The 72,089-nt window shown below is 30.0% G+C and overlaps 1 protein-coding gene and 1 long non-coding RNA gene across 2 annotated transcripts; both read left to right on the top strand.

Moving 5' to 3' along the window:
* The first annotated feature begins 36,666 nt into the window (after positions 1 to 36,666).
* LOC109794989 (uncharacterized) lies at positions 36,667 to 40,509 on the top strand. The gene is made up of 3 exons (XR_002239521.3): positions 36,667 to 37,134; positions 39,350 to 39,415; positions 39,995 to 40,509. It is a non-coding gene; the product is annotated as an uncharacterized LOC109794989 (long non-coding RNA).
* On the top strand, positions 37,132 to 39,096 carry LOC109794988 (beta-1,2-N-acetylglucosaminyltransferase II). The gene has a single exon (XM_020354384.3). It carries the CDS (start codon positions 37,295 to 37,297, stop codon positions 38,603 to 38,605), a length of 1,311 nt encoding a protein of 436 aa, XP_020209973.1. The 5' UTR covers positions 37,132 to 37,294; the 3' UTR covers positions 38,606 to 39,096.
* Positions 40,510 to 72,089: the final 31,580 nt, after the last annotated feature.

Raw genomic sequence — 72,089 nt, 5'->3', positions numbered from 1 at the left:
CCTTGTACCAAGTAAACTTGGAGTGCAATTTAGTGTTGTCTTGTAGATCCTTAATGATTGTCTTTAGTAGAGGATCTTGATGTCAAGAGGCCTTAATGTTGTCCAACAAACCTTCCTAGGCATTGTCAAGCATTATTGGTAGTAGTTCAGTTCCACATTTCCAAGAAAGAGCATCAACAACCTTATTTTTCATCCCTTTTTCATACTGGATTTCAAAATCAAGTCCCATGAGCTTGGATATCCACACCTACTAAAAAGGGGTGTTGAGTCTACTAAAAAAAAAAATTTATGCTCTTTTGATCAATTTTGATGACAAAAGGGTTGTGAGACAAATAAGTACCTCATTTTTGGATTGCATACACAATAGCAAGGAGTCCCCTCTTATTCATAAACATTGCTTGTTATTTGGGGTCCAAGGATTTATTGATATAGGTAATTAGATGTTTGTCCTGCATAAACACTGTACTAATCTCAATATTGGAAGCATCTATCTCGACCATAAATGGCTTAGAGAAAAATTAGGGAGTGTTAGGACAAGAGTTGTAACAAAGGCTTGTTTCAAGGCTTGGAATGCAGCAACTGAATCATCATTCCAAAGGTTGAAGTGCTCCATATCCGAATCTTCAAAGCTTGAATATTCAATAATTTTTTTCCTTTCCTAGATGATGAAGCCTCCAATGAGACTATTTTCCTTTCTTCTCCATCTCATTTTCTTCAAATATATGTATTTTTTGTTCATGCTCTCTCAACTTACCAAAAAAAGGTAGCTAGAGTCATTGATGTCGAGTCCTTCAACTCTTTAATGACTATCACCTTGACTTGCAAATATTTGTCCAAATATTGCAACATTTTGAGATTCAGTTCCTTTTTCTCAAATTTCTTTCCAATATTAATTAAGTGATTTATTAGGTGTGTAAAATGTTTTTGACAATTAGAAACACTTTCACCTTATTTTATATGCAAAAATTCATATTCTCTAACTAATGTGTGTTTCCTAGATCTCTTAACATCAATAGTTCCCTCATGTATGAATTGTAAAGCGTCCCACATTCCTTAGAAGATTTACATTATGATACTCTAAATAATTCATCATGTGATAATGTAGATGTGATGATGTTTCTAGTTCTATAGTCATATTGTGTTCTCCTCTTATCATCATCACCCAACTCACTCTAATGTTTTTCTTTCTTCTCAACTTTTTCTTCACTCATAAGAATATATGGTCCATTGTCAATAACATCCCATATGGCTATATCAATTGTTTCATAAGAATATAGGTATCTATGTCGCACAATAAGTCATCATTCTGGAGTTTCTAAAGTTAACAAAGATTATCCTATACTCACCATGGGCCACAATGTTTTTCAATCTCTTATTCCTCCACCAACCAAGCCTTCTACTTGCATTGCTCTCTACCAACCACATGACCATTATGTCTATCCATCTCCTTTCTATTTTTATTTTTGTGTTAATTTACCTATAAATGTTTTTTTATGTACATATATACTTCCCCTATCCTTTCTCTTATTACCCCTCATTTGACTAACCAAAAAGGGATAATGTTGCCATTTTTGTTTGAAACAGTCCCTAAGGTTCCAAAGATAATCTCAAAATTGAAGACTAGTCAACACACTAGTTTCTACACTTCAAAAATCAATTCGTCAGCAACATCACTCTAATCACAAACACAAAGTTTCTCAACAAAATTCGTCTGAAAATTTGCTCTGATGTTGAAACATCATTTGACTAGTGCTGTTTTGCTTAGTTTTTCTTCGATCCTAATTAACTTTTGCTGGTGCCAAAATCATGAGTAATATTAGTTTTAGTTTTTAAAATTTCTTTTAGACTTTAAATTAGTTTTTGCTCCATAAAACTTCATATTTCTATTATGATATTTTACTCTATATATACTATGATAGTCTTTCTTCTTTAAAAGAAAAGTACATGTTCTAATATTTATACTCTGATAAATTTACTCTATATATGCTTTGATAATCTTTCTGCTTTAAAAGAAAAATACATGTTTTAATATATATGCTCTAATAAACTAACATGATCTAATAAGTATATTTTTACTCTAAATGATTATACTAAAATGATATATAGTTTGTCTAAACATGTCATGAATTCTCACTCTAAATGTTTATATATTCTTTTAATAGAAGAATAGAAATATTTGACATGTTACTATAGTTGAAATCACATGCACATGTTCTGCTTAAAATATCTTAAATGTTGATTATTCATCTGTCATTTGAAATCGACTAGATATAATGCACCTAAAAACTTTCTTTTTTAAAAACATGTTTGTCATAATCAAACAAAGGGATATTGTTAAATCAAAAAATGATCTTGGATCCCTTAGGATATTGGTTTTAATGCCTATAAACTTAGACATTTTTATCAAATAAATGTTTTTTAGATCATACTATAAGACATTAAAATAAACGATAAGTTATAATGACGTGTAGTCTTTTAGATAAACCACTTTGCTTTTGTAAGACAAGTGCATTTAATATATATTGTTTATGATGTTTGATAACTTAATCATCTTTGTCTATGATATTCCTTAACAGATCGAAAAGAATAAAATTTCTTTGGTACTTGCACTTCAAAAAGGAATGGAGACATGCTTTTTGTTAGAGAAAAGACAAGAAAATCCTTCTATATATATATGTGAAGTCTTAGAAAAAGTCATTTATGACTAATACATGTAATAATTTCTTTTGTTTAATACCTTAAAGGTGATAAGTATCTTCCTTGATCAAATAAGAAGTGACAATTTGGTAAAATACATTTTATGCACTAGCAGACATTTCTTTCTACAAGAAAGGAAGACGAAGATAAATGAATCAACCCTATGAGAGATGCTCAAGGATTCATAATAGACATCTTCATGAAACCCCTATACAAAGGAGCTTGAAAGTGTGGAAAAAAGAGAGAACAACAATTATAAAACCTCATTCATTCTTTCTATAAAAACTCTATATGTAATTTAGTTGTATCACGTCTTGAAAATAAGACGAAACAAGTGATTTCTCAGCTTTAACTTTGTGTTATTGCTTGAAGCCTAAAGAGACTTTGTTGCAAAAAAATACTTAGGTTGATGCAGAAGTGGCTTGTGAAAGAATATTTCTATCTTTATAAAAGATAGTAGAACTTGATCAAGAATTAGACACAATCTTAGTGGTTGAGACAAATCAATATGAAAATATTGTGTGTTCCTTGGCCTTAACTCCTTGTCTGCACTCTTAAGATTTTGATACTACTTTACTATTTCAAAAAAAACTTTGAGTTTTTCATTTACATTATTAAACCCCTCTTATAATGTTTTTTTTTTCTCCTTATTATCAACATCTTGATCCTCCTTATTCAAGTCCATTACCAAGAGTTGTGATCTTTTGTATTTTAGTTGGTGTCCTGGTGTTAATAACTTATCATAAAACATACAAAGCCCTTTATCCCTTCTTTCAGCCATTTTTGTAGCACTAAAGGTTCTAGGAATCTTGGTAAACACTAGACTTTGGTTCTAGTTTAGTGTGGCATAAGTATTGGCGAAAGAAGATTAATTAGGATTCAAATTTATAGGTCTAAAAAAAAGTAACCAATTCGATTGTTGACCTTGCTCATAGAAACACTAGAAACCTTGTACAATTTGGCAAGATTAGCATTATGGGAATTGAATTGGGATTGAACATGCGCATATGCATTTGTGGGCTATGTTCTAAACTAGTTAAGAAAATACTTAGAGAGTTTCAGATAATAAAGATACCAAAGTTAGAGCCCACTCAAATTCATCAACATAATCTTGAACCATACCCATTTGTTTCACTTGAATTAATGAAGAAAGTGGGTCATCATAGGTCTCTCAAAATCGTAGGGTTACATATGCTACATATTGCTGGCATGGTGGGTATATATCAAACTTGTTCCTCATGTAATTCAAATGCCATTGAAGGGCAATCCCATCTAAATGGATGAAGGCTAAGCAAACTCTAGATTCTACAAGGGTACTTTCCAACAAGAAAAATTGATCATATTTATACAACCACTCTTTCATCATTTTTTCGTCAAACATAAAAAATTCAGCCTTTGATAATCTTATGGAGTATGAGTGGTGACTTGACTTAACAATTTAATAAGAGTTGTTATTTTTTATTGTCAAACGTAATTAGGTTTAACCAATTTATACGAATGTCAATGCAAAGTGTAATTCAAATATGTGTTTGAGACTAGTATAGAGTTTTCAAAATAATTTTCTCAAAGTGGATAAAAGAAATTACATCTCAATTAAAACTAATATGAAATTCTAAGAATAAATACAAAAAAGGGGAAAAACATTTAATGAGATTTTACCACTCTAAAGGCTGAATAAATGTTAAAAATCCAAAATATAATAAAACATAATAACATGAATATTTAAGAAAACAAAACATAAAGATTTAAAAATAAGATAACCAAAAAGTCAACTTTAAACTTAAATTTTTCCTATCTCATCAATAGGGATGAGAATATGCTAGGTCAAGTTATGCTTCAAATATATAGGATTGACCTATTATATAAAATTAAAACCTATGTTTGATCTTATTACATATTTTTTATAGGCCTAATCTGGTTTTTTTTAAAGTTTAATATGATCTATTAACTTATTTAAAAGTCTATTTTATATTAATAATGTTAAAAAAATCAACAAATATTAACAGAGATAATATATATATATATATATATATATATATATATATATATATATATATATATATATAAGTGTTAAAATAATGCTTGGAAATTACAAAAATGAAAGTAATGTTTGGCTAGCAAAAGCTAAGCTCCATGAGTATAGATTAGTCCTTGTTGTCAATTTTGGGATAAACCTTGTTCAAGAGTATATATATGTGTGTGTAATTATTAAGGCTTTATTAATTTTTAGTCTTCTAAATTTAGGGTAATTATTTTTTGGTCCCCAAGTTCAAAATTTATGTTTTTAGTCTTGTAATTTCAAAAAATATTTTTTTTAGCCCATGTATAAATTCTTTTGGTCCCTCAAACCTAAAAACATATGTTTTTAGTCCTCAAAATATATATAAAAAATATTAATTTAGTCTCTCAAATTTAAAATTTTGTCATTTTAGTTCTTGTAATTTACTAGAAATAATATTAATTGCAGCGAGTTTTTTACAGCGATAAATGAGTTGTTGGTAAAAAATAAATATTTGCCAACAATATTTAAATGTTGTTACAATAAGACTTTATTTTTGTCAATTAGAACAATATCGTTGCAAAAACTATGTATCGCTGGGAAATTTGTTCTTTTATGCCATCAACGTCTGCAATCATTGCGAAAAGATGGTTTTAAATGTAACACATTTGATGTCGCTGGGAAATTTGTTGTTTTATGCCATCAACGTCTACAATCATTGCAAAAAGATGTTTTTAAATATAACGCATTTGATGTCGCTGGGAAATTTGCTTTTTTATACAACAATTCATACAATCATTGCGAAAAGTTGTTTTTAAATGAAACACATTCGATGTTGCTGGGAAATGCATTTTTTATGCCAACAATGCCTACAATTATTGCGAAAAGATATTTTTAAATATCAGCGCATTAAATATCGTTGGAAAAAATACTCTCTAATGCCAACAACATTAACACACTATAAAAAGGTGTTTTGTCATATCAACCAATTTGTTGTCACTGGAAAAAGTATCTTATGTCAATAACATTGATAGTTGCTAGGATTTTTTTTTTTTACAATTGTGCTATTGTAAAATATAAAAAATTGATATGTAACTCTAAGTATAATACTTAACCACTAACCCAACAACTTTTTTTAACGTATGTGATATATATATTTATATACCTTAAATAGGTACTAAAATTTTACATATATTTATTACTTATTAATAAATAAAACATTATATAGATCTAACAATATATGAAGAAAATATCTTCATTTAGTGTCTATTTTAGAGTAATTAATAATTTTTATATCATCATTATTCCATTATAATACTTCAAAACTGAATTCAACATCCACGATATATATATATATATATATATATATATATATATATATTGTTTAACTCACTAGTTTTTGAATGTTAAACTCAATTACCTATTCAGGGACATGTTAATTAAATAAAACATTTTGAATATCTAAAGATAGTCTTAGAGGATAATGTTTGATGGGATGATCATAGTGACGAAAATATGATACAATTTTATTTCAAAGAATGAAAACCACAACTTAATATGCCATATGGATGTGTTTGGTGTGAGAATATGGTTGGTGTTACTTGATGAGTTTTGGATGTTTGCATAAATGTTTTTGTCATGACTATATTATAGTAGAATCACGTAAATTATGATGATACCTTTATCCTTTATTGTGCCTTTGGTGAATAAGGAATAATCAAATTTTGATTGTTTGTAACCATGAGATAATAAAGTAGTGCTGAATTTGGTAAACTAGCTCCTTGAAGCCTGTTTAAGGCCATATATAGACTTATTGAGTTTACAAACAAGAGGAGTCGGTGTGGTACTTACAATATTATGGGTATAGCCTTGAGGAATTTGCATAAATATTTCTTCCTTAAGGTTACCATTTAAAAAAGCATTATTGACATCTAATTGGGCTAAATGCCAATGGTGAGAAGCAGCTAAGGACAAGAGTAACCTGAGTGTGGTGATTTTCGCCACAGGAGAAAAAGTTTCTTGAAAGTCAAGGCCATACTGTTGAGTGAATCCCCTAGCAACAAGTCTGGCTTTGTGCTTGGCCACCGTTCCATCAGAGTTCAACTTAAGTTTGAAGAGCCACTTGCAGCTAATTGGCTTTTTTTCTGGAGGAAGAGGCACCACATCCCAAGTATTATTGACTTCCATTGCAACTAATTCATCAGAAATAGCTTGCTGCCAGGATGCGTACTTGATGGCTTGAGCATAAGTTTGTGGTTCAAAATGTTCTGAAATTTGACAAATATAATGTCTATGAGAATTGGATAGCTTAGAATAATCTAGGTAATTTTGGATAGGATAGGCAGTGATGGGCGAATCTGTGACATTATAACAATGATAGTCACTAAGGTATCTTGGAGGATTAGTAGCCCTGTTGGATCTTCTAGGAGGGGGGTGGTCCTCAGTGGGAGTTTGTGTGTCAGTCATGGTAATGTTGTTTGGAACAGCGGAAGGAGGGATGTGGTCATCACTAACATCTGAAACAGAAGAGTTAGTAATATTGGGAGTAACAAAAAAATTCGTATTATCATTATCATGACTGATTTTAGGTGGAGTTTTGAACGGGAAAATATGTTCAAAAAATTTAACATCTCTAGAAATGAAGATTTGTTTAGTGGAAAGATCAAGGAGTCTATAACCTTTGTATCCCTTGGGGTAACCAAGGAAAATAGAAGCAGTGGCCCTGTGACTGAATTTGTGCCTGCTAGATAATAAAGTAGATGCATAGCATAAAGACCCAAAAACCTTGAAATCGGCATAGTTAGGTAGCTTAGCATACAAGATTTCAAAAGGAGACTTAGAATTCAGAACAAGACTAGGAGTTCTATTCATAAGAAACACAGCAGTTTTGACACACTCACCCCAAAATTTTAATGGAACATTGGATTGAAACATCAAGGCACGGGCAATATTAAGGATGTGCAAATGTTTCCTTTCAACCACACTATTTTGTTGTGGTCTTTCTACACAAGAGTATTGATTAATAATACCTTTCTTTGAGAATAAATCATTGAAAGCAAGTTCTTTGGCATTGTCAGATCTAAATGTTTTAATAGTCTTATTGAATTGGGTTTCAATGTAAGATATGAATTGGGGTATAACAACAACATAATCAGATTTATTCTTTAATAAGAAGATCCAAGTAAACCTACTTTTATCCTCAACAAGAGTTAAAAAATATTTAAAACCATCATAAGTATGTTCCCTAAAAGGCCCCCAAATGTCAGCATGCAGTAAATCAAACAGATTAGGACTAAAATGATTGGGGTTAGGGAAAGGAAGTCTATTTTGCTTGGATAATTGACAAGTGCTACAATGAAAATGTGGATCAGCAGAAGACAAAACAGTTTTACTAGCAATCAAATTGTACACATTGATAGGAATATGGCCAAGTCTTTTGTGCCAAATATCATATGAAACAAGGTTACAATAGTCAGTGGTATTGAGAGAAAAATTTGACATAGGAAAATCAAAAAATAGTAATCCTTGGTCCTGCTTAGCAGTGCCAATCCTCCTCATTGTCGTGAGGTCCTGAAGCACAAAACTGTTAGATTGCATAGTAAATTGAAATTGATTTTCATTGATCAATTTAAGAAGGGAAAGTAGATTAAACCGAAATGATGGTATGAATAACACATTGTGCAAATGGATGTCATGATTTAAATGAATACTACCTATTCCTACAATTTTTACTTTTGTGGAGTTAGGCAGCATAACATAAGAATCAGATAAAGAAGTGTATGAATGATACATGTTTCTATGGCAGCAAATATGAGATGTGGCCCCTGAATCAATAACCCACCTATAATGAGAATGATGCATCAGTAAACTAGTGTTCATACAAATACCTGACACATTTGTAGGAACAGCTTCTGCAGGATTGTTAAGCTGTATTTGATTGGTGAGGAAATTGATTAATTGCTGGCATTGGGCAGGTGTTAAAATGTCAGATTTGTTCTGATCGGAAGATTCAGGGTTATCAAGAACCTGATTAGCAACGTGAACTTGCTTGTTCTTAGAGAAGTAATTAGGAGGATATCCTACAAGTTTATAACATTTGTCTTTTGTGTGGCCCATTATACCACAATGTGCACATTTAGGCCTTTCCTTTTTATAGGTTTTATTAGAATCAGCAGCAGCAGATTTGTTAGAGGAATGAACAAGAAAAGCCATACTATCGGAGTTTACAGAGGGAGTATGAGTTATAGCAGTACCAATCTCTCTCTGTGTTTCTTCTTGAAGAATTAAAGAAAAGACATTACCAATGGGAGGTAAGGGATCAGATAAAAGAATCTAGCCACGAATTTGAGAAAAAGAATCGTTCAGCCCCATCAAGAAAGACATTACATATTCAGATGCATTGTATTCTTGAAGATGTTGTAAGCCACCACAGGTGCAGGGAAAAGAGGGTTTGTATCCCGACAACTCCTCCCAAATGGACTTCAATTTCGTGTAGTAGGTGCTCACATCATCAATTCCTTGTTGGAGAGACATAAGTTGTCTCCTAAGCTGAAATATTCGAGGGCCATTTTTCCTGGAGAACCTGGTTTTCAAATCGTCCCAAATTTCTTTTGCTGTGTTTGCAAACAAAATACTGGTTATAATATCTTTTGAAACAGAATTATAGAGCCAAGAGATAACCAGATTGTTCCCACGAATCCACGCAGAATATGTAGGATGATCGGCGGCAGGTTTTGGAAGGGAACCATCAACAAACGGAATCTTGTTCTTGACGGAAAGAGCCACCAACATGGCACGACTCCAGGTTGTGTAATTTTTGTTATCAAGTGGCTGAGAGGTGAGAACAAGGCCAGGGCCATCGGAATGATGAAGAAAAAGAGGATGGGTTGGATCTAAGGTAGGGTCTTTGGAGGGTTCTGCCATGGAAGCAAGGAACCACATGTCCAAGAAAAAAAAGAAAGGTAATGGGAGGATCAAAAAGTGTAATTATATCCTTCTGATACCATATTGATGCTATTATAGTGATGATAGCTCAAGAATGAAGAAGAGTGAAAACGAAATACTGTTGCAATTGCATCTAGAGAATGAGAAAAATCTGCTAATGAAAATACCAGGCTGCCCCTTAAATACATGAGACTAAGAAGGAACAGGCTAACCAACTAAGCAACGACTAACCAAAATAAAACTAACTAAAATATATTTACAGCATAAATATAACTATATAATCTAATATCCTTTAAATTTTTTTTTGATTATTTGCTTAAGAAAAAATATGTTAAATTAAAACTATATTTGTGTTCAAATTGCAGGTGAATAGGTGGTGATTCAACTATTATAAGGGGAGTAATGCAAAAAGAAGAATTTATTGATGTAGAAAATAGTATTATTGATTATATGTTAACTAGTTTCTTTTAATTGAAACTTAAACTTTAGATGTTAAATTATGTAATGAATGATTTATTCACATTTATAATATGTTGTGACTTTATAATATGTTGTGTAATGAGTTGGTTTTTTTTCTCGCTCCTTTGTGGGTGCATGATGATCAACCATGCTCCGAAGATCCATATAAGTATAGAATTTCCCTTTTGAATCCAAACCTAATTACTTTTGACACCCATTTTCATAAAATCTCCCTAGGTAACAGGTTCGACAAAAAAAAAAGAGATGCAACAAGGAGAACAAAAATAAAGAACAAAACAAACATTTACGTAAAAACATATCAAAGTAAAATGGTTTCTAAATATATACTAGATGAAAAACACATCAGCGCCAGAGTTCAAAATCAAGAATTCTCACACCTAGCATGATTGCAAAGTCTACACTTGCACTTGCACAGAAATGCGATGTTTACAAATTTGGGGCTACATATTGCTTCTTATTTCCCCTAATTGCTCAAATACCACTCATATACAAATTGAATCTTGATCTAAAGGTTCTTACTTATCCTTAATTCAATTATTCAATTAATATGATTACCAATTCATTCTATTAGATTTTAGGATCCTTGAGGTTTCTCACATTTACCCCCAATTCCATCAAATAGAAATTGAAACCAAACCTTTTAAGGTTCAATTTCATAGCTCAGGGATTTAATCACGCTACAAATCAATTATTTCAATCACTTCAATCATTACAATATCAAATTACAAATGTATGGGTACTCATAGCCCTTTTAGGAAATCACATGGAAACCAATTATGTCAATAGAATTCAAAGAAAACCCTTCAAGGTTCAATTTGCATAGCTTGGGAATTCAATCACATAACAAATCAATTGTTGCAATTAATTCAATCATGAACAATATCAAATTAAAAATATATGGGTACTCGTAATCTCTTCAAGAAATCAAATGGAAACTAATTTTGTTAATAGAATTTGAAACCAAACCTTTCAAGGTTCAATTGCATAGCTAGGGAATTCAATCACATAACAAATCAATTATTTCAATCAATGAAATCAAGAACAATATCAAATTATAAATGTACGGGTACTCATAACCCTTTCAAGAAAGCACACAAAAACTTATAGAGGCTTAGGAATTATCTCACAACCTACAATTTTTATAAGTTTCCTCCCACATGTGAGACAATCTCACTAACCCTTTTACCTCAAATGTCAATCTTTGATGTGGTGGGTGTGGTTTTACCTTAAGGTTTTTTGATAAACTCTTCTCTATAAGCTCTCTCTTAAGTCTTAGAAGTCAAAAGTGTAAAAAAGAGTAATTGATACATAACACTCTCTAACCCTTAGCTTATTATAGATTAACCATTGGGTTGGGCTTCTTAAATCTCAAACCCAACTTTTTAAATCTCAAACCCAACTTTACCTATCAACGCATATTAACTCTACAAACTATCTTATTTTTCTTATCATAATAACAATATTTATTTATTTTAAAAGCCTAATTGACCAAATTAGTTAAGTAAATAAAATAAAATATATATTAAACAATTATATATATAATTTTATTTATGAAAAGCATAATGTTACAATTTTTCCATCTAAAAAGAAATTTCGTTCCCAAATTTTGTCTATAATGAAAAGCTCTAGGTAAGACTCATTTGTTTTGCTCTACCCTAAGCCCTAAACTCCTAAGTAGCATTTTACATAGTGGCTTATCTCCATACAAACTTAACCAAAGGAATTTTATTCCCTCTAAGTTGTTTCCCTTTTTAATTTAACTCTCAAGGTAATCTCTTGGAAATATGGTTTTATTTTAATTGGCTATTATAGATAAAAGGATATGAAATGTGTCATGAGTATATATAATTGAGTTGTATAATATGGAAGACACTGTAAAGGTCTGAAAGAAAGGAAATAAAGTTATTTAATTAGCGACTTACCAACTCATATTAAAATTTGGTAATAAGCAAAGAAATGCAAAGAAGCTTGCATGATCTTAATGTTAATCAATCCTGATTCAAGTAGTTACTTTCAAGAATACTTTATCTTCCTCATCCATTCTCGAATCATCTTAATCCTTTTAAGTTGTCTATTTCACCACATTAGGTCCTAAGATATGGTTCCCACAAGGTTTTAACCAACTCAAGGGTGTCCTATACCTCATTTTATGCAAACTCTATGATATGTCATCCCAACTACATCTTGTTCTTGAGCAAAATCTCTAAGGTGTTTCTCTAAGGATCGAATAATTCAATCATATTGACTATTTGCTGAAGGTTGATAAGATGAGCATGACCAAAGTTTGGTTTAAAATTTTTGTGAAACTCTACCAAAAATAAAGGTAAACCTAGGGTTTTTATTGAAAACTATGCTAGAGAGCATCTTGTATAATCTCACTCCTACTTAGTATGTCTAAAGGATGCAACTTTATTGAAAACTTTTGGTATTCTACCTTGGACTTTTGACACACTATGTAGATATGTAACTTAACTATATCCCTCTCCATTCCAACCATTTTCCTAAAATATTGGTACATCTTAATAGTTATTGGATGGTTACTTAGATTACTTGTATGTCCCTTATCTAAGATTATCTTGTTAAGATTAAGGGTACTAGGCATAATCTTGGAATCCTAATACTCCATCTATACTTGCCTTAAGACCACTTTCCTTGACTTGTTTCAAATTCTCTACTAAGGTTATCAAAATAGGATTTTTTTTTTGGTTTTCTCTAATCTCACCTATAGAACTATCAGTTATTTTCAATATATCCAATTTAAGATTCTTAAGGATTAATAATAAGCTAAACAATGGTTTCTAAACTAGTTCTAAAAGATTTGACTCATTAATTAACCATCAAAAAGGCACATTTAAGATTTCCTACTCATAGTTCTTAAGAAACTCTAATCATCTCTTTTGCTTCATGTTAACTATATTTTCATCTTTTTTTGATAGAGTAATCCTCTCATGATCCTTAAGCTTTCTAAATACATAGGTGACTACTTTACCTTCTACATAAGTACCTTCTAAACTCGTCTTAAAAACATCACAAATCAACTATAAAGGATTCACTGGAATTGGCTAAAACTAAAACAAGTATGATAGTAAACCTACTCTTATACTCTTAGAAACTACTCTTACATCTAACATCTCACATACATATGTTTGACCCTTCCTAATCATCTATAAAAAACTTAACCTCTATTTTAGGTGATGGATTAGACATATTCTTAAGAAAATTTCTACAAATTTTCTAACTAAAGAAATATCACCAAGCTGAACTTTTCTCTTAACTTCTAAAGATGTATCATCATGTATACTTGAAATTATTTTTTAAACACATTTTAACCTTGTTGGCAATAATAAAATTCCCTGTTGTTCACACCAAAACTATTGCTTCATCATACAATTTAGCTAGACATGCTTGCAAGATAATTAGTACACACACAAAAATTTAATCTAGTTAACTGAAAAAACAAACTGATCAAGTCCACTATATAATTTTTCTTTTAAAAATTTAAGAAAAGACAATTTAAAAAAACATTTGGAACAAGAAATTATCCGTAATGTATATCTTTTTTGGTACATACAGGAAAGTAAATAAAGGTGCAAAATCTATACTATTTTCTATTGGCTCCTCCTTGCCATACATTTCAAGAGCAAAGTTCAGAGGGGAGTTCCAAATAATCTGCAACGTATATTTATTAAAAAATAATCAATTTAGTAAATAAAATTTAAAAGTATATCTAAAAAAGTAATTTAAAAGTATATATATATATATATATATATATATATATTGATAAATACATTTTTATTTTACATAAATTTTAATGTTTTGATAAATTGATTGATTAATTAGTTATATTTGATGAATAATCATTGCGTTAGGACCTAATACAATTATTTAAATATGCAAAAGTAAAATTGTACCAAAGAATCATAACAAACACCTAGAAAGAATATAATTATATTCTTTTACAAATTAAAATGATATAAATATGTAACTAAACATATATATATATATATATATATATATATATATATATTCATATATTTAAATTATATATATATATAATAAGGTATATTTATATAATTAAAATATATACATTTATTATAATTATAATAATATAAAATTTATAAATTATAAATTAAATACCCTCTACGACACAGGTTATTCCGCTGGTTAAAATAGAAATGAATATATAGATTCTCCCTTCTAAAATGCATAAATGAGAATAGCTAACATTTGGTTACATGAATGAAGACAGTGCACTGTTGATGAAATGGAGTAAAAAAATGAGAAAAAAAACTGTGCATAAATATATCATTATTCAATTACAAATTATCATATATTATAAATTTATCAATTTTTATAATAATTATCTTAAAAATTACATTAATATATAAAACTTTTTACATTGATTGTAAATGATCATTAAACTAAAAAAGGACATCACAAATAAATTTATTAAGATATTGAAGGAACAAAATAATACTTTGAACATTTTTTTCTTTACAAACTAGAGATATTTTTTATAAGAGACAATTTTGCTCAAGTTAAATAAGATAAATATAGAGAATAAAATTCTTATGTATTAATTCAAGTCTATTAATTAAGTTGAAATAATATTACGTTGATTGATCTACATGTTTTATAGTAACTTAAAACAAATTCTTTGAATATTTGTGATATTTCTTTATTAATATATATATATATATATATATATATATATATATATATATATGTATGTATGTATGTATGTGTATGTGTATATGTATGTGGATGTATATATCATACTTTGGTCATTTTAATTTTTAAAAAATTATAATTAATGAAAAAATTATTTAGTGAATAACCACAAATTCTTAAACTATTAATACTGATCGACATAAGTAAAATTATTTAAAATTTGTGGTTTTTAATAAAATTATTTAAAATTTGAATATTAACTTTGAATATAAAATACATTATGTTAATATATATATATATATATATATATATATATATATATATATATAGTTAATCACCTATACACTGTCGATGTAAAGTTTTTTACCTTAACAATCAATTATATCTCTTAATTGTGCATGTCATTGTAAACACATTTACTTTTAACAGTGACTTGACACAATTAAGAGATATAATTGATTGTCAATTTAAAAATTTTTTATACCGACAGTGTATAGGTGATTAACTCTCTCTATATATATATATATTAATTTTGTGTATGTTATAGACCTCTAACGAAGATCACTCATCACTTTTAATAGTGGATATATTGTATCAATGTTATAATTATCAAGAAATATTCTTATGCAATGTAAGTACTTTATTTCTTTTTCATAATGTTTTTTTGAAAATAAAGGAAAAAGAAAAGAAAACAAATTGAAAACAAGTTAATAATTATGATTTTGGGATCTAAACATGGATTTTACAGTGAACCCGTTAGTTCAATGAATCTAGATATGATTCCACGTCCTTCTTTCTGCGCAATAAATTGATCAGAAGTTACAATGTCCAACATGCAGTTATTGAGACCAATCCTTGTCTGCTTCTCAGTGCATAAAATAACACCCCATGTATCTCAAGTGGACATTATAAAAGCACTTTTCAAGCCACATCAATTGCAATACATAAAATATGTTGGTAGAACATGTATTCAAATACAACTAACTCCATAACTGTAATAACTGAAAAATAATATATCTATATATCTGGAGTATAATATTTAGTCAAAATGTTCGTTCCCTGATGGGAGAGAGAATCAGATGTGAAACATGGGGACACATGTGATCACATGAATGTTTGGAGAAGGAATACGACAACAGGCTATTGAGACCTTAGCTCAGGAAATGGTCAATGGCCTTTAAATGACCATATAACTTACCATGGAGAATACCATGTGCTTGGCAAAATGCCAAGATACACCATCATAAATAATTAAATATGCTCAACCTAGCTACCTCCAAAACTTCTATATTATAATATTCCAATGGTTAGGGGTAATGAATGGTGTTATTCAAGAAAAATGTTTTTTTTTTTTTAATTCTTCCGTGCTAATAATATGTTGTGTATATAAAACTAGGGTATGATTTAAGGTGCAATATAAAGTGAGTATGTGTTTGTGTGCACATTAGGACATCAAAATCTTGCCTTGAATGAGAGTATAAACATTCGCGTTAATTAAAAAGAAACACATGTCTATAATTGTGGATATATTCAATACACGGTTAAAAAGAAAATAATATATATATATATATATATATATATATATATATATATATATATATATATATATATATTGTCATTAATGATTTGAAATCCACAGTTTTCTAGGTTCGGATTTTTTGTATGGATGTTTGCTTTCTTTTATAGTACGTAAGTAATTCATGTGAGTTGTTATAAATTTTCTGATACTAAGTTTGATTCTCACATATAAAAAATTACTATTTTTCATTCATATTTCTGAAATAATTTTTTTTAAAAATAGCTCCATATAAGTGCAAAAGGAAAAAGAATGAAATAAATACTGAGTTTACCAAAAAAAATAAAATTAAGAATCATTACTAGTATTTTTATTTAAGTTTTAAATTACAAAATTTTACTTGTTTCTAATCTTTTTTCTAATATTTGTAGATGAAATAAAAAAAATATATTTCAGTGTGTCCTTCATAAATCTTTGGAAACAGCTGAATAATAATTATGTGATTAGAAAAATAAAAACACAAAGTAAATGACTCTTACATTTCTATATAATTTTGTACAGTTAGCCATCATATAGAAATTTCCTTGCGGATTAAGAACAAACTATTACAGTTGAAAGTCTGACAATGTGTAGCAGGGAATATTTCCATAAAATATAAAAGTGACTCCTTTCAGTTATATTTCTCAAAGATTAAAATTGTAAACTTAGCCATTTTACTCTTAATCTTCAATGTTCAATAACTTTTCTTTTGGACCTAAAAGAAAAAAGGCTCATGATATATACATCTCTTTTTTTTTTTTTTTATATAAGTACACTTCCTTTATTTTTATAAAAAAAATTATAAAATATTATAATTTTTTTATTTTTTTTTTTATTTTACACCTCCAACTTTCAATTTGTTACTTTCTTCTTCTTTTTTACATATTTTTTTTCTTTTAATTTTCATATGCTACCAAAATAGGTGGGGTGAAGGAAAGGTAAATGGGGTGCATGTAAAAATTGAAAAAGAGAGAAATGATGTGTGAAAAAAAGTACTAAATTAAATGTTGTGAATTTAAAATTAAATTTTTTTTAAAAAATTAAAAATATTTTAAGAATTTAATTATTTTTTAAAAAAAGAGGTATACTTATAGAAAAAAAGAGGTCCATATATCATAAACCAAGGGAAAATGATGAGACAGAGAGGCAATGGATGAGCCCAACTTTAAGGTAGATGAGAGTTCAGCCCAACGAACTTGCTCCTTCTATCAAATCAAACAATTCCAAGATTTTACGATATAATCCCTTTCTTCAAAGTCTTTTTGTCATATTTTATTTCACTAATATTCATGTACACATTCTTGGATTCAGCATTTTAGATATTAAATTCTGAAAGCATATAAAATTTCAACATTTTTAGAATTTTTTAAATTTATTTTTTAGGGTGTTGAATCTTACCAAAGTTTTGAAACTGATATTTGGAAAGTATATAAAATTTTTATGCTTTTAAAATTTATTTTTCGGAGGTAATTTTTATTTCACATTATAAATTATTTGAGATTATTGTTGTTTCTAAAGAATTATGCAATTAAAATTATTGGATAAATTAAAGGGTTATATATTATACAATTAAGAAAAAGGTTATATACTGTACAAGTCAATTCAAAATTGTATAAATGAAGTATAAGTAAAACACAAATGTTACATTAAATTTTCAAAAAAAATTACAAATCATTTAAGGGATTTTCTCTTTCAATATGCACAACCTTCTTCAATGTCACCTCTTAAGATGTTCAATACTGTTCATGTGTCAACTCGTGAGAGTGCAGCAGGAAAAAGAGAGGATATTTGAAATAATATTTGACTAATTCATATTGAGGAATTCTCGATTCAAATAATTATATATACTTTTTGGCCACAATTAAGAAATATAACTCATTCCTACTAAATTGGTCCACAAATTCTATTTTAAGTAATATTACTAGTATGAACAAAATATTATGTTCAAATTTAAGTATCTATAGTAAGTCGAAAATGTTTACATTGTTTAAATAAATCATAAAGAATAGTGAAATTTTACTTTCCTTAACTCTGAAATTATGTTCATTTACTTTAGGATAATTTTTCTTTTAAGATACACTAACAACAAAATTAAACCCTAGAATTTGATTCTAGGCCGACTTTAATAAGTTAGCAGGATTTTGTTTTGTTCTTGATTAAATATTTTATTAACGTTATGTATCTTTATTCGATCTACAGCATTTCTGTCTCATTTCCTTTACTCTAGTTGATCCAAGTTCATAAACCTCCCAAAATAATTTAAATTTTCCTTCTACCAAGCCTATGTTGTCCCTTGTCTAAATAATGCTTGGGCCAAGTGTAATAGTGGTGGCCCATAAGATGGGCAGTAGGTGGTAGAATTGTCAATTTGGTTCTAGGTAAGATTGAACCTTAAAAATGATAAATTAAATAGAATCAAGTTATTTCGACCTAATTCGCTAAGTTCAACAAGTCAATTAGGTCAAGAACGAACTAACTTGCAAACTTATGAGTTGACCCGTTAAATTAATATGTAGAATAATCTAAACTACCAGTAATATATAAATTTGTAATGTATTATAAAATAATATGATAAAATAAAATATACTAATAGTAATAGTTTTTCACTCTTTTTGTATTCACTTATAAAGTTATGGTTACATGCTTCGAGTTAGGGTTAACCATTATGAGTTTCACTACTCTCGTTGTGCTCTTGATGACTTGACTCGTGATGTATCATCTCTATTCCATATGTCAAAGAAGACAAAGATGTAATTACACTCATGTCTGTGCTCATGGAATCACAATAAAAGTAAGAGTAAGGGTATTAATGATGAAAATCAAAATACTAAAAAGGCTAAGAAAACTAAGTCTAATACCTTTACGGTGTGGGATCATTATAAAAAGGTTGGACTACTTGATGAGATGGATAAATGTAAATATAATAGTTGTTGAAAATTGTATACATGTAAAACTATTAGGTGTTTCATGACATATATAGTATCAATTAATCATGTTATAATTTATATTTTTTTCATAGTAAAAAATAGATTTAATATTTTTAAATGTACTTTTTTCAATTAGGCCAATTTGACCCGATGGTTCGACATGGGTTAGGTTGGAACAAAAAATGATAGCCCAAAAATAATATAGGCTAAGTTAGCCTAGCTTAAAATAACATTTGGCCTATATAGGTTAGGTTGGATTAGACTGACCTGACCTATATTACACCTCTAGTGGATGGTTATTAAGCTAGTGGATGATTATTTGCTTCCTACATATATGTTATTACAATGTACACCTATAGTAACTCTTGCTTTTCGAAAATACCCTTATCTCAATCAACCTATACACTCATTCTCCTTCCTTTTTCTCATTATATTAATTTTGTAAAAATAACCCTAAACCCACACCCTTCTCCCACACCAATGGTCACAAACCTTTATCTCTATTCTATTTTTGTTGCTTGATTTATCGTTATTGCTACTACTTCATCCATCACTACTTCATCGTTAGTGAATAGGTAAGTTTCTGTTCTCTAAGTTTTTTTTTTTTTCATTTTTTTGTGGGTCGTTCTAGATTGATCAATTTGAATGGTAAAGTATTGATCTAGATTGACTAATCTAGATCAATTATGCTAGATATAGATCAAAGTTCACCTTCTAGATTGATCAATCTGTATACATGTCTTAGATCAATGATGTTCGTCTAAATTACCCAAGTTGGATACATTTTTGCAATCCTGACTAGGTAATCTAGACTGTCACCTTTAACTAAGAAACGCATTTAGATTACTCGATCTAGATTCACTTTTTGTAATCTGAATTGGATAATGCAAATGGAACTTTCTAGATCTGCTTATGCAAACTACCTTATCTAGATTGCAAAAGTGTATTAAGATTAGGTAATTCAAATTGTTGAAATTGTATTCACTTATTTTAAGAGTTGTTTTATGATCTTGGCATATTATTTTTTTTAATGAAATTATGAACATGGCACATATTAGAGGTAGTGGCTCACATAGAATTGAGTCTGTAGAGGACCAACATAGTTGATTGATTTCATTTGCATAGGACCAATGTCATCAATCAACTGAATTTGAGGTACCTTATTAGGAGGAGTATTTTCAAGAGAAGCCTAAAGTGTAAGAGCCTGCAATTGTGATTGCTCCAGTTACTAACTTGGTGGACTTTAGGATATTTCATCCTTAGGTCATTTGAAGATAGTGTTGCTAGAGCTTTATTATTACTTTAATAATTTAGTGCTTAGATGTATTTTTTTTTTCTTTCAAAATTGTGGTTAGTTGAAACTAGTATCCCATGGTAGGAAGGTGACTAGAATGAATGCCCAACACAATGAGATATAAGCTACTATTAATGTCACTGAATTGAGCTCCCTTCTCATGTGTAGTATAAAGACGATAAATAAGAGACTATTATTTATTTTGTTGACAGATGACATTTTGAGACTTCCAATTTTCATTTACCTATGTGAGAGATGATCATCATATTGGATGATGTATCTGTTTAGTTGCATCTACCCATCATTGGAGTGTTCTTTACATATGAACACATGTTGGCAATGAGGTCGTTACCCCTTTGACACAATTGTTAGGTGTCACTAGTAATGAGACAAAAGTTGAGACTATAACACCCTATTTTTCATAAAATATAATATAAGTATATTATTAGTAATTTTGGTATTTTTATTTTTATTAAGAAGGGTTGTTAAATATTTATTTAATATATTTTGGAATATAGTATGAAGTGTTTTATTAAAGGTTTTAATTTAATGTTTTATTTAAATTAATTAAGGGAGGGAAATTGGTAACTATAGTTAATTTTTTTAACTATGAGCTTAAAGGGAGGTTATGTTTTTAAAAGAACATTTTGCCTAATCAATTTTGCACTTTTTATTTTTCACGTACACGTTTATACTTTAGAGCTTGGAGAAATTAAAGGAGAAGGGAACCACCTTAAAGTCTCACATTTGTTGTCTAGTGTTTATCTAGTTAAGGAAGAGTGAAAAACCTTGCTCTAGGTGTAAGTTTGTATGTTGAGTAGTGAGATTGACCTCCAATATTGTGTATATTGTATGCTCATGTATGAGAGTTTTTTCCCAAATGCGTCTATTTTATCTTTTGTTCTTCTTGTGCATAATCATTGGCATGAATTATTTGAATTTATGGTTAATTGTATGTTTTGGATTATAATTGTATGATCTGAGATCCCTATGGGTTCCTATGAGAAACCTTAAGGGAATGCGTTAGTGATTGGTAATGCTTATTACATAATTGGTAATGCTTATAACATATGTGTAAATTGTGTTGTTAAGAATGCTTATTACATAATTGGTAATGCTTTTACTAATTGGAGTGTGAAAATCGAGTTTGATATGTGTGTTCAAAATTTCATGATTCTACAAATGTGTGGTTTATGATATGTCGTTGGGCACCATACTTGGAGAGCATCAGGTGTTGTTGAGATCGAGAGTAAAGTTTGCTCTTGGGATTTCTCATGTCAGATGTGGGATGACCCTTGTCGAGTGCGGAAGCTCCAAGGGTTCCTTGTGACACTTCTACATTGGGTGTGAGCTCAGTCACATCAGGCACAATCCATATAGAGACCAATGTTGAGCACACCACAAGGGAAGGTCCCTTGTGTAAAAGCTTGGGAACCAACCTTGGAGATAACTCAGTTTGGAAGTCCCGGTCTTACTCTCAAGAGCATGAGAGTATTATGCGTGGCTTAGCTATCCCGATCAACATCCTTCTAGTAAGAGTATGCAGAGGGTGTGACTCGTCATGTACTTCTAGACTACTTTAATGTATTGTTGGCGGCAATGCACAAGTGTGATATTTTTACTAGTGTCACATGCATGATAATATGTAGTCCATGTCCATTATATCATGCATTATAATGTATCTATTATGATTTAATTTTCTATGACTGAACAACTATGATTATAATGTTTATCTATATATTTTATATCCTATTGTATGTGTTGTTTGTGTCTGACTAGCTAATTTGCATTTGTGCACTGTGTTAAAGTGGGAAGTTTCTCACTTCCTTTTCTTCTGTGTTATTTTCTTGTGGTCGTTGCAAGTGATCATCAACATGATGTTAAAGATGTTGGTGATGAGGCTTTGACCTCAATGTTGGGTTTTGCTCTAATAGGACATGTGACATCGTGGATTAGTTAAGACTAGCTAGAATTTGATTCATGTTATTTAATTTGAGTATTTTGAGTTTAATTCCTTTGTAATTTTGTTATTCCCATCAAGTTTAGTTTATGTTAATAATGCAATTCTCTTTACTTGTATGGATTTTTGAACTTATTATTTTACATGAGATATTTTAGTTTTATATTATGTATGTGATATGATATATAGGATAGAGGATGTCATAGAGACCCATTATAACAGGTTTAGATCTGTTTGATTGGCATGGTTGAGGGATATTTATAACAACATATGAGCTCAATTACGATGGACAAAGGTGGGCAAGGCATGCCTTTGGCCTTTAGTTTTGGTTGCACTATTTTTTCTAATTAACAAGAGTGTCACCTTGGTCAACATATGGTTTTTTGAGTTTTTTGTGACCTTAAGGATTGCAGAGGTTATGCATAGTGCGCAACTGGGTTGACATAGTTATCTAACTAGTTGTTTGACAATTGTAAAGCTAGCAATAAGTAGCTGACCAATTAAGTGACCTTGTTTAAGGTAAATAAACATTTCAAAATTTTGTTTGTTATTATAGTATTCATAAAATTGTATTATGTTGTCAAAAACTTGAATCTATGAACATTTCCCTTCGATTGGTTTGAGGCAAAAAGTTCCTAATAGGGATAGGTCTAGAAACCTATTGAAGGGGTGCCAACTTTTTTTATTTTGTAATTATTTGAATATTTAACCTTTAATAAATATTTTTTTTATAAAATATATATTGGCTTCACATGTAAAATTAAAAGTGATTTTTGTTTTCAATAATTAAGAAAACGTGTTTTAATTTGTCAATAAAGATTTTTGTTAACATTTTTATATATTATATTTTATTATATTCATTTTTGCTAATTTAAATAACTCTTTAATTTGAAAAAAAAAATAATCAAAAAAATTAAATGATGAAGAGAAACAAGTTCATCAAATAAAATAATAATTAAAAGTCATCAAATCTTATAATAATAATATAAAATAAATAAAGGTGTATATAACACACATATATATATTACAAAGAAGCGCAAGGGACAGGGGCCAAAACCCTTAGTTGTCCCTCGATAAATTTGTCCCTAGTAGTTTGAAAACTAGAACAATATTATCGATTGTTAATAACTGGAGGTAGTTGGATCAACTAATTATGAATGATGTTTGCAAGATACCTTATGAAGACCATTGTACAACATGATCGTTTCTCCCCACCTTACTATTCCTTGATTTCCTAAGATGAGGTCCCCCCTGATATACCTTCACCTACTAGAGAAAGTGTTGTGCCAATATGGATACATCAAAACTATTCCTCGAACATCATATGACCTTTGAGTTGTACCTACTACACTAGCTTAGAGGGATGATAAGTGGTTGCATTCTGAAGACCACCTAGTGGTTGCTAGAAAGCAAGTGGTGCACCCCTTTGATGTTATTGTAGGCTACATGGAATAGTACCAAAGGACCTTCCACTCATTCTTGATATGCACACTTGATGGACGACGACCTATAGTACCACCTATCCCTACGCATAGATCTATGATATATGTACCTTCATGTAGTGCTAGTAATAGTCAAGAGTTTCCTTATGCTGTGGTAAGTCACTAACTTTTAAATGTCATTGCTCATTGTTTAGTTTGATACTATTTAAGTCTCTAATATTTTGTATATATAGGTTGCATGTTGGAGGATTACATATTATGATGACTTTGGGTACAAATGCATATAGCTATGTCGAGAGACACTTACATTGGCACATGACATCACAAATGATGGAAATGTATACATGTGCAACAAGGAAAAGAGGATTAGGGGTAGGGATTGTCGAGACGACCCTAGGAGGGAACATTGATTGTATATTGTGGTCTAAGTCCTATATTTTCTCTTATTTTATTTATTTGATGGATTATCTTTTTATATTGTCGGTGTGTCATGTACTTCACACCTATTTTATTTATCCCATTATTTAAAGTAAACATTCAAAAAACTGATTCCGGACACAATATATTGTGTTTAGATCACCCAATTTAGACACAATATACTACATCTAGATTGGGTTTTTTGGACATAATACATTGCATATAGAATGCCTCATTTGGAATATGCAAATTGGGTTTTCTGGACGCAAATATGTAAGGCTAGTTTGAACATTTTAAGAAAATGATGGGTGTTTGGGGGCAAATTGTTAGATGTTGGAAGAAGTTTCCTATATGACACTATCTCTATTGGGACTTTTTTATTATTTTCATTTCCTCGCCTATGCATTGAATTGAGGCTGAAGTGGGGCATAACTATTTCCCAAAAGGCTTGAAACTATATTCAAACATATTTTTAACTCCTTTTATAAAATAAAAAATATGGTTGTGTTACAAGGAAATTCATTGTCACATGGTTTTAGAGGACCATGTAATAATATTTTTGCTTCAATAAGGATCACAATAAAATAAAAAAGGTAAAAGATAATAATAGTAGTAATAATAACAAAACAAAATATAATTTTCAGAAGAAGTATAATAAAATAACATTTGGACTAGTACAATCTTCAAGTTGTAAAGGTTTTTTGACTATCAATATCATCGATTGTGCACTCAAATATTTCAGGCTGTTGAAATTGGTGGAATAAGTGCTCTTTAACAAATCTTGAGCCCAATATATTAGGTTGTAAATTAACATCTACATTGGGCATTTACTCCTTGCACCCAACAAAGTTCACCAAACACCCCTCATTATATTAAACTTCCAAAAATACCCTCCCTTCATCTTCATCATCTTTCCCTTCGGAAGCACCCATCTCTAACGCCCTTAATATTTCTTTTCATTTTTGTCTCAGTCATTCCTTCCATATTGTCTCACTCAATTCATCAACTTTGTTTTGGAATGGTTACTCACCAACTTCTTTGTGTCTCTAATTCTGTGTAAGTTTTTGTGCTATAAATTTTTTTAGTTGATTCTAAATTGGGAAATTCAAAATGTGATGTACTGATTTCAATGTCCAATTAAAAAATATATATCACCTATTCTTGATTGCCTGTTCCAAATAGGTTTGATGAGTGTTTTGCATTGTTCCAAAACTCCTATTTTAGAATGATACGTGTTCTAAAACACAAGCTGAAACGATATATATATTCCATTTTGGAACAATTAATCTGGGCACACATATTACATTTTGAAGTAGAAAATTTGAATGCATATAGTGTTTTGAAACACCCAATTTGAACAAGTATAGCATTTTAGAACACTCAATTTGGATTGGTATATAGTGTCAACAACATCGATTTTAGAATATGCAAAATGGTGTTCTAAAACAACCATTTAAGGTAATTTGGGCATTTTGAGTAAAACCATAACATTATAATTTGTAAAATAAAAATAACATAAAGTTGTTTAAATAATATTTATATGATAAACTTAATTAATTGATTTAATTAAACTTGTAATATAAATAAAGAATGTTTTGAATAAATAAAATAAAATAAGGGTAGGTGGTAGGTTAAAGAAAAGTCTTTGGGTTAGACTCTTGAGTAGTCCAACATAGAGTCTTATTATAATAAAAGGAATGGGTTTAGGTCAATTTTGTACATCAATTCTAACCCGTAAGAGTGCTTGTAGAGGAAACCCTAAAGGATAACCTTGAGGAGCACAAACGATAGCTACGAAGATAACATAGGAACTTGCTATGAGAATGTCTCACTTGAGGTAAGAGGGGGAGTGAGAATGTCTCACTATGAACACATATAAAGGGTATGGGTAGTGAGATGACCTCTAAGCCTTTTTAAGAATTATAATTGTATTTGTTTGATGCAATTATGGTTCATCTAAAAGCAGTAAGCATCAAATTTAAACAAAACAAAGAATGTAATTTGTGGTATTTTAAAGCCCCTTATAAGTGTTAAATTTAAACAAAACACATAATGTAATTTGTGGCAATTTGAAACCGCCAATAATTGTTTCCACTTCTCAAGTGAAAATACCAATTGCTAATAAAAGTATGCCACAACCCATTATTGGCACAAGTGGCGGTTATTTTAACTGTCAGAAATGTAATTTGTTGTAGTTTTTAGTTGCCTAGAAATTGTAATTTTAGCCACCACAAAATAATGTATTTTTTTGTATATTTACATACAATCGGTATTTATTTGGTCGATAACCAAAAAAATTTAAGAATCCAACTACATATTCTCTCTCATGTAAAAGAGAAACTAAAGTCTCAATAGACAAATAGAGAAACAAAAGATACAATATAATTTAATATTGTCTAAATCAATTGATACAAGAAACTATATTGTCTCCTTTTTTAAGCACTTCTAATATCTTTATAAGCTGAAAAAATGATTTTAGACCCCTTGGAATTTCAAGTTTTAATGTCAATAAACATAGAAATTTTTCTAGAGAAAAGTTTTGTAAACAAAGCATTGAAATGAATAAGGCACTAAGACGAATAAGTTATCTAGGCAAACGATATACTTAGTCTAAAAGACATACATTTTGATTTTATATCATTTATGATGTCTGATAACATAATCATTTATGTCTATATGATTTCTTAATAAATCGAATGAAAAAAGCTTTCTTGGTACTCACATTCAACTAAAAGGAACAAAATACATACCTTGGTCAACAAAGGCAAAAAAGATCGCCTGAGTCATGGAAAGCACTAGATAAAGCTATTCAAAACTACTATCACCAGGCACATGCATGGTTCTAGTTGTTTAGTACTTAAAAGATGGTAAATATATTCATTGATTAGATAAGAAGTGAAAATTTAGGAAAGAAACATTTAATGCACCAATGGATACTTTTCTCCACAAGGGATGAAGGTGAAGATAAACGAACCATTCATTGAACAAAATTCATATTCATTCTTTCTATAAATCAACTCTATATTATATTGGTTGTATCATGTCTTGAAAGTAAGACAAATCAACACTGCTAGTTTACCCAACTATAACTTAGTGTTATTACTTTGAGCCTGAAAAGACTTGTCTGTAAAAAAAATATTTGGTTGTCAAAGTCTGGAGAGGCTTTATGTTAAAATAATATTTAGTTATTAAAGTCTGGAGAGGTTGTGTTAAAAATTACTTGGTTGTTAAAGCTTGGAGAGGCTTTGTATTAGAAAAATATTTGGTTGTTAAAGCCAGAAGAGGCTTTGTGTTAAAAAAAATATTTGGTTGTTAAAGTTTGGAGAGACTTCGTGTTGAAAGAATACTTGGATAACTGCTTGAAGAGGAAAGTCAAAGAACACTCAGGTTTAAGCTAGAAGTGGCTTGGGAAAAGAATACTTATATCTTTGTATAAGATATTGGAACTTGATCTAGTTGGATCAAGAACTATATGTAGTCTCGGTGATTAAAACGAATCAGTATAAAAATATATTGTATTCATATTCTTAACTCTTTGTTAGCACTTTTCTATAACATTACTACTTTACTATTTTTAAAAAGTGAGTTTTTTATTAACACTATTCAACCCTCCCTTTAGTGTCTCTCTTTTCTCCACAATCTTTTGTAAGACAAGTCTACACTCAATTTATCATATATATGATCGTACATGCAGATTGAATTAATGAAATTAAATAGTACAATAAAAACTAGAATCAACATATATAGCTTTTTCGTTGAGTTTAAAAATCAATGATTAGTCATCATAGTCTTCTAACTTCCAAACAATGCATTAACATTGGCAAATATTAGATTTTTTGTGCTTGAAATCCTATAAGGACCTTAAAATTTATAACTATGTTGGTTTTTTTTTTTTTTTTTTTATCATAATGAAAACAAGTCCTATATTTCAAAATATTTATAACGATGAATTTCCGCCATTAAAGTTACTATTTAGAGTTTCACTTCTATATTTTATGCATTATATGATAATTCAAAAATGTATTGACAAACTAGACCCCCATGGTACACAAATGAAACAACAACACAAATACAATAATGACTTAACCATTCCCTTAGTCCCTTTTCTATTGATTAGGGAGAAGAACTAAACACTTAATAACACAATTCGAAAATGTATTACATAGAGCTGTTAAAATGGGTTGCGGCCCGTGGGCCAACCCGGCCCACCTTGAAAACGGGCCGAGCCGGGCCAAAAGAAATAGAAGTTTTATAGTAGGTGAGTATATCTCAACCCGACTTACTTTCACCTAGCCCACCCGGGCCGAACCCGTGGTGGGTCGGGCAACCCACCAGCCCACCATTTTTTTTTGCAATGGAAATTTAAGTATGATTTGTAGTTAATTTTGTATGATGGGATATTGAAAATTTTTATTTTGGATTTTTATCATGATTTGTATTTAATTTTGTATGATAAGTTATGACTTATGGCTATTAATGATGCTAATTTTATGACTATTATGTTAATTTATAATTAATTTAAAATTTTTAAATTTTGTTGATAATTTTTTTTAAATTTTTAGTGAGCTGGTGGGTTGGTGGACTGGCCCGTATAACCCACCAACCCGTGGTGGGCCGGGTCAGGCCAATTTTTTTTTTAAATTAAAAGTGGACCGGGTTGGGTTGCCCCGTTTTGAAGGTGGGTCAAGGTGGGCCGATCCACATGAACTGGGCTAACCCATTTTAACAGCTCTAATAATACATTAAATACCATAAGATGTAAATTGCAAGTGTTTTCGATGAGAGAAGGAAAAGGATAGGGCATCAAAGCATTAGAATATTTGCCTAAGGGATGTTTTGCATGTGAATATGTTAGGGAAATATAACTAGTACAAAATTAAATGAAAGAATTGTGCAAAACAGGGGACTAAGGCATGTGTAGGAATTATGAAAAACAAATGAAGAAAGAAAAAGACAAAGCTAGAGCAGTTTATTGAGAAATCTATGTTGTAATGCTGATAAGGAGAGAGATGAGACATAATTAACCTATGTATACAGATTTTTCCACAAAACTCAAAAGTTATTAAATTGAGCACAAGATGTGTCCCAACAAAGGAGAAAATAATACCCTTAATTTTGCTATTGTAACAGATACACTCCAACCATAAATAAACCCAAAAACCATTCCAAAATCATAGAATCCCATTGCCACTAGAGCCAAATTATATATATGACTCACCATCTCAAAGACCATATATAACATTAAATTGCAATATTAACCCACCTCATAGAATTAAGGGGATTAAATATAAAGAAAATAAACAAAATTACAAGTCAACCACCAATCTAATACGGATATGCTTGATTTATTATACTGAATTGTTTGCTTTATTGTATAGATAATCATCATATCTTACTAATCAACTATGTGCAATTATAAAATATTTACCATCGTACATTACATTGTATATATAAATTCGACCTTTATTTATACATTGCTGTTGCACTTTGGAGTTTCTAACCATAATTACCTTAGACCTCTTTGTCTTTATAAATTCAGCAACTTTAACACCATTTTAAACATACCATTTCATTCTTTCTGCCAAATATGGACATTACCACCAAACAAAAGTCCCTTTACTATTTTTTTATTAGAAGGAAAGCAAATCAAAACAAACTACACTAGAACAAAAGACGTATTTCATGTCGGTTATTTTGAGCTTTTTACGTTGGAAAAAATACCGATGTTAATGCGGGAGATGTAAATCTACGTTAGTATTGTAAAACTGATGTAAAAAAGTAGTAAAAAATATAAAAAAATAACGAGTGCAAGCAGAACGGCCCGTTCTCTAAGCAGAACGACCCATTTTCCATTCAAAACGGCCCGTTCTGCAAGGAGAACGAGCCGTTTTGAATGGAAAATGGGTCATTCTGCTTGTAGAACGGCCCGTTCCAGATGTAGAAGAAACGAGAGGGTGCAGAAGATTTAAAATAATAATATTAAAAAAATGAAGAAAAGAAAAAATAGTAGTGAAGATGGAAAGTAGACAGGGAAAAGGAGATGAAAAATACATAAAAAAGGAAACTTGCAATTAAGTGTACATGGGAAAAGGAAACGTGACCGTTCTCACAAACGTAAGCCCCAATGACACAGGCTCGCTGTCGTCGTGGAAGCCAAAGTTGCGCCGCAAGAAAAAGGCGAAGTGGAGCTCCAAAAGGCGCAGATCAAGCCTTCTCTTGTTGCCATCTGCAATGTTGGTGTGTATGAAGAAAAAAGCATCAAGGTTTTTCAAAGGTTTCAAGCCCTGTTTCAGCGGAGAGCATGGATTCCCCTGGCACCTCTCTTCCATAGCTTAGCACGTTTAAAGAAGGTGCCTACACTTTAATATAGAAATCTTTTTTACGTCGGATATAATAAAGTCCGACGTAAAATGTAAAATTTATGTTGGATATTAGATACATCCGACGTAGATTTTATATTTTACGTCAGACCCTATTAAGTCTGACGTAAAAAAGTTCACAAAAATTACAAAAATACCATCGCGTTTTTTTTACGTCGGTTTTTGTTTTGACCGACGAGGAAATAGTGATGTAAAAGACTATTTTTCTACTAGTGCTAGTGCCTTAGAAATACAACTCTAATAGTATTAACAAAAAAAAAGGTGTGGGGACACTCATGACCAATATAACAAGCTTCATATTTCCTAACTTGGTAACACAATCAACACAATAAGTCCCTTCATGATAGGCGTGTTTAAGAGCCACCCAATCATGAGCTATAAAGCTTTGGATCCTAGGTAGGATGGAAAATAGAAATTTCATTCTTTATTAAACCAATTGCTAAAAGGCTATCAGACTCACAAATCATTTTCTTATATTCCATAAGTCCAAGCTAGATGCAAGTTATGATATAGACAAAATAGTTTCACATTCAGACTTGAAGTAACACAACACCCATAAAATCCCAATAACCATTGGCTTGCGTTGTCTTGAATAGGTCCCCCAAATCTAGAAAGTGATTTCCTATTTTTTGTTTAGAACCCCAAAACCATTAACCATGATAAACCCCTTTACTATGCTATTATCGACTAACCTCACAACTCCGACCTTCATCTTTATCTCTAACCCCTTTCACAATATTAAATTGAGCAAATCAATTACTAAATATAATCACTCAATAATAGTTAATACATGAATAATAAACCGATCGTAATTCACTATGGTGATGATAATATCAAGAACTTAACATTCACAAGTTTTAATGAAAAATTGATGAGTGATGGGTATGTGCATAAAAAATAAGAAGGACAAGAATATTTTTTTTTCATAATTAAAAACAAAACAAACCACAATCACAACAAGTACCTAATTAGGGATTGAAGAATAGGGTGAAATTTGTACTAAGCGAGATTGAATCTAGACAATGTGACAAGCTCGAAACAGTTATGTAGTGAGTGAAGCGTGAATATCAATTGGGCTAACTGAGAGGCAAGAGCAATGACACTATGTTCCTGGGTAATTTTGTTGTGAACAAAGTGAAAATGGGTATTTGTGTTATTATCATGAGAATATTGTGTTGTGATTGAAGCGAGAATCATGGAGTGACTACAATGGCGCGCATGAGCATGGTATTTTAAATTTCATGTGAAATTGAGTTAATATTTTTGTTAAAAAAAAGTGATATTAAAAGCCCATTTTTACAACAACATTTTAATAAGCTATTGTTTATTGTTATTTTTTTAAAAAGTGGACAACTCTTGTTACTAAAAGTGCTATCAAAGACATGTTTTATAACACTATTTTTTATTAAAGGTTTTATTTGTTGCTATTTAAAAAAATGAACAGTGGTGCTTGTTATTAAAAGTATTATCAAAAATTTATTTTATAACACCTTTTATTTTATTTTTTTATTGAAGTATTGTTAAATATGGCCCAAGTTATAATAACATCACTTCTACCAAAATAATTTTGTCTAATGTGTGTTGTCTAATGTCTCTTTTGTAGTAGTGTTTACTTAACGAAGTTTTAGACTTACAAATGAACTAATTGTCTTAATAAAAGAATGAGTAAAACGTTACGTTTTGATTTAAATTTACCATCCTACACATACTTGTTTCATTCATTTAATTATCTTTGTAGGTAAAAAAGTGTGCATAGTCTTCATAAGTAAAAAAAACATACCAAAGAAGCTCAAATTTAAAAAGTGAAATCCCTTTAACTTACCTACTACATATAAAAATGCATGCTTCTCAAGAAGGAAAAAAAAAGGCTCAATAGTGTACAATGTTTGGTAAAGTAGAACTTTGTTCTTTTATTCAAGGAACAAGTACTAGAAAAGTAAGATAAACAAATTACTTTATCTTTTCAATATGACTAGTTGTAGAAAAGCAATAAATGCAACATTTATTGTTTCAAATGTTCATATTTACACAAGTAAAAAAGATCTCAACGTTTATTAATGTTCATAATTTTAAAGATGAAGAAGACAAATATGCAAGAACTTGAACATAAATTCTTACATTTTCTTCTATAACTAAAAGTGGGCAATCCTTGTTACTAAAAGAAAACAGCATGTTGCACAACATGCTTCAAGAAATTTTTTTGGAATATATTGCTTATTGTAGTCAAGGTGTAACTATATTGCTTATTGCTGCTTTACTCTTAATTACCTGAAGACATTATGAAGTACAATGTTGAATCCTGAATTGAACAAATACCATCAACAAATGTGAAACTATATTGGGTTGTCTTGCTATGTTTAGAAATAGATATTAGATTAATGTTAAATTCAGGGAAGAATAATGTATTCCTAAGGATAAGATCATCTGAAAATTTTACATCTCTCGCTCATTGTGCCACCATCACATTCCCATTGCAAGCTTACTGGAGTAGGCCTAAGATTTATCTTATGAAAGTTTTCAAACCAATTAATGGATGTTTATATGTGATCTATAGCCCCTGATCCACTATCGATAATTGGCTACCCTTAACAGTCCTACATGAGAAGTACCTTCATAGTGATTCATGGATAAATTCCTCCCAACACATGCTTGGTTGACTGGTAGTATTCTGAGTAGGATCTCTCACCAAATTAGCTTCAGCTACAAAGGTATTAGAGGGATGATTCTAATGATTATGATTTATGACCATGATGAACAAAAGGTAGTAGAGCTCACAAGGAGCTCTGATACCATGAAACCAACTTTGATTGAAAAGAAGGATAAGAAGAGTAAATCTCTAAGAAATTGAAAAAATGATTTCTTTTACTTGAATTATCATCACCGACCGATAACAATTTTTTATATAAACGAGGGAATGAGTAAACGATAACTTCCTAATAGAATATTTAGTGAGCTAACTAACTGATACAACAACTAATAAACTAATTGTCCTCCAGTTCAACAAGTATTACATCATATCATTATTCATAATAGTTATTATAAAAAAATTATTCTCATTTCACTTTATCATTCGACACATATAACATGCTTTATTTTCAGTCGCATTATTTTTGTTACTAATATTTGAGATCAATTTAGTAATCTTCAAAGAATGATGTCTCATTCGCTATTGCTATATATAAAGAAGTCTTTTCACCTACTTTCTAAGCTCTCGTGCCAAATTCTTCTACAATAGTAAAGCCTATATCTTTATTCACCCAACCCAATTAGAGTCCTCGAAGTGTAGTCTTCCATGACACAAAAAGCTCAGTGAGTTGGATTATAAAATTTGTATCACCTATTAATTTAGACAATACAATCAAGTTGCAATACAATCTATGTACATTAACAAATTAACAACTTTCAACCCTCCTTCAAGGATCACAATTCTCTCTTTAATTATCATAGCTTGCTTCCCATTTGGTAATCACACTATTAGCCATCCTTGCAAATTCTTTAGCTTGTGAATAAGTGTTAAAATTTGAGTCATGTGATTAACTCTTATATAAATAGTCTACATTATTTCCTTTCTCATCATCCTTTCGACATTGTCCCCTTGTGATTGTTTAGCATGCCTGCTTAAATTTGCCACCACTCACTACTCAAGTCTTTGAGCTCCCCTTTGTCTGGATCTGTTGCCAAACCAATTGTCCCTCTAGTAGAGAAATTCAAGGCAACATTCATACAAATACTCATTCCATTCTACAATGATCATTCAAATTCACATTCTTCTTTTGTCCTCTTTTCCATCTTTGATAAATGTTCTTCTTTGTGAGTATTTTGTCATTTTCATACCCTCAACACTATTCATGATCAGAACCTAAATAATGGAAGAAATGATTATTTTTCACATTGATATTCACAAGTTTATGTACATTGTTTATACACAAGTATAGTCTAAAATAAATAAATCTCAATTGACTTGGAAAACCTAAAATATTAATTATTAATGATTGCAACAAATAATGGAAACAAAACATTATTGATATGATTAATGATCCAAAGAATAAAGGTAAAAAAATAAATCTGAAATTTAATGGAAGTCATATGCAAGTATTCGTACTTGTTTATCAACTCTCAACTCCCTTAAAAGATAATTGTCTTCTATTATATTCCTTACTAGCATAAAGCCAAATTGGTTTTCCACCATCCTACTATATCTTTTCTCAATCGATGCTTAATCTCATTTTGTTATAATTTCGACTTTATAGTTTATCCCTATATCATTTATGCAATTTTAAATATATCCTTTGTTGTTACATTTAGGAATTAAATGGTTGGACAAGAACAAGTAAAGAGGAGAGATTTTCCAAAGAACCGGTAGAAAGAGTTTATTTTTTTTTTTATGATACTTAAACACATTAAACATATAAATGTATAATTAAAGAGTTGGACATAAGTGATTAATATATTAAATTTAAAGTTAAATTATTTAAACAATCTCTAAATTTGATTTTCAGTAAAATCAATCCTTGATATAACCAAATCAGATTAATTTAAAACAAAACTTTGGTTTCAGAAATTAAAAAAAAAAAAAATTCATGAGAAAAATTAAAAGGTTACATTAAAAAAAAGTAAAAATAAAAGGTGCAAATTACAATTACCTTTATATTAATAAGTCTCTTAGATTAAAAAAAACTAATGACAAAATGGATAAAAAATATTAATAAATCTTCTATAGATAAAAAAAACTAAAAATTGAATAAAAAAAATATTAATAAATCTCCTGAGTTATTTGGATTGACATATTTATTCACATGTTCGTAGGTTTTATTAGGACACAAATCTTTAGTTTTTTTTTACCTAATCAAACTTTTAAATAACTCAAACCAGGTTTGAAAAACAAAATTCACTCCATTTATACTCTTAATGAAGAAGATATCTTCTTTTGGTATACATGTTTTTTTAGATTATTTTGTTATTATAACTTGTATATTATATCTTATTTATCTTTTATAATTATTTAAAAATTATTTCAAATTGCTAATCACTAACTATTATTTAATTTTAAATATTTTTTTCTATTTAAAAGTAGACAGATACTATAATTTTATTTCACAGTATATATAACTTAGATTCGTACTTTTATAATATATTAAGAGTTAAGAATAGGAGTATAAATGGGTAAGGATAATCCACGAACCCGAACTGATCCAAATCAATCTGACCCAATCTAATAATAATAATAATAATAATAATAATAATAAATAGTGTTTAAATAATTACTTATTTAGAACAATATTCGTCATCACTAATAGTGTTTAAATAATCACTTATTTAGAACAATATTCATCGTCATTCTTATTTAATAACAAGTTTTGTTTTACGTTAATAATATATTGTAACAATATAATAATTATTTTAAATTTTATTTTATATTATCTAATGTTGATTTATTGAGTTGATAATAATATAATAAATTAATAAATTTATTTTAAAATTTAATTTATATTATTATTTGTTTTATAGGTCGATAACATTGAATTTACAATATCTATTTTAAAATATTTAAATTTTTATAATAAATAAATAAATATAATTATATTAATTTAATTAATCAAACTCAACCCAACTTATTCATAATTAGGTTGAGTTGAATTAGGTTTTTCTAAAAAATTACACAAATTCAATTTAATTCAATCCATTAAATTTTAGTTGGATCGATAACGGATTTATTCAAATTAGACTCTAATTCAACCCACTTATATCCTTAGTTAAGAAGCTTAAAACTAACTTACAAAATCTAACCTTAACCCGTTTCTACCCCTATTGATGAGGTGCATACACGAAGTAAGATTTTTGTTATAATTATTCAAGCACATAACAATATACGCCGTAACAAGCACGAAGCACGAATTTTGGAAGTAAAAGATTGACTTGTGGCCATTACCATTTTCCTTGACTGACTTAGTTCTATAAGTATCCAAAATAGCCATCATATCTGACCTGACCCGACCCGATCCAGCGGACCCAAATCTTTGGTTTGTTCATCGCCTTGTGCCTGCAGTTCAAACTTCTCTTTCTTTCTGTCGTGTTTTTTAAGTTTGATTCCGAAAAAATAAAATAAACCTTCTTTTCTTCTTCCAAGCCTTCACCTTTTTGATCTCTTATGCGACCCAATTCCACGCCCCTTTCTTCCCCCATGCCATTTCTGATCCCATACTCACACGGGTCTTGCACCTTTTGCTCTCACGACCTTGGTTTCCGTGTCTGATTCTACTCCCACGTGCCGGGGAAGTGCAAAGTTTTGTTCTTTAGCTCAAACTAGAAGTGGGTTTTCGCTGTGGCTTCTTCAATCTCAACGTCAAAGCCAGCATCATAGGTTTTTGGTACTCAAAAACTCTTTTTTTTTGTTTGCCTTCCCTTTCTGCTGTATCAATTTTTGACTATTAGTTCATGCCTTATTGTCAATTTTCTGGTGTAGTTTATGTTTGATGTAATTTGTAAATGAATTTAGAATCCCTTTGATGCTTGGTGTGTTATCACTGGATGTTTAGTTCTACTGTTATGGCTGCTTCCAAGAAACCCCGCCTTAGGCTTAGAGATGTGGCCTTGTGCCGTCTGTTATCTGTAGTGTTTGTTACATTATGTGGGGTTTTGCTTCTGATATTTCTCCTTGCATCAAATTCAACATCAATTGGGACTCACGATGTTGGCAATGTTGATGCATACCGTCATGACTTGAAATTTGCAAAGTGGCCTGATCTCCCCCAACTGAATGACTTGTCACTTAGATTGGAAAAGCTAAACAGGTTGCCTCCTAGAAACTTGGATTTGCATCCAACTCTCGCGAAGGATCATATCATTGTAGTTCTGTATGTTCACAACCGGCCTCAGTATCTTAAAGTGGTTGTTGAGAGCCTTTCGCGGGTGGCGGGGATTAGTGAGACCTTGCTAATTGTTAGTCATGATGGATACTTTGAGGATATGAACAAGATTATTGATGGTATCAGGTTTTGTCAAGTTAAACAAATATATGCTCCCTATTCGCCGCATCTGTTTTCTGATAGGTTTCCTGGGGTTTCGGCTAATGACTGCAAGGACAAAGATGATGCCCTGAAAAAACGTTGCGAGGGGAATCCTGATCAGTATGGAAACCATCGGTCGCCAAGGATTGTATCACTGAAACATCATTGGTGGTGGATGATGAACACGGTGTGGGATGGATTGAGAGAGACAAGAGATCATTCCGGTCATGTTCTTTTCATTGAAGAAGATCACTTCATATTTCCCAATGCGTACCGCAATCTACAGGTTTTAACTTCACTGAAGCCTAGAAAGTGTCCTGATTGTTATGCTGCAAATTTAGCACCTTCTGATGTTAACTCTAGAGGTGAAGGATGGGCTACTTTGATTGCTGAGAGAATGGGAAATGTTGGTTACTCTTTCAATCGAACTGTTTGGAGAAAAATACACAACAAGGCTAAAGAATTTTGTTTCTTTGATGACTATAATTGGGATATCACAATGTGGGCAACTGTTTATCCTTCGTTTGGTAGTCCTGTTTACACGTTGCGAGCTCCTAGGACCAGTGCCGTTCATTTTGGGAGATGTGGTTTGCACCAGGGTCAGGGGGAGAATAAGGCTTGCATTGATAACGGCATGGTGAACATTAATGTAGAAGATCCTGACACAGTTTCTAACATTGAATTAGATTGGGAAGTCCACACCTATCAAAACCAACCTGGCTATAAAGCAGGGTTTAAAGGTTGGGGAGGTTGGGGGGATGATAGAGATCGTCACTTATGCTTGAGTTTTGCCAAGATGTACCACTCCAAAGGCACTGCATATCCATTGTAAGAGTTAGAATATCTGGATGCTGCATCTTTTTATTCTTCTCCCACTTTTTTTGTTTTCATTTGGTTTATTATATCACGTGAGAAGATTAGGTTTTTCAATACAGGAATTGATAGTAGACATTCACAGAGGGTGTTAGGGTTCATAATTACTTTCATAACCATCACTATATCTTATGTACTAGTTGTAACATTGAATCAGTATTCATCAATATTGGTTCTTCCTCACATGAAGGAAGCTTTTGTGTATTATGTGAACTGCTTTTTCTCTCCATTTGCTTTTGTATTTTGTATTATGGAGAGACTTATCCAAACAGGACCCATGTGAACTGATCTCTCTCTTCATGTGCACATTTACAATGTTTAGGCGTGGGAAATTGTATGTTTAGGGCATTTGAGACCTTTAATTTTCTTTGTGTTTTCCCATGTTTCTATATCTTATGTACTAGTGGTAACATTAAATGGATATTCATTTATATTGGTTCTTCATGTGCACATTTACAATGTTTGGGGCATTTGAGACCTTTAGTTTTCTATTTGTTTTCCCATGCTTCTGTCACTGAATGAGAATGCTCTCATTGGTTATGTTACTGGACTCTTTTAGTTTTAACCAAAGTATATGGTTATATAACTATCTAAATTTTAACGCAAAAAATAACATGGATTTCAATTGTTAAATGTCATTGATGCTCAACATGTTCATCACTTGTCAAATGTTAAATACCACTTGATGCTTCAAATTTTGCAGTTAACTCAACACTGAAACAGTTCAACATGTATGCTAAATTAGAGACAGGGATGGGTAAGCACAAAGGTAATCAACGCATTTGTTTACCATTGCCTCAATGGAGTTAATTACGGAATCACAGTGTGAAAGTTTTAATTAGAAATTACAACAATAAATCTGAAATTTTACACTGTTTGTGGAAGATAGAGCATTCCTTTGCTGTTACAGAGACTAAAATATAATCAATTTAACCAGCTTTCTCTAACTTCAAGTTGTACTATGCATACAAGTCATTCGTTGCCATTGTTCCTGAACAATAATTATAGGGCATACGCATAAAATATTAACTTAAAAATCTTCAAGAGGCAAATACTTATTAACAGTAAAGACAGCTAGCTTCCCTTTTCTGACTCATTCCTGTAGTGTCCTTTCCAGATTTGCAAAAATATATTATTGTTTTGGTCCATTTCTATGCTTTTGAGGAAATAAATGATTACTCTTCATTGTGTGTATCATATCTACTTTATTTAAATTTTTAAAAGCACAGTAATGGAAGCAATGGAGAATATTCCTCCATAGTGAAGACTTTAAGACTTTGTGTTTCATCTTTCTCAATTCTAGATGTGTCTTAAATTCCTTAACCATCACTCCCTTGTTGCTTTTCAGAAGAGACTTGAAATTTGTTTAAACAGCTGAATCATAGTGAATAAAGTGTACGGAGAACCAAAATTTGTACGCTTAGAAAGTGTTCCAAAGGTAATCACTTTCCTTTTAAGTGATTATTATAAAAACATTTATCAATAAATGATCAATAACTTATCTCCCGAGTACCAATCACACAAGGGTGCCAATTACCATAACAATCCCCTGCAATTGGGTATGCCAAGTGGTGTCTGTGCTGTCATTTTTTCCTCAAATCAGCTTCCTGCATATATTGAAGTCTCAGATTATTGATGAATACGAAAGTCAAAGATGATATTTTGCAAATTATTAGCTGAAAAAGCACAATGCCGAGCAAACTATTGTCATGACAATGAAAGTCTTACAGGTAGCATTGTTAGTTTTTTACAAGAGGGGAAGCAACTTCTAATCAAGCAAACTATACTTGAAATCTTCCAAGGGCAAAAAAATGTTCAAATGTTGCATTTACTAACTGTATTGCAAATGTTACATTTACGGTACGTGTTGTCTCATCAATGCTTTGAAAGTAAACATGTCTGCAACTCCTGTTCATTAGTAAGCTTGCAATCACAACCAAAAATCCAATAGCATAGCCAAATGCTATGACAAAGTAAAACCAAAATATCTCTACTGTATCCTCTTTGCCGCCTTTGTCTTCATCTTCATAGCCATGTTTGAAATCATCAGTAGAACATCCATTTGGCAGAAGAGTTCCACAGAGAAATGGGTTTCCGGTATAAATAAAAGCATCATCAAGGCTTGATAATTGATTTCCTATGCAAATTGGTCCCGAAAGATTGTAGGACAAATTGAGTGGCTTAACGAAGTTAAACTTGATATGCTAACTGAAATTGTGCCTTAAAGTTGGTCATGAGATATGTTAGAGATTCTAGGGATTTCATGTCTCCTATCCTTAATTTTAGGGATATGTCTTGACAGATACTTGTATAATTTAGAGTCTTTCTGAATACAAGTTTAAAGAAGTTTCTTTGAAAGATTTTTTTTGAAAATTAAATAAATTTTTTTCTAATGAAGAAATTATCTAAAAACTCTTCTAACATTGTATCTAAACAGAATTTTAGGTCTTGATATGCTGAAAAGAATGTTATTCCTTCAAGAAAAGATGCACTAAATTGTTATTTGACAAGTCCATGTTAACTACTAGTTTTATATTTCTGATATATTTTGTAGTATATTTACAGTCTCTTCTTTTTTATGTCATTTCTAACCTATTTTAAATGATATGAACATGAGATCAGAAATGATGTAAAAAAGGAAGAGATCGTGAATATATCAAAAATCTAAAGTATTTAGTTTTAGACATGTCTTAAAAGTTGTGCACTTTTAGAAGTTGATCAAAACTATTTGAAATGTTTCCATCTAAATTATTTTCAGAGACATGGGATGAACAAATTTTTAAGTTGACCAATGTTCCGAGGAATTGTACCATTTTAAGAGTTTCTTGATATTTTAAGCTTACAAGTTGCTCTAGACTTTTAGAAATATGACATCATGAAAATGATTCGATGAAAGAATTAAAGTGTTTTAATTGACAAGTAATACAGTCAGGAATCAATATATAAATTGAAAAGCACTAGCTTCTCCAGATTAACAAGTTTTGTTATCATATTACAAGGAACGGTCCAACCAAATTACTCTCATATATAAACAAGTAACTTAGATTCATCTAGCTGTATTAAATGATACCTAATACATCCAGAGTCGAGATATAGTCTCCATGTGCATCCATCTCCTTGAACATTGTTTCAAGACATATTTAATGTTTGAAGATCACAACAGTCTCCCAGAAAAGATACAAGAGATACCTCAATGTGATTTACATCATTGCCTGTTAAGATAAAGCATAGAGGTATTGAACACCCTTCAACGCACCTAATCATGATGGAACATAACAAAAGCTACTTTCTGAAAGGTTGAGACATGTCAAGGGAGTTACATTTTGTAAAGTAGATGGAAGTGAGCCATAAAGAGCATCACTTCCCACAAATAGACTCACAAGGTTAATTAATGCACGTCCAAAAAAATAATGGAGTGTTAAATTCTGGTTATTTTCAGAAAGGTAATTCTAATCTTTGCAACCGAAGTAATGTTTTGAAAAATATTGCTACTTTGGTCGAACACACAAAAAAAAGAAAAAAGAAAAAAAAAAATAATTTGCATGACATACTTTTTTTAATTAGTTGATTTTTTTTTTGGAAAACACAAAAAGTTGATTCTCACATCCTATTTGATAACTACTTCAATTAATTTTGTGATTTTTAATAAATTTTAATAAGAGAGAGTATATTAAGAGGATTCTATTAACACTTCTCTTGCTTGAATTGTGTATTAGTATACAATCCTTTATCTCCACGTTAAAAACAATTTTATAAAATTGAGTAAGGACACTCTCTACATAAAAAAGGGACTCACAAAATTCAACGACCAAAAATATGTTGGGATACAAATAAAAATTTACATCATTAGAATAATAAGAAGTTTATAAACACAACAAAGTTTCAATTAGTGTGACGTCTTTTAGGTGATGACTAAAAGAAAATTCAAAATAGATGTAAAGACGAATGTGAATACCAATGTACAACATACTCTATCAAAAAATATTCGAAACAACCTAGAATATGAAATGGGAAAAATATATTTTTAGGAAACTTTCTCACCTCTATGAAGAGAATCGTGGAGCGAAGTTCTTATTACATGAAAATAGTAATTATTCCATTAAATATGTATATATATATATATATATATATATATATATATATATAATATGACAAGAGATCTATTTATTATAAGAGTAAGTTTATTAGACTTACTCTATTCAATAATTCATGTTTTACATTAAATTTCAATAATTTAAGCATTTATACTGATATAAACAATCAATTATTTGTGCAAATAATCGTTTATTTCAAGTTTGTTCACATTTCGCAAAATTCAAATGATAGTTACTCGCACCAAATGCCCAAAGCTTCGAACCTTTCATTTAAAACCCTGACTCTTCACTTTTGAAATGCATTCTAACACCCAAAACCTTGAAACCTGACGTCTCTCATTATAAATCCATTATTCTTCAAGGTTCCCTCCCACATTCTTAAACCCTAACTCCCTTCCTACATTCAAACCTTCAAACTTTTCAACTCTTACCTCCAAACACTCTCATGCCCTTTTCTTTTTCTTCTTCTTCTTCTTCTTCTTCTTCTTCTTCTTCTTCTAAAAGACCAAGAAAGCTTGAAGTTAAGGGGAGTGACAAGTTCCTAGAAGAGAAAACCCAAAATGAGTATTTTGAGTGGTATGTTGGGAGAAGAATCATCCCACCAAAGACTATGAATTTGGAATGGTTCACCAATGAGGGGTTCACATTTCCATCCTTGTTGGAGTTTCAAGGGCTGAAGTAGTTTATGGAACTTCAAGGTCCTTACTACTCGAGTGGTGAGGGTCACTTTTGTTTGGCATCAAGTTAGGGGGAGTGACAAGTGCTGTGGTGAAGGGAGTACTCGTTAGGCTGAACGAACCTACCTTTTTGGCAATTATTGGCCTAAGGCGTATAGGCCAAGAATGACCATAAAGTGCAAGTTTTTGTGACTTTAGTGACATGACCACTTTTAGGGATTGTCAAAGAAACCTTGAGACTTCAAACTACAATAAGTTTTTGGTTGGTGGCATGAAGAAAAATGATAAACTCATTTCTTTTATTATTTCTTGGATGATTAATCCTAGGTTGCATAACCATGCTCAAATTTCTAGGGATGACTTACTATTGATTTATGAAATTAAAAATAAGGTAAAGCTAGATTGGGTATCTATTTTGAATGACTGTATTTTGAAAGTTAGGAGAAAGGAAAATGGTCTTTATCCTTATGTTTTACTATTGTCAAGAGTATTTGAGTATCGTGGAGTGGATCTCATGGGAGAAAAGAAAATTGTTCTCTACTCATCCAACAAGATTGGAAGAGCACCTCTTCATCACATGGGGATGAAGAATCAAGAGAATGAGTGGATTTTCAAAGGTGATGTGCCTCAAACTCCTAATCCTATGGCTAATGAGGATGGAGTAATAGGTGGTGATGAGATTGCTAAGGAACAAGAAGTAGAAAATGTTGGAGAAGCGAAACTTAAACTTAAACTGTTTTCTCCAGTTGAGCAAATCTTGATTAATAAGATGGATGTTATCATGGAAGCCAACAGGAAACATGAGTCTACATTCTTTGAGATGTTCGATAGATTTGATGAACTTCAATACGAGATTACCAAGATCAAACATCACTTGGGCATAGAGGATGACTCAGACTATAGGCTTAGCTTTAGGACTTTATGTTTTTTCTTATTATTTTGCTAGTCTTTATCTTGTTAAGTTTTATTGTTGTTGGTTTGTAATCATTTTAATCTTTGAACAATTTGAATTATAATGTTTTTAATCTTTTGATATTATGCACAATTTTCATTTTAAGTTCAAATTTGGTTATATTGTTAAATGCTTAAATTTAAATTTGTTATGCTTAAGTATGGTTTTTAAAACAGTGAATGTTTGAATGACTTAAACTAAATGGTAATGACTATAGTTGGTAATGACTTAGAATGTTTTGAATCTAAAAAATTTCATGGTTTACACTGCTTGTATAGTTTATATATGAACTTTTTATTGAGTGGATAATACAAGTGGTTGTGTAATTTACAATATTTGATATTTCTCTTGAACTTCTAGACTGGTATGGATTTGTTTTTGATGATGTCCACATGGGAGAAAGGTATGTAATTGTTTTGTAGGTTGAGTATACAAAGTATTGAAGCAACAAGAGTACAATTTGGTTTAAAAAAGAAAGATAGAGTACAAAAATAATAGTACAATTAGATAAATCAAAATAAATGAAAGGAAGAGTTGTCATCATTAAAATGGGGGATGGAGTTAATTTTTTATCAAGCTCAAGATGAAGACATGATCCTAGTTGGTTTTGATGATTACAAATAAGTTTTTTCAAAGTTGAGAGTGCAACTTGTAGTGAGTTTTGAGCCTCTTGATAACTAAAAGTGCAAGTTGTATCTTGTTTCGTATGGTTCTAAGCTTTGTTGCTTGTGTGCTTTGTAGTTGGTAAGTAACTTAGTTTTTTTTAATCTCTATCTAGATGATGATTAATGATTTAGATATATGTTAAAATCAATTTGTAAAGAGAAATGGTATGAAAAATCGAGATATTAAGTTTTTACTTAAAACAATTGATTATTTTAAGTAATAATCAATTATTTGCTTTGTTTTCCAGTAACCTGAGGAACAATTGCTATAATAATCAATTATTCAGTAAAATAATTGATTATTTCAGAAACAGGATTTTGGAATAATCAATTATTACTCAAAATAATCTATTAAAGTGTTCTTGGTTGATTTCCAGAATTGTTAAGAACAAAATAATCGATTATCCATGTAAACAATCAATTATTTTAGACAGAAAACTTATATATATATATATATATATATATATATCATTTTTCACACTTTGAACAAAGAGACTTGATTCTTTGTGATAATTTTTGCGAAAACACTCTCTAAAATACATTTGTCTATGCAATAAGAGATTCTTTAACCTTTGTTGTAACCTCAAGAAAGTTTTTTAAGAATTGAATTGATCATCATCTTCATAGAGTGAAAGGTTAAGCCACCTACTCTAATATGTTATATACATCAGGTGAATTTGTTCATTAAACTTTTGTATTGATTGTTTTCTTAATTAGGTTTCTTAAGAAGGGAGAATCTTGTATGAGGTGCTACAAGTAGGTGCTTCTTAGGGTTTAAAAAGTGATTTCTTTAATATTATAGAAGTAATTGCATGTGGTATTGTGATTGTAAAACTTCTTATATAAAATATTAGTAAAAAATCTCAATCAGATTGATTTGGGATTTGATATAAATCACAAGTGGATGTGGTTGAACCAATATAAATTGCCCATGCATTTTTCTCTCCCTATAGTTGACTTTATATTCTTGCATTTCTATTTTCATGCTTGTTGTTATGTGTAGTGAGGCATGTACACTACATTAAGAATTGACTGAATTTAGACTTGCATTGAATTTGAACTAAGTATCCTATATATAAATTATAGATCAACACACTTCTTTAGAAAGATTTAGAAAAGGATTTTAAAACCAAGATAGCTGCACAATAAATTTTAATAAACCAATTCACCCATCTTGATTAGACCATCTTTTTTACCAAAGAATACTACTAATATTACAAATGGTTGGAATATTTTAAAAATACATGCTTTAAGCTTCATGGAAGAGATAAAGTTCTTGAACACATGTGAAAACAAATGAGCTAAGAAAATAGGTCAATTATACAATTTCAAAACATGAGAAGACAAATCCACCACCCCAATCTTAATTGGAATAGGAAAATAACAAGTTCACATTTATAATAAAAAGTACTAAATTAATATAATATGAATGCTAAAAATTCAAGATATTGAAAATTGTAAATTAACATAAATAATTAAATATATTTTTATAATAGAAATATTAAAAATAATTCATAAAAATTTATAATAATTTAATAAATATATTTTCTTATTTTTGATAAAGTATTTTAAATTAAATTTTAAATTTTAAATATATAGAACTGGTTCAAACAGTTTTCTTAACTAAGTTTAATCGATTTTTAAAACATTAATATTAATTAACATTTTACGTTAAATATCACATTATAACATTCACTTACGTGACATAATTAGATACATCCCATGTCACTGACAAATTCTTTTTTTTTTTTTTTTTTTTTACAGCATGACCAAAACCAAAATTAAAAAGACTGAAATTTGGAAAATAAAAACCAAAAAATAATTTTTTTTTAAAGGACTGCTATAAAAATTTAACTATTTTTTTTGAAGGGAAATTTAACTCAATTAATTAAACTAAAAGTCCATATTTAATGTCTAGTTGAAATACGGTTCACATTATATTTCCATATTTTCAAATTGTGTAATGCTCCTTGATTCACATCACTTTGACATTGTTTTAGTTAATGTGACAATTGAATTGGATACGTGGTTTACATCAAAGTCGAAAGTCCAAGAAATGAACTAGCATGCATGAATGTAGGGTGGAAACATGAAACAATTGATTTTTATGTGTGAAAGAGGAGAAGTTTTGGTAAAGTAGGATTCAAATATTGAGAAATAAGGAGCTTAATTTTGATTTGTCACTTGTGTCCATAAAAAACCATGTTCTTTTGGTCTATTTGTTGCATTACATGTTCAGACTTGAAAGATCACACTCAAGATCATTGTAAACCATAGTTAGCTTTAGGAGACTTGAGCTAAGTCCATTTCCTAAATTTAGAGATTGATATAGACATTTAATAGACTTGAGCTAAGTCTATTGACTTGGTATATTGGCGTTTTTCCAAGCTTGACCCAACGCTATCAAAATTTAATTTGGAACCTAATTGTAAACTTATAAGTTCAAAAAGCTACCTCAAAAAATATTAAGCAATAAACTTATGTTACCGTTCAAAAGTTGTTGGTCGATAATTGGTTAACTAAAGAAAAAATATCCGAAACTTGTATGCGGAGAGGAACTCACGTTGAACATAGTGGGGAATTTGTTCCCATTAATTTTTTATATTTAGTTTTTTTACACACATATATATTGTAACAATATGCTCACGTTTGTCATGTTAAAAACAAAATATTTCTACTCTTCTTTATATTTATATATATTTTTTAAAATCAAAGTTACTATATATATTGATTTTTTTTAAGTATATATTTTATTTGTTTTATAATAAATGTTGTATTTAAAGAAAAAATAAGTCTCAAAATAAGTGTCTTTTCAATATAGTATTAGTTATCTCTTTTCCATTTATATCTTTCATAATATTTTTTGAAAATTGATTATTGAATTGCATTGTTTATAATAAAGAAGATTGATCACAAGGTTTATTGGTTTGTGTAAAAACCCTAGAAAGTTATATAGTTATTATAGGATAAAGAGAATATCAATTATAGTTAAGTAAGTGAAAGGATTAAAAAGTGATTGCTGGGGAAAGATTGTTTAGTTACTTATATAGAAAATAATATATTTGAAAATATTGAAAATGTGAAATTTATTCAATTTTTATAAAATATGAAATCTCATAAAGAATAATTTGATGTATATTTATATTTCAAAAAATGTGATGTTATATGTATAATGCTATAAATTTATTCATAAGCAAAGTCAAAAATCTACTAAGATATATTATATTAGAAGAAATGTGGAAAAAAAAATATATTATCCATAAGATGAAGAAAATTGGACGAAACATACAATGTCTCATGGCATTAAATAAATACTTTTGAAGCAAAAAATATCCATATAAGAAGCAAAAAAAAAAATCCCGAATATAACGGAAATGATTCTATAAAAGACTGCTTTGCGTTGATTTCAACCACTCTTCACTAACATTAGTTCTATCATGCTTAATTCAGAAGAAAATGATGATAAGTAGCTTGTAAGACTCTATAATGTTTAATGTTTAATTTAAAAGGGAATCCCGAATATCATGGAAAAGACTCTATAATGCTTAATGTTTGCATTGAATGTATCAACGATAATCTTTGAGATCAACAAAGAAGACAAACGAAGCAACTCGTGAAGAAAATTGAATGTTCAATTCAAAGTTGTTGTAACAGTTATCTTCTCTAAAGTTACTATAAAAGGATCAAGTCTTCAAACAAAAAAATATATATTCTGAATTAAGAGATCAACATATATACTAAGAAGTTTGTATTGAGAAACATATATACTAAAATAAAGAGAGCTGAAGTATTACAAAGAAACTTTTCATTGAAAATTTTGTACATAGTTCTTTGTAAACTATTTGTGCTTAATTTTCGTAGTATCACGTCTAAAAGAAACGAAATTATCTTAATTTATAGTTTTAAAACCGTGTTCTTTTGGTCTATTTGTTGCATTAAATGGTCAGACTTGAAAGATCACATCTAGATCATTGTAAATCATAGTTAGGAGTAGAAATAGTTTTGATATAGACATTTACACAAGACTTGAGCTAAGTCCATTTCCTAAATTTAAAGCTTGAATACGAGCTATTGACTTGGTATATTGGCGTTTTTCCATGTTTGGCCCAATACTTTCAAAATTTAATTTGGTACCTAATTGTAAACTTATAAGTTCAAAAAGCTACCTCAAAAAATATTAATATATAGCAATAAACTTATGTTACCGTTCAAAAATTGCTGGTGGATAATTGGTTAACTAAAAAAGAAAAAAAAATCCGAAACTTGTATGCGGAGAGGAACTCAGGTTGAACATAGTTGGCAATTTGTCCCCACTAAAATTTTTATATTTAGTTTTTTACACACAAATATATTATAATAATGTGCTCATACATGTTATGTTAAAAGTTAAATATCTCTTCTCTTTTATATTTTTATTTTTATTTTAAAAAATCAAAGTTACTATATTGAATTTTTTGAAGTATATATTTTATGTTTTATAATAAATATTGTAATTGAAGAAAAAGTAAGTCTCAAAATAAGTGTTATTTTAACATTTTAATATAGAATTAATTAACTCTTTTTTATTTATATCCTTTATACTATTTTTTAGAAAATAGTTCTTGTATTGCATTATTTATAATAAAAAAATTAATCACGAGGTTTCTTCGTCAGTGGAAAAACCTAGAAAGATAGTTTTTATTGGATGAAGTGAATATCAATTATAGTTAAGTTAAGTCAGTAAAAGGATTAAGAAAAGATTGCTAGAGAAAGATTGTTTAGTTACTTAGAGAATGATATATTTGAAAGTCATAAAAATGTAAAAAATATTCAATGTTTTTAAAATATGAAATCTCATAAAGAATAATTTGATGTATATTTATATTTCAAAAAATATGAAATTATGTGTATAATGCTATAAACTTATTCATAAGTATTATTTTCACTATCTAAAATTTTTACATTCATCACTACTTGTATGTCAATATTGTTGTTAAAAAATATGCTAAATAGACTATTCATCTGGATAATACAAAATTTGAAATTTAGTTGAAACATCAGGATAAGTAAAAGAATAGGATAAGGCCTTTCCGCCAATGTGGGGAACATGCTAATTCAAGTTAGATAGTTGGGATAGATGAAGATCACACTAGTTAGTGGTCTTGAGTTGCAGAAACACAATTTATGTGGCCAATTTGAATTTTGTAATATAAATATGTGTAACAGACAAGAAAAAAAATGATATTAGCCTATGTTTTTCTTGATCCACAACATTCACATTTAATTTATGTTATCTTTTATTTTTTGAGCCATTTATCTACTTTTCTAATTATTTTACCTATTGTTCTTGCCAAGATCAGGTGGGTTGGTCGTCTTCTCTAAAATTGGTCTTCCTTCGCTAAGCACCTCGGATGTACCTACAAAAAAAATTTCAACGATCAACTCAGTATATCCTATTAATATTGTCCATCGTCTAAAATTACCTATTTTCTCTTGTTATCTTCTGTTCTCTTTTCACGTAACCGTCATAGTCATTAATTTTGGAGAGTTAGCAATGGTTAAGTTGGCCATCTCCGTACCCAAGTGCACATCTGATGTCATCAGTGTGCCGCGGTCCACCCTCGATATCATAAGTTCAACCTGATTTCCCGTTCCAAGATCCGTGTCCTCTGTCCTTGCTTTTTGGAGAGTTGAGCTATAAACTAAACTTGGTCATATCATAAATCAGACTAGTACATAAGCCCTCAAGCTCTAAACAATGTACGAGTGAGAGAGGTTAAAACTACAAAGGGTCATAATCTCGAAAAGTTATAAAAACGAAAAGACATCTTTTAAAGATCCAACGGATCTAATGTGGGGAAATGTGAAGGGACGCGACGCTAATCATTATCGCTAAGTCTTTTGATGTGCATAGCATTAAATAAACCACATATTTTAATAAAATTGATTGCGTGAGGGTTTTCATTAATAGGATGTGACGTTTGAAGGGTTTGGTGAGGGGTTACTCGAATGCCTATATATAGATGGGAGGACTCCACTTTCACCTTCATCGCGAAGATTTCTGTCCTTTCAAAGGCATTTTTGTGTGTTACTCTGTCTTTTTCCATTATCAGAACTTAGAGAGTTTCTATCAAAGTTTGAGGCATTCATGATTGGACTACTGCAAATCTCACTCATTTCGTAGGTACTAACTATTAACATTACCTGACTTAACTACTTATTCCAATTCTAGTGAAAAAGGGCCATAACAATATCCCTTCATTGTTTCCTGCCTTAGATAAAACGAAGCTAATGGATAGAAATAAGAAAGAGGTTGATAAAGGAAAGGGTAGAATGTCCGATGCTAGTGGGAATGAGATAAATATCCATAAGAGGGGTGGGAATAACAGGAAAGATCCTCGCCCCAAAATCCTTGTAACTGGGTACGAATGGGCCAGGGGTGATGTTGGAAAATATGGGAGTAAGGTTAAAAGCGTGATGGAGTCGAGCGTATTGCAGCATAAATTAGGATTTTGCCTTCCCCCCTTTTTAGAGGATATTGCTATTGAATCCTATTCCCCTGATGAACGGGTATTTTTCAGAGTCCAACATCATCTCCTTACACACACACATACACACACACATAATATATATATATATATATATATATATATATGTATGTATCAATGTCTATTTAGAGATTTGGGTGTATTGATTCCCTTTACTCCTTTCAAATGCGAATCTCTAAAGAAAATCAATGAGGCCCCAAGTCAATTATACCCAAACAGTTGGGGCTTTCTCTGTGCCTTCCATGTTTTGTGTTCAGTGTTAAATATTGAATTAAGCTTGGCAAAGTTCATGTATTTTTATCAGTTGAAGCTTTAAAAAGCACGATCTATATGTGATGATATGATTTTGGACCCAATTTTTCATTGGAATGGTTAGTCAAAATTTCCCCTCTACTGGCAATCACAACCCGTGAAGTTTTCTAGTTTGAAAGGTCTAGTATTAACGTATGCCAAGGAGAAACATATAGAAAAATTGCAATTACTATCTCAGCCTCTAGAAAGTAAAGCTATCTTATTGCTTTCAGGATTGAAAAATCTGTAAGACGATTTAGAAAGTAAGTAATGGTAATGAATGGTGTTTATAATTGAATAATATATTTCTTTTATTAAGTATATGATTGATTATCTTTGATGTGCAGAAATTATGGAGAAAAGCAAATGGCGTGAATTGAAAGCCAAATTTAACGCTAAGAAGATCAAGATTCCAGATGTAGCTTGCCCTTCTCATAAAGGGAAGAAAGAAAAGCCTGACCACCAAGCTGTAAAGAAAAAACAAAGGACTGATGACCAAGTAGTGGATCTGAGTCCCCAAGGTGAAGTAAATGCTGATGTCTCTGATACTCTTATCTTTGAGGTTGGTCGTGAAAATACCAACAAGGTTATTACTGACCTTGATAAAAAAAATAGTAAGTATTGGTGTTACCATGATTTTTATTTGCAACTTCCATACTAAAAATATAGTGAAATATGATTTTCGACTTACATTTCGACCATTTCAAACTTTAAGACCAAAAGAATTGGTTGCTCTCACTTCGTCCAAAATTTTGATGTCAATTTTGCAAGAGTCGGTCGCTTAACTCAGATTTTCATCACCATCATCCCAAGTGGGGCCATCTCAAGCTGAGCACCCTTCTCGGCCCAAGACATTGCAATAGAGGTATGATTCTAATCACCTTCTTGGGAGATTAGATCATATAAGCATGTCCCCTGATGTCACTTCGTTTTGGAATGCCAAGCTTATTGTCGAGACTTTCTATAAAGATGATCTTGTATACATTGCTGATAAAGAAATGATTGAGAAGGTCGGTCCAATACAAGGGTTGGATTCTATACAAGTTTTCCTACAAAGATTTATATCTGTAGTTGATTACTGAAAAAGAAATGGGAAAAAAATGTTGCACAAATGAATAAATTGAAGGCAGAAAATGCTAAGGTTGGTTCCCTGAATACTGGGCTCGTTGACGTAAAGAAAAAGTTGGCTAAAACAACAAATATGTGTTTGATGGTAAATTAATTAATGGAGATGACCTGCCAGAAGACGTTAGCAGCGAATATTGACTTTTAGCATTGTTTTCATTAGATATCATGCATTCTTTTCTTGTAGTTGTTCTCATTTCTGTCTTTTCCTTCTTTCTGTACATGATATTTATTGGTAATGTAATTGTACTAGCCAATCTATGAGGTTGAGCCCATCAACAACACTAACCAGCTGACAAAGCCCAAGACAACAACTTATGAGGTTCGACCTGCCAACTTATGAAGTTGGGCCTGATAAGGAAGTGGGTCGGCCAACCTATGAGGTTGGACTTAGAATCATTAAGCTAAAGAATATATAAACAGATCTGGAGAGAGAACAGTTATGAGAGAACGGTTACACCAGGTATGTTTATATGGATTGTGCAAAAAAGAAGGATAATTAATGTAATCTTCAGAATCCTTTGGTAGGTACCCAACCATTTGGTGCGGAACCCGAGCAACGGAGGAGCAATCATTGCCATCCCGAAGTCGTTAAGAGGAACTTGAAGAAGAAGTAAAGGGTAGTAGATTGGGATACATCCAATTTCTGGTAAGAAATTCTTGGTACCCATCATAGGCCCAAAGCAAACCTTCCTTCGACAACCTATGGTATCAACTAGGAGTCGAATTTGAGAAGAATCAGAACAAGTAGTTCGAGAGGTATCAACCATGGAGGATAGTGCAACAGTCAGGAGGCTGATTGAACAAATAGAGATAATGCGACAACAAAATGAAGAAGCCCTGGAGGCCATGCACCGTCAACATGAGGTTGATATACAAGAGTTATGACGAAAGAATGACAATATCGAGCACAATTTGAACAACCTCACAACGATAACACTAATCAATAAGGGGGGCACAATACCCCAAGACAACATTCACAATGCTCTGAGCACACGGGAACTCCTGGTAATACTCGTCACTCTATGTATTCAACCTATGATCCAACCTATCATCCATCCACACCTTTATATTCCCCGAGACATCCAACCTCTGATCCAACATTCCATCTACCTACCCAAATACATCACACAAGATACTCCATCCACGATGATCCAACCTACCAACCCAATTACAATCAGTCTGAGTTTAATGCCATTCTCCATGTTGTCCACCATCCAAACAATGAGCCAATGTATAACCAAGACAGTTATGCAATGGTTCGACGACATCCATTTGTCAACGGCATCATGGAAATTCCCCTTTCGATAGGATGAAAACTATTGAACATAGAGAGATATAACGGAACCACTAATCCCGATGAACACATTGATGCTTATGTCACCTAGATGAACTTGTACATAAATAATGATGCCATCATCTGTCGAGTTTTTCCCACATCGTTGAAAGGAGCCGCGCTAAGTTGGTACACCCAACTACCACTGAGATCGAGTGATTCCTTTCGCGACTTAGTTCAACGTTTTGGGGCACGGTATGCTACAAGTCGCCACCACCATATTACTACGATAACTCTGGCCAATATGCGACAAGGGGGAGGATGAATCGCTTTGCAAATTCATGGAGCGTTTTGCAGCCTTATCGATCAAAATTCGCAACCTACACCCTTAAGTCACACTTCATTCCATGTTAATGGCCCTCAAACTAGGACCCTTTATGGATAGATTATGTAATAAGGAACCAATTAGTATGGACGAGCTTCGAGCAAGAGCCGCTAGGTATATCCAAATGGAGGAACACATTGAATTTCGTAATAAAGTACGTAATACTTCCTCCTCAAAAAAGGAATCACACATTGGAAAGGAAAAGTTAAAGATGACCAGTGAGACTCAATTCAAAAAGCCTCATACACAACGGGGCCCAAGGTGTGATTTCTACACCCCATTGAATGCTATACGAGTTAATATATTGGAAGTAGCTCATAATGCAGATTTGATTACCTTACCTCCTATAGGACACAATCCACCCACGTGGATAAGAGAAAATATTATCGATTTCACCATAACCAAGGTCATGCCACAGAGGAATGTTGGAAATTACGGGATAAAATAGAAGAGTTAATCCAAGTAGGACAACTCGGGCAATACGTCCAGCAACATTACAACCATTGGGGTAGTTACCGAGGAAGAGGAAGAGGACAAAGCCGAACTCCAAACAAGCAAGATCGTCCAAATGAGCAACATAGACTCAACCTAGCTACACCGCAGGTTGGCAACAATGAAGACAATCTAAAACATGTGGAACCATCAATACAATTGTCGAAGGGTTCACAAGGGAAAGAAATACTAATTCGGCTAGAAAGAGACATCTCAAAGTTATGAATAATGTCAACTTACTCCCAGATCAATTCCACAAACCCAGTCCCGTGATAACATTTTCTGATGATGACTACACAGGAATGGACCCAGATAAAGATGACTTTATGGTTATCACAATGGAAGTAGCTAATTAGGACGTTCAAAAGGTCTTGATAGACTAAGATAGCTCAACTGATGTGTTATATTGGTCAACCTTTTTGAAACTTGACGTACCACATCACATAATTCAGCAATACACAGAACCTTTGGTTGGATTCGTGGAGGAACGAGTCAATACTAAAGGGTATGTAGAGTTGTTGACAACTTTTGGAGCCGTAGGAGATTCTAAAAGGAGACTGGTATGATACTTTTTGATTGATGCAATTACCTCTTATAACATTATAATTGGACGACTAACTCTAAACCAACTCGGAGCCATAGTGTCAATGCCTCATCTAGCAATGAAATTTCACGGGGCTAATGGGAAGGTCATCACTATTAAGGCTGATCAAAAGTTGGCACGACAATGTTATGAGCAAATTTTGAAAATGACACGACAAGAGCCATCACCAATAGCTCCGTCTAAACCATCTAACAACCAAGAAGACAATGGCAAATTATTTACTGATAAGAAGTTGAAGAATTTCATGGAATAACTAGGCATCAACCACCAGGTCACCTTAATTGAGCACCCTCAAACAAATGGCCAAGTTGAAGCTACAAACAAAATAATCCTCAATGAATTGGAAAAGAGGTTAGGCAATTCTAAAGGATGATGGGTATAAGAGGTATCCGGTGTTCTATGGGCATACCATTTTACACCACAAAGTACAAAACAAGAAACCCTATATAGACTGACTTATGGGACTGATGTTGTGATCCTTGTAGAGGTTGGTGAGCCAACCTTCAAGCGATTAACTTTTCATCAAGCCCAGAATGAGGAGCACCTTTGCACTAACCTGAACCTTGTCGAAGAAATAAGAAAAGATGCTAAGATAAAAGAAGAGGCATGTAAGCTTCGAGCATCGAGAAGATACAATTCAAAAGTCAAACCTAGGCAGTTTCATGAAGGTGACCTAGTGCGGAGAACTGTTAAAGAAATAAGGAAAGATGTGACAGCTGGTAAGCTAGCGGCTAACTGGGAAGGGCCTTTTCGAATTATGGAAAACCTACAAAATGGAGCGTACAGGTTAGAAGAGTTGAGTGGAAGAAGCATACCCAGAACTTGGAATGCCACTCACTTGAAATTCTACTTTAGTTGAACAAATGTATCCCCAAGTAATGTACTCTTTTCCCTACTTCAGTCTTTTTTCCCAATGTAAAAAAGTAAAGGTTTTGGCTAGAGAGGTTTTAACGAGGCATACTTGGAAGAAATACAAAGGAACACATAAATATTACCCATAAAAAAGATTACCTTTGCAATCATCCATACTTCACATATCTCATCCCAATGTTATTTTTTAAATTCTAAATTTATGCCAATTTACAAGGCTAAGTTTGAGCCTGAAGCCAAGTTTGAGCCTGAAGCCAAGTTTGAGCTTAATTAAACTTTGCAAGGCCAAGCTTGAGCCTGAAGCCAAGTTTGAGCTTAATTAAATTTTACAAGGCCAAATTTGAACCTGAAGCCAAGTTTGAGCTTAATTAAATTTTACAAGGCCAAGTTTGAACCTGAAGCCAAGTTTGAGCTTAATTAAATTTTACAAGGCTAAATTTGAGCTTAAAGCCAAGTTTGAGCTTAATTAAATTTTACAAGACTAAGTTTGAGCCTAAAGCCAACTCCGAGCTTCATTAAATTTTATATAAAACCAAGTTTGAGCCTGAAGTTGAGTTTGAGCTTGAATTAACCAAGTTTTGAATTCACTATTCAGACAACAAAACTATAGATATAGGAAGGTAGAATAATTCTCAAAGATAAGATCCTGACTCGAAATAAGGTACACTTGATCCTTAACATAAAACTCACGTCCATAAGTTAAACACAAGTTTAAAACAACTCCAAAAAAGGTCATACGACACAACAAGATGGATCAGGAAAATTTATATATTGATTATAATTGAGAAATACATCAAGAAACACAAAGATAACATAAATTAAACACAGTTAACATAGATTCACACTCTCAAATTACACCATCACCCCCTTCTGAACGAGACTCTCAGTCAGACACAAACCTTCCATTCACTACATCTTTGTCAATATCAAACCGAGAAGCATCAAGCATAGGGAAGAATAACTTAAACTGACGATAGCTTTACTAAATCCACTGTCATGCTCAATCACCACCTGGCGTTGAGCATCAATCAACTCCTCATTCAACTTGCTTCCAATATCCTTTGACTGTTGCAGCTCATTCTTCAAATCAACACTAGTCGCCCTAACTCGGTTAAGGTCTTTTGCCAAGTTATTGATATTTCTAACATTGGCAGAAATAATTCCACGACAATCATCAATGCATTTCTCTGCACGCTTCAATTTGTTTTCAGTAACACCAATTTTCATGGAAGCTTCATCCCTCATGCTTTCTTGAAAAGTGAGAAAGTTTATATCAAACTCTACTCGTAGAGCATAGAATTTATCCACCATATCATCAATCTTTGCTGCGTAAGCTTCGTTGGTTTTACTAGCTTCTTCTAGGGAGGAGATACACTTGATCAGTTTTTGATGGACTTCAAACAACTCAAGTACCATCGACATTACATCTTAAAATAGCGTTGGTTTTTCTAACAGTATTTGCGTCAGCTATTACCCGACGCTTATTTTTGCAACTATTTCACTGTTTTCTTGTAGTGCTAATTCCCCTTCTCGTGCTCTCTTTCACAATCTCTCATACCATTATCACACCCTTTCAATCCATCGTTTGAGACTGCCATTCGCCACCCCCTATTACATGCTCTCTTTAGTTTTACATTTTGGGTTTTGGTTGGCTGGTTGTGTTATGATTAGTTTTGGGTTTTGCAGTTCGTTGCATATGACTTCAGTTGCTAAAATGTTTGTTTTACGCACTACAAAAAAAAGTCAATTTAGCCACCGAAATTAGCGACCGATTTTTTCCGTCGCTAATAGCGACATAATTAGCGATCGAATCTGATTTGGTTGCAAATTTTATTTAGCGACCAATTTAGCGACCGAATTTTTAGTGGCAAATAATCGGTCGCTAAAAATAATAATTATTGATTAAAATAGCGACGGAACGGTTTTGGTCGCTAAAAAAATAAAAATATTATTATTTATAATAATTTTAGCGACTAAATTAAAATCGTTCGCTAAAAAAATAAAAAAATAATTATTATTTATAATAATTTTAGCGACCAAATTAGAATCGGTCACTAAAAAAATAAAAATATTATTATTTATAATAATTTTAGTGATCAAATTAAAATGGGTCGCTAAAAGAAAAACAAAATTATTATTTATAATAATTTTAGCGACCAAATTAAAATCGGTCGCTAAAAAAATAAAAAATATTATTTATAATAATTTTAGCGACCAAATTAAAATAGGTTGCTAAAAAAATAAAAATATTATTATTTATAATAATTTTAGAGACCAAATTAAAATCAGTCGATAAAAAAAATATTATTATTTATAATAATATTAGCGACCAAAATAAAATCGGTCGCTAAAAAATAAAATATTATTATTTATAATAATTTTAGTGACCAAATTAAAATCGGTCTCTAAAAAAATAAAAAAAAATTATTATTTATAATAATTTTAGCGACCAAATTAAAATCGGTCGCTAAAAAAATAAGTATTATTATTTATAATAATTTTAGCGACCAACTTAAAATCGGTCGCTAAAAAAATAAAAATATTATTATTTATAATAATTTTAGCGACCAAGTTAAAATCGGTCGCTAAAAAAATAAAAATATTATTATTTATAATAATTTTAGCGACCAAATTAAAATCGGTCGCTAAAAAAATAAGAAAAAATATTATTATTTATAATAATATTAGCGACCAAATTAAAATCGGTTGCTAAAAAATAAAATATTATTATTTATAATAATTTTAGCCACCAAATTAAAATCGGTCGCTAAAAAGATAAAAAAAATTATTATTTATAATAATTTTAGCCACAACTTAAAATCGGTCGCTAAAAAAATAGAAGTATTATTATTTATAATAATTTTAGCGACCAAATTAAAATCGGTCGCTAAAAAAATAAAAAATATTATTATTTATAATAATTTTAGAGACCAAATTAAAATCGGTCGCTAAATGTAAATTTTTTAAAAAATTTAGAAATATATTTCTTTTAAATGAAAGGAAATATAAAAATATATAATATTATTTTTATAATGATAAAAATATTAATGATAAGAAATAAAAATCAATACCCTCCCAATAAAATTAATTTGTTTTTTAAAATAATACAAATTATATAATTTAAAATAGATAATTAATATATCATGATGTATTAAAAACTGAGAAACATAATGCTATAAATTAAAATTAAATAATAATCTTTTTCATTGAATCTTTTTTTTATAAAAATAGACTAATTGAAATAATAATTTATCTAGAAAATTTATTTATTTTCTCTTGAGAAATTTATTTCTCTTTTACCATGCTTAATATTTTATTACATTACTAGATAATATGAAAATACATAATTTATTGTGCTTTCCAATTTTGTTAAGATAAATAAACTTTTTTTCATAAATCTTATTTTATTTTCATTAATATTTCAAAATTAACTTAAACATCTAGTTCAATTGATATAAACACGTTAGTTCCATTAAATTAAAAATAATTGGCTTATATAAGGATTAATAAAACTTTAACAAACAAATCTAAAATTGATAAAATATAATTAATGTTCCATTAGTTTAATAAATAAAAATTATAAAATAAATTATGTGACACCCTTACTACCCCAACACATATACTGTAACTTTACAAATAAATGTTTAAAAAAAAGGTAAAAGGGTTCACATGAGAAACTTCAAAAATCGTTCTTCAATAACTACAATAATAAAGATTTAGAAAATGAAACACAAGAGTTTACAAATTGTTTTCAAAATGATATTTACAATTCCAAATCCATATAAAAATTCTGTTCTAAAAGTCCTATGCCCCGATGTCACAATATTAGAGCATACCCCTAATTTAACTGTTGGCATTCTAGATGCCACTCGCAGCCGAATCTTCCTCACCTAAAACATCCACAAAATTGTACGATGAGAAAAGAAAACATCTATATGTAAAGTACATACAAACACACAACATATCATCTCATTATAACTCGATACTCAACGAAATATTCATAAACATTTCAATGTATCATAACTTTATCAATCGTGCATCATCATCACGTCACAATTCGCAATCACCACAATCATCACAAATCTTGCAATCAACCCTATGCCAAGGTCACGCTTATAGCATATCTTGCCCAAGGTCGTGCCACCCCCGACATAAGTATTAATTACCTCACACATCCCACACCATGCCAGGGGTACGTTCGTCCTTGTAGCATCACTTACCCAAGGTTTGTATCATCCCTAGTCATTAGTGCGAGGAACTACAATCACATCACAATCAATTCATCACAATCCACATAAATCATACAATTAACACTATGCCAAGGCCACGCCACAACTGACATAAGTGATACGGGTTAATTGCCTCACTCATCCCACACCATGCCAAGGTCACGCCCTCCCTGTAGCATCACTTACCCAGGGGCCGTGCCATCCATAGTCATTGATGTGAGGAACCACAATAACATCACAATCCACAAAATCTCTTGCAATTAACCCTATGCCAGGGCTACCATATTTGACATAAGTGATACGTGTTAATCGTCTTACTCATCCCACACCATGTCAGGGTCACGCCCTCCCTGTAGCATCACTTACCCAGGGGTCGTGTCATCCCTGGTCATTGATGTGAGGCACCACAATCACAATCATAATCACATCCATACAACATCTCATTTCATAGCTCAACTTCATATCACATACATAATTCCATATACACAACAGATAAGTCTAAGAAAATAAGGGTTTACACACCCCTAAAGCAATTCACATCTAGATTATCAATTTTTAACAAGTAATATAACAATAACATTCATAAATTAATATAATAATCAACGGAATTACCAATTTAATATAATTTCAACATAACGGTAAAACCCCCAATTGTTCCAAAACCTAGCTCACAGACACTTTTCTACGGTTTCGTTCTCCCTCTCAGATCATCATTCTTACAAATTAAATATATATTTCTAATCCTCAACACAAACAGAATCTAATGGGATCATCAATTCCTCAAACAGAAATAATCCAATTTTTCCAAAACTTAACCTACAGGCACTTTTCTATAAATTCGTTCTCTCTCCCGGAGCATCATTTTTACAAATTAATCATATATTCATAGTCCTAAATACATATAAAATCACATAAGACCAATAATTCTCTAAACAGAAATAATTATAAAATTATTCATAATCCTCTTCTACCCAATTCCCTCATGTAACTTTGCATATAAATAATCCCATTTTCCCTCGTACCTGGATAAACAACAGTTGAACTAAAACAGGGATCTCTTGGTCTCCACCTCTAAGTGCCCCTTGGTCTTCAGAGAGAAGAAGAGGAAAAGAAGAGAGAACAGAAGATAATAGGAAGAGAGAATGAGAGATGTGTGAAAATGACAGGTGAAGGGCGCTATTTATAGGATTTCAGGCTCACCTACCGGAACGGCCCGTTCCAAAAGTGGAACGACCGTTCTGGACCCCTCGAAACTACACAAAATTCTCAACTGGAACGGCCCGTTCCAAAACCAGAACGGCCCGTTCTCAATCCCATCAGAACGGCCCGTTCTCCCACCAGAACGGCCCGTTCTCCAAACCAGAACGACCCGTTCTCCTTCTCCAATTTTGGGCATTTTTCTCCTTCCGGAATGGCCCGTTTCACTTTTGAAACGGCCCGTTCCGGGCAATCAATTAGGCCTCTGGCCCAACGATTTTAGGCTGTTACAAATTATATATATAAATATATACACCAATAACACATGAGATCAATTACTTAAAATACGTTATACCATCTATCTTTGATTATGCTCGTACTACTTAGGGTAGATATCGCTTCTTCGAGGAAACATGATTTTATTATTATATATGAATATGATCCCACCATGGAAAACTGATTCAACAACAACCATATTTTGAAATATTTTTATTTTGTTTAATGTTAAATTAATTTTTAATATAAAAATATTTATTTAAAATATATCTAATTATACATATATATTTTAAAATTATATTAATTAAATATGTATATAGTAGTTTATCTTAAAAATCAATTCATTTAGATATTATAAAATATTTTATTTTAAACATCAATTAAATAATACCTTGCTACTTATAATTTATTTAAATATTCATATATGAATATTACATTAACTCCATTCATTATTTTAATCCTTGTCTTTAATTTTATTATATATAAAAATTATTTACCTAATATATTTTGTAATTATTTTCATGAATCTTATTTTATTTCAATTATTATTTTAAAAGTTAAGCTTAATCATTCAATTCAATTGATATAATTGTGCTAGTTTCATTGTTTAAAAGCAATTGACTTATACAAAAATTAGTAAGAATTTGTGAAACAATTATAAAATGAAATATTTTTTAGTAATTTAAAAAAATTATTATCCTTTGATTTTAATTTACTCATAGATGTTCATAGTATTTAACTTATGATATATACACCTCCTTTTTATTACAATTACACCTACTTTGTTTAAAAAGGCTAAAATTGCTGACAATAGAGCTCAAATCCACACACATACTTACGTGGAGAAAATTGCTGGTTCTTTTTGATCAATTTTTAATACATCACAATGCATTTCCTTGCTTTTTTCTCTATCAAATAGAATACGTGACTGTTTTAAAGAAATTTTTTTTTATTCGCACATTTATTTTAAAGTTTCATGTTGAAATAAAATTCCAACACAAATTAACATATTTTATAACTAATATCTGGTTTTAAACTTGATATGAAAATATTATGATATAACTTGATAAGATTTTAAATTAGTATTTTATTAATGGTTGATAATTAAAAAATAAAACAAGGATAAATATATTTTTTGAATTTTATATCTTAGATTTAAGATAAATAAATATATTAAGTTAATTAATAATTTATTTAAAATGTTAAAATTTAATTTATAAAAATAATATTTTAAAAGAGAAGTGTTATAATAACACAGATGTAACTTTTACTAAGTATTACATCGCTCAATAACTTTATATTAAATATGAATTTTATAAATTCAACCGTTAGATTGAAATTTTTTTACTCTTAGATCATATATACAAAATTTTATATAAATTCAAGATGATTTGATACTTCATTATTGTAAAATAAAATTGACGTAACATATACATTTCAAAATATATTAAAATATGAGCACTTTGATTACCTTCAAGTTGTTCAATTTTAACAAAACTTGATATAAAAATATAAAGTAATATGAACTTTCAATTTAACGGTTGGATTTACAAAATTCACATTTAATATAAAGTTATTGAACAATGTAATACTTAGTAAAAGTTATATCAGTGTTATTATAACCCTTCTCATTTTAAAATATAAAAATTATTATTTAAATTTTTAAATTTATAATATATAATTTAAATTATATCATAATATTAATTTTAAATAGAAATAAGTAGATTGTTAATTATAAAAGTAAATATATATAAATAAAGATTAATTAAATATAATATAATAATTATTAGTAATATAATTATTAAATATATTATTATATTTTTATAACGGTTCGGATACACCGAAATGAGAGGGATCCAAAGATAGTATAAGTATGAGATTGTATATTTGAGGATGACTTAAATGAATTAATTTGAACTACCTATACTGACAATATGCATATGTCTTTCTGTAGCTTATCTCATAAGAACTCCACAGTTAAGTATGCTTGACTTGGAGTAATATAGGGATGGGTGACTTTCTGGGAAGTTTCCCAAAAATTGTGTAATTAAGGAAAAAACATGCTGAAAAGTGAAGTATTGTGAAATAGAATCCTTGAGAGGCCAAATATGAGTATTTCGTAGCGACCGAATTTGCAACGTCTATAAAATTTAATAATTTAAAAAATAAATTTTTAGCGACCGATTTAGCGACCGATTTATTCGGTCACTAATTTGGTCCCCATACATATCAGTGACAAAAATCATTGCAACCATTTTGCGACCAAAATTTTCGGTCGCTAAACAGCGACCAAAATTTTCGGTCGCTAAATAGCGACCGAACATTTATTGGTCGCTATATAGCTTTGCGACTAGGGTTTTTGCGACTACTTAAATTCGGTCGCTAAGGCAAATAGCAACCGATTTTAGCAATTTAGCGACCGATTTTGGTGGTCGCTAAATCCAATTTTTTTTGTAGTATATGGTTTTGCTATCCCTATTAATTGGTTCCTTGATTTTTTGTAATTAGTATTTTGGTTATGAATATATGGATATAGGTGTTTGGTGAAATGACTTAAATAAAATTTATGTTTTATAGTTTTATTTGATTGATTCTATTGTGTTTGTTAGTAACTTGGCTTCTTAGGCACCATTTGGACCACTATTAGCACAAAAATTGCCATCAGCATAGACAACAACATATAGTATATATTATTAAAAAAAATAAAAATTACCTTATTAATTAATAATTTAAGCTAAGTTTGTTAAAAATTAATTAGTTAATATAAATTATGATAGAACTTATAATTGGTCTATATTATATCTTAATGACTAATTTTGAAAAAATTACTAATGTAGAGATATATCCTATAACTAATTTTCTCTATCCTAATAACTATTCAAATCATGTAATTGATTATAGTATAAAGTAATCTATTAAATCGTTTTTTCCATTGTACAAAGAAACGCTTCAGATTACATATCAATACAAAACTTGTTTTGTCTAACAACAAATAGTAAGGAAGAAAATTTGGTTTTTCAGGATAATAACATCCTTTAGAGCATAGAGAGCAAAACTAGATTGAGAACTTAAACTTGACTTTTTACTTTACTTCACCTGAAAACCATATTGAGAGCAATAACCAACTTACAACCAAATTATTATTATTTTTTTTAATTTGTTTGAAATGAAATTTAAATTGAAATGAAATGATCGCTACTACAAAAAAGATCTTTAATAGCATTTAAATATGGTCTTTAACAACACTTTTGTAAGCTATCAATGTCCGTGCTATTAAAGGGAGTCAACCTTTAACAGCATACTAAAAGTGTTATTATAGGACATAAATAGATAACGTTTGTAATGAATAAGTGTTATTGTATAACCCTTTTAGACAACACTTATTTTATAAAAGTGCTATTATAAGCCATTTTTTTAACAACACTTGTTTTAAATAAATGTTGTCGTAGGATTCATTTAGGTAGCACTTGTAATAAACAAATGTTGTCATAGAATCCCTTTTTGGTCAAAACCCTCAATGGGTAACCCTTTCTGAGATGTCTGTCTACTTTTAGGATCAACGACTGACCCACAAATTAACACAAGACTTTTCAGCATGCTTTGTCCTCACTCGCACACTTTTTAGGAAACCTCCCAAAATGTTACTCATCCCTAAATTACCTCAAATCAAGCATGGTTAACTATGGAGATTTTATGAGATAAGCTACTGAAAAGTAGCTACATCTTGTTGATATAGATAGTACAAATTAATTTTTTAAGTCATCCTCAACTATACAAATCTCATACTTGTATAATCTCTGGATAAATATTTTTAATTATCTTTTATCTAATATATTTATCTTTGGATAAATATTAATATATAACTTATTATATTTATGAAATATTTAATTTATCTATAAATTTATTAATAATAATATTGATATTAATTTATGGATAAGGATAACATATACCTATAACAATAATAATATGTGTAAATTTTATTTATTTAGTAATGAAAATTATATATCATTTGACATGAATGAAAATTATAATATATGTAATATAAATATGTCAACAATTGAATAATTTCAAAATATTATATATATATATAATAAAATTTAAATTATTAGAATTTTAGTGGGAGCTGGAGACTTAAATCTTACAATTGCAAAATTTGATGGATTAAAATTTAGGGAACTGAAATCATACAATTACAATGTTTGAAGAACTAAAATTGCTTAATTAAAACTTTGGTCATTAAAATCGAATAATCACAATATTTAAGGGAACAAAAATGTAATTAAACCTTTTTGAAAATTGAACACTACTTATTATTGAAAATAATATAAAAGACTCATACTATATCACCATTTTTTTTATTGATGTTTATTATTATTTTTTTAAAAAGTGGACAACTTGTTATTAAAAGTGCTATCAAATATCATTTTTATAACATCACTTTTTATTGAAGGTGCCGCCTATTATTATTTTTAAAAAGTGGACATCACTTATTTTTAAAAATGCTATCAAAGAATCATTCTATAACACCATTTTTTTATTGAAGACGCTGTCTATTATTATTTAAAAAAAAGTGGACAACACTTATTTTTAAAACTACTATCAAAGACCTATTCTATATCATCACTTCTTTATTAAAATATTGTTAAATATAACTCAAACCATAATAATATCATTTTTATCTTAACAGTACTATCTGATGTATGTTGTTATATGTCTATTTTGTAGCAGTGGATATTCAACATGAACAAATAACCCTTATAGTCTTTGTTTTTACCTTCCTATACTTTTTTGATAATTTCCCCTAAACTTATTTAAAAACATATGACCATGATTTTTTCTGTCTTAGCTCTAAGTGAGGTGGTAAAATGTTTTTTCCATTATGGTTCAAGGTTCCAAGAATGAAGATAAATTCTTTTAGGGCCTAGGTTTGAACAAAGATTTTAATTTTCAAAAAAAGGTTGGCTATTTGACTTAAACAATTATAAAGGTTAAAGAAAAATCACCTGATGGAAACCTTAGGAGAGATTAGATTGATGTAACTTTTCCTTCAAGTTTCTTGGAAGGATCTTTCACTTAGACTCCTTCAAGCTCTTTCAATAACTTCCATTGATGTTAGAAGACATCTCTAACACATAAGAGAATGTAAAAATTCCTTAGGTGACGCCACACTCTTGAAGAGTGATAAGTCTCTTCAATTTCTCACCACACTCAAGAGAAGATAAGAGTAAATGAAGAACTTTAAAAAGAGAAACAAGATTTGAATGAGAATTTGGAGAGGTAGTTTCGTCCAAATCATGCATAAATCTCAAAGTTAGTACAAAATGGGCAAAATGATACAATATATATAGAGTTTAGTTGGCTTATGGTGTAAGCTAGATTAGTCATGGTTAAATGTAAGCATAGTTAGCTATCTTGTACTTAAGCTAACCACTACAAAAAAAAGTCAATTTAGCCACCGAAATTAGCGACCGATTTTTTTCCATCGCTAATAGCGACATAATTAGCGACCGAATCTGATTTGGTTGCAAATTTTATTTAGCGACCAATTTAGCGACCGAATTTTTAGTGGCAAATAATCGGTCGCTAAATCGATCGCTAAAATTATAATTGTTGATTAAAATAGCGATGGAACGGTTTCGGTCGCTAAAAAAATAAAAATATTATTATTTATAATAATTTTAGCGACCAAATTAAAATCGGTCGCTAAAAAAATAAAATATTATTATTTATAATAATTTTAGCGACCAAATTAAAATCGGTCGCTAAAAAATAAAAAATTATTATTATTTATACTAATTTTAGCGAGAAAATTTAAGTAGGTCGCTAAAAATATAAAAGTATTATTATTTATAATAATTTTAGCGACCAAATTAAAATCGGTCGCTAAAAAAATAAAAAAATATTATTGTTTATAATAATTTTAGGGACCAAATTAAAATCGGTCATTAAATGTAAATTTTTTAAAAAATTTAGAAATATATTTCTTTTAAATGAAAGCAAATATAAAAATATATAATATTATTTTTATAATGATAAAAATATTAATGATAAGAAATAAAAATTAATACCCTCCCAATAAAATTAATTTATTTTTTAAAATAATACAAATTATATAATTTAAAATAGATAATTAATATATCATGATGTATTAAAAAAATGAGAAACATAATGCTATAAATGAAAATTAAATAATAATCTTTTTAATTGAATCTTTTAAAAAAAAAATAGACTAATTTAAATAATAATTTATCTAGAAAATTTATTTATTTTTCTCTTGAGAAATTTATTTCTCTTTTACCATGCTTTATATTTTATTACATTATTAGATAATATGAAAATACATAATTTATTGTGCTTTCCAATTTTGTTAAGATAAATAAACTTCTTTTCATAAATCTTATTTTATTTTCATTATTATTTTCAAAATTGACTTAAACATCTAGTTCAATTGATATAAACACGTTAGTTCCATTAAATTAAAAATAATTGGCTTATATAAGGATTAATAAAAATTTATCAAACAAATATAAAATTGATAAAATATAATTAATGTTCCATTAGTTTAATAAATAAAAACTATAAAATAAATTATATATATAAATATATACACCAATAACACATGAGATCAATTATTGAAAATACGTTATACCATCTATCTTCGATTATGCTCGTACTACTTTGGGTAGATATCGCTTATTTGAGGGGACATGATTCTATTATTATATATGAATATGATCCCACTATGGAAAACTGATTCAACAACAACCATATTTTGAAATATTTTTATTTTTTTAATGATAAATTAATTTTTAATATAAAAATATTTATTTAAAATATATCTAATTATACATATATATTTTAAAATTATATTAATTAGATATGTATATAATATTTTATCTTAAAAATCAATTCATTTAGATATTATAAAATATTTTATTTTAAACATCAATTAAATAATACCTTGCTACTTATAATTTATTTAAATATTTATAAATGAATATTACAGTAACTCCATTGATTATTTTAATCCTTGTCTTTAATTTTATTATATATAAATTTTTTTTACCTAATATATTTTGAAATTATTTTCATGAATCTTGTTTTATTTCAATTGATATTTTAAAAGTTAGGCTTAATCATTCGATTCAATTGATATAATCGTGCTAGTTTCATTGTTTAAAAGCAATTGACTTATACAAAAATTAGTAAGAATTTGTGAAACAATTATAAAATGAAATATTTTTTAGTAATTTAAAAAAAATTATTATCCTTTGATTTTAATTTACTCATAGATGTTCATAGTATTTAACTTATGATATATACACCTCCTTTTTATTACAATTACACCTACTTTGTTTAAAAAGGCTAAAATTGCTGATAGTAGAGCTCGAATCCATACAAATACTTACGTGGAGAAAATCTTAAGTCTTCCCCCTTAACTAATTGGGCAAACCACCCGCTGGTTCTTTTTGATCAGTTTTTAATACATCACAATGCGTTTCCTTGCTTTTTTCTCTATCAAATAGAATACGTGATTGTTTTAACGGAGTTCTTTTTTATTCGCACATTTATTTTAAAGTTTCATGTTGAAATAAAATTCTAACACAAATTAACATATTTTATAACTAATATCTGGTTTTAAACTTGATATGAAAATATTATGATATAACTTGATAAGATTTTAAATTAGTATTTTATTAATGATTGATAATTAAAAAATAAAACAAGGATAAATACATTTTTTGAATTTTATATCTTAGATTTAAGATGAATAAATATATTAAGTTAATTAATAATTTATTTAAAATGTTAAAATTTAATTTATAAAAATAATATTTTAAAAGAAAAGTGTTATAATAACACAGGTGTAACTTTTACTAAGTATTACATCGCTCAATAACTTTATATTAACTGTGAATTTTATAAATTCAACCGTTAGATTGAAAGTTTTTTACTCTTAGATCATATATACAAAATTTTACATGAATTCAAGATGATTTGATACTTCATTCTTGTAAAATAAAATTGACGTAACATATACATTTCAAAATATATTAAAATATGAACACTTTGATTACCTTCAAGTTGTTGTTCAATTTTAACAAAACTTGAAATAAACATATAAAGTGATATGAACTTTCAATTTAATGGTTAGATTTACAAAATTCACATTTAATATAAAGTTATTGAACAATGTAATAGTTAGTAAAAGTTATATCAGTGTTATTATAACCCTTCTCATTTTAAAATATAAAAATTATTATTTAAAATTTTAAATTTATAATAGATAATTTAAATTGTATCATTATATTAATTTTAAATAGAAATAAGTAGATTGTTAATTATAAAAGTAAGTATATATAAATAAAGATTAATTAAATATAACATAATAATTATTATTAGTAATATAATTATTAAAGATATTATTATATTTTTATAATGGTTCGGATACACCGAAATGAGAGGGATCCAAAGATAGTATAAGTATGAGATTGTATATTTGAGGATGACTTAAATGAATTAATTTGTACTACCTATACTGACAATATACATATGCCTTTCTGTAGCTTATCTCATAAGAACTCCACAGTTAAGCGTGCTTGACTTGGAGTAATATAGGGATGGGTGACCTTCTGGGAAGTTTCCCAAAAATTGTGTAATTAAGGACAAAACATGCTGAAAAGTGAAGTATTGTGAAATAGAATCCTTGAGAGGCCAAATATGAGTATTTCGTAGTGACCGAATTTGCAACGTCTATAAAATTTAATAAAATAAAAAATAAATCTTTAGAGACCGATTTAGCGACCAATTTATTCGGTCACTATTTGGTCCCCATACACTTCAGCGACCAAAATCATTGCAACCATTTTGCGACTGAAATTTTCGGTCGCTAATAAGCGACCAAAATTTTCGGTCGCTAAACCAAAATTTTCGGTCGCTAAATAGCGACCTAAAATTTTTGGTCGCTATATAGCTTTGCGACTAGGGTTTTTGCGACTACTTAAATTCGGTCGCTAAGGCAAATAACGACCGATTTTAGCAATTTAGCGACCGATTTTGGTGGTCGCTAAATCCAATTTTTTTTTGTAGTGAACTAACTCTAGTTAAATGTCTAGAAGTCTAGTTAATTGTCTAGAAGCTTATGGAACAAGCTAAGCTAATTCTAGTTTAAGAAACCTAGGTTAGCTCAAGTTAACTCCAATTACCTAACCTAATCACTACAACTACTAAACTAATGATTACTTTTAACAAATTGTTGTGATGTCATTATCAAGGCCATGTAACTTAATTTGTAACTTGGAAGATAAGTTTGGCTTGGTTTGGACGTCCAAACCTATGGGCCATAAAATGATTTGGGATCATCCAAGCCCCATAAACCTATTATGACTTTAGCTAGTTACACCTCTCTTAAACTACTAAATACACCCTTAAGTAAAAATAATATAAGGACAAAATTACTACTTGTCCCAAAATATAAGGCCAAAAATATCCTAATACAATGAATACTAAAATGAATTACAAGTAAGAAAAATGTATAACAACTATAGGAGCCCTCTAGATTAGGAAAAATAATGCTAATTAACCCCACCACCATGGAAAACAAATTTGTAATCATTTGGAAACTTTAATATCACTGGTACAAAAGAAGTAATCTACCTCGGTTATTTTAAAATTTTTACGTCAGAAAAAAGTTTGACGTGAAAGCGGGAGACGTAAATTTACGTCGGTTGTGAAAACCGATGTAAATTTACGTCGGACATTACCAAGATCCGACGTAAAAAA

The sequence above is a fragment of the Cajanus cajan genome, chromosome 7, assembly GCF_000230855.2.
Source record: "Cajanus cajan strain Asha chromosome 7, NIPB_CcT2T_4, whole genome shotgun sequence".
In the NCBI taxonomy this organism is placed as follows: domain Eukaryota; kingdom Viridiplantae; phylum Streptophyta; class Magnoliopsida; order Fabales; family Fabaceae; genus Cajanus; species Cajanus cajan.
This window is presented reverse-complemented; position numbering and strand designations above follow the sequence as displayed.

Coding starts and splice junctions, on each gene's coding strand:
- LOC109794988 (XM_020354384.3), top strand. CDS start 37,295: ATGTTTAGTTCTACTGTTATGGCTGCTTCCAAGAAACCCCGCCTTAGG.